This window comes from Brassica rapa, chromosome A07 (genome assembly GCF_000309985.2).
Source record: "Brassica rapa cultivar Chiifu-401-42 chromosome A07, CAAS_Brap_v3.01, whole genome shotgun sequence".
NCBI lineage: Eukaryota > Viridiplantae > Streptophyta > Magnoliopsida > Brassicales > Brassicaceae > Brassica > Brassica rapa.
In genome coordinates, this window is record NC_024801.2 from 9,756,145 (window position 1) to 9,826,250 (window position 70,106).

Consider the following 70,106-nt stretch of genomic DNA (forward strand, 5'->3'; position numbering starts at 1 on the left):
AATAGTCACTACCATATTTAAAAATATTTATAAGGAAAACTATACATGTCCCAATTAAATTGATGTCATGTCATATTTTTAAAAATCATGTTATGTTTTTTTGTTAGTATTAAATGTGGTGATGACACATATTAAAATAATTTTACAAAGTACAAACAATGTTTAGGAGATTATATTATATAATTTACATATAATTTTTTTTGTCAGCTGTCCATCTTCATAGTTTACATATAATTATGCTACTATATTTAAATTAATCGGTTTATTTGGTTTATTCAATTTGAAAATCCAAACCATTTTTTCTATTTTGATTTGATTCAGTTCGAATTGGTTTAATTTTACCGGGTTGAACTCCCAAGTGGAGGTATATGTATGATTTACAAATCCCACCATATATCTTCCATCATTTTTTCCACATCATATCTTCTATCATTTATAATTTAATTATATACTCGATTATATATAATATATTATAATATATACAAAGAACAATAAAGAGAGAAATTGTTTTCGAAATCTAATGTAGTAATGGATGTTATTGTCATGCACTCAAGGCTATTTAATTTGAATATCAATTATTTGGATAGAATATATAAAAAAGGTGGGGCATAAATCATGGGAGTTAACTTAGAGAAGTGGACAACAGCTTCAACTTTGTGTCCACGAGACAAAAACTTGTAGAACACTTTCACATGTTTAGTTTTCCTTTTGGACCAATAAAATGTTCTAATCATCAAATGCAATTATATTTAATTATTTACTTTTTCATCTCGTAAACTAATCATTATTGTCAATTTTGCTTGGGACATAACCTAAAGATTTCTTCCAACAACAGTAAAGTTACTTGTGAGTTATAATGGGGGCTAAGTAAGTAACACGCATATGCCTTTGGTTCCTCCTATCGCGCTTTTTCTCTCTTTTATTCTTTCATTCTATATTAATCACTGAGTGCTAAGGATTTAGCTTCAAGGAGATTATTGCTCATCATCAAATGCTTTGGGATTGAGTTTTATGAAGTTTTTAATCACAACAAGACTCAGTATATAGTAGTAAATTTTAGCGTTAAATAGTGAATCATTGAATTCTATAAATCTATTAACCAATGATTGAATGTATACATAATTAAACTGCATCAAAAAAAGTTTTAATTGATAGGAAACTGAGCATCTCTACTGAACCATACAAACAGCATATATGAATATGTAAAAGAAAGAAATATTAAAAAGAAAACAAAACGTTAAGCCGCTATAAAACGAATTTTTAATCGTTGTATGCTTTGATTAGATTCTCCCAACAAAGATATCTATTGCGAATCTTGTTTTTTTCATGTTTGGATGCAGTTTCTGGCCATCATGATGATCACTCGAGATCTCTGAGGCTTTCACTTGTCAACCAGAGCTTCTTCTGGACAACGAGTATGACATCCGAGTCATGGTCTGAATCCGAGGCTGCCTTCGTTTCAACTGCTTCCCAATGCAAAGCCTTGAGATACTTCTTCACAAGATCAACTACAGATTGTTTGTCCCTTATGAGTATGAACCCGCTTGGCCTAAGTATACGATCCATCTCCAACAACAGATCCTCTGCGCTGCAACCTCTCTTCTTGACATCAGAAATGATGTCCCAAGCATGGAGTAGATCGTAAGTCTTTGGGTACGTTGAGAAGGCTTCACACCTGCCATGTAATCATATCATTAAGGAGCATAGATATAAATAGATTATGATAAAGTGAAGAGGTTAAGGAAGAAACTATACCAGCTATGAACAACACCCATCAGGCCTCTGTCGTATATCAGTTTAAGCGTGTTAGGCCCGTCTTCAGGAACGACATTCATAACCCAAATGTCTTTGTCATTCAGAGCAGCAGCAAAGGAACCCATATTTGCTTTCATGTCCATTATGTTCCTCATGGTGTCTGATTGAATTACAGGAGTCAAGAGATCCCAGTAAGCATCTACCCTACGCCTCCAAGTTTCCTGTATGGGGAAGAAATAACATAAAGTTACTATATTTTTTAAATCACTGAAGCTTCAAATTGCAAGAGCTAAGGTCATGGGATTAAACATACAGTATCCTTCTCAAACATGTCGGTGGAATATCCAAAATCAGCTAGCCGGGGAGGAGGAGAGGTTAATCGAGCTGGCCATGGAGCCAATCCACTTCCCTTGGTTTTGTGGTCATCTAGTGGAAAAAAAGGAAAATTGTTTCAGTGGGCATATGTTCTCAGATATTCTATATCAAACACATGTGAAGTTACTTAAAACATAACTTATAATCTCTGTGGGCAAATGAAAACTTACGTTCACTGTATTGACTGATGCATGCTTCCATGTTTACACCATACACAGCATCAGGGTCACTGTCAGAGTTACAAAGAGGAGGCTGGGTTCCAGGTTCTCTTTCCTGATAACAATCGTTTGTCATTGGTTTCTGCCAAATCACAGTTTGGTTCCTTTTAGCAGCTATGGTCCAACACATGCGTTCCACAAGAGCACTCATTTCCCTCCATATTCTGAGATCCTCCTCATCTTGTGCATATGCTTCTGGAGACGAATATGCGAAATAGCCACCAGGTCTCAGCACCCTGTCCAGCTCGAGAAGAAGGATACTGTCTCTCTGAAGCCAGTCAATTCGGCAACGTGAACAATGTGCAAGCTCAAATGATCTGCTCGGGTATGGGAGCCTCTTTGTTCCAAGAACGCCGAGGTATGCAGGAATCCCTCTCTCAAGAGCGAACTGGATTTGGTTCTGATGCACATCGTTTGGTGCCAAGGACATGGTCATAATATCTGATGCAAGAAGGTAACCACCAAAACTTGCAACACCACAGCCGACATCTAGAAACGTCCTCAGCCTTCCCCCATTGTTCAAAATGTTGTTCGGAAACTTAAGCATCTGCAAAGTAATCGAGAACAAGCATCAGTAAGTTGAAGAAGTGCACTATACGATCTAGTCACAGTGCCCTTACATTTGCCATGGATGCAATATACTTATCAGCACCGTAGTGAAAATGAGTGCCTCCACCAGGGAAATTGATTTTATCTCCTTTGACAACCATCCAGTTTTGATCAGACTTCTCATGAGCAAGGTGAGTATGAGGAATGTTCACTTTCCAAACTTCGTCTCTGCTTTTCGGCCACTTGATCGGAACCTAAGACATATTAAAACAGCGTGAGGACATGTACTCAAAAACATGCCAAGACCAACATGTATATAGAAGAAATGAAACTCACCTTATAACCAGGAGGAGGAGGAATCAAGCAGTTAAACCTCCTTTCAGGAGGAGGGCAATGACGCTCATAATGCTCCATCAAAGACAAGTCAAGCTTCAATCTCATCTGGTAAATGAGATTCCTGTCTAAGCAAGGAATAAGCTCCGAGTGCCGGTCATCACACACCTTTGCAAGTCAAGAAAATGTCAACGGAAAAAATTATATTTAAAAAAAAAAAAAGTCTTTAAGAACTCACAGGGAAGCTTCTTGGAGTGAAGCCGTTGGCATCATCATCATCAACATAAAAGGAGGTGGAAGAAGACTCGTCCTTTTTGGAAGCATCATCATCATCGCCACCCAAACCAAGCTTCCTCCCATACTCAATAGCGGAAGCCCCATGGTTAGAGGAGCCAAAGAAGAGGTATACAAAAACAAGAACAACCGCTGCGATGCAGACCAGAACGATCACATGCTTCTTTTTCCCTCCATCTGATCTTCCCCTCATCGTGTATAACTGACGATTCACAACTCCAAACGATTAAATAACTTCAGTATCAACAACTAAGAAGAAAATGTTTCGATTGATCAATGAATCTAAAACAATTCGACGCGATTAGTGATCTGAGAGTTGGATCTGAAATGAGAAGACGAGCGATGAGATTCCTTATCAACAACAAGAGGAGATTCGCATCTCAATCAATTGGAACTTACCGGAAGAGGAAGGCAAGGGATGAGGATGAAGATGAAGATCAAGGCAGAGGGAGAGAGAGAGAGAGTGGAGGGAGAATCAGATCTAAGAAGTTGCTTTTGTCTATATTAGTGAGAGTCTATATTGGGAAACCAACCAACTTTCTCTTCTCTTCTCGCAGCAAAGCGGCTGAGTGTGTGAAGAAGAGATTTTGAGAGACAAATCTCGTCATGGTCGTTAATTTTGCATTGAATTTTAATTAATTTTTTATTTTATTTGATCTTATTTTTTCGTTAATTTTTGTGTGTGTGTCGGTGATCATTTTTTTTTTGTAACATGATAATTGATATGCAAGACGAGCTTTATTTTATTTTTATTTTTTGGTCAAGATTTTACTTTATTTTATTTTGTTTACTTGTGTTTGGTGATGAATTGTCTCTGGATCTACGCGTTTTTCTTGCCTGGTCATGTGATATTGAGTGGGTTGGGTTGGGTTGGGTTGGGTTGGGTTGGTAGGAAAATTAACCCATATGAAAAACTTGATAACACTTGTCCAATAATGTTTTGGTTGATTTCCCCCAACTTTATTATACTTCTCCAAATTCACTTCTTTTTATATTGCATCTTTTTTATTTTTTTTTACTGTTGCTTGATCGAAGATACTTATTTTGGGGATATTGTGAAGGAGAAGCAGCAATAACATGTTGTTTACATGTCCTCATCAATCGATTATGAGTTAATTTGTTTTGGAATTAATGACTTCACATGATATTATATGGACTGCATCCTAGATAACCCTACATTTCTCATATGTTGGCCTCTTTTGTAGGTAAACAATATAGGTATTGTTCGTTTGCTCATCCAAGTGATTCATCTATGCAAATTGATGTTTGTTTTGTACATTAAAATACTACATTCCAATAGATCTTCCAGCTGAATTTTAAAAACTCATCTTAAAATCTCACTCAAACGAAGGTGAATCTTGATGGTGCATCTAGTTCAGTCTAAAATGATAAATGACAAAAATATCTCTTTAAAACCAAAATATTCTTTTCAAACCAAAATCCCAATGTTTTGCAGTTACATTTTTCAGTCAGAACCGAAAAATGCACATTTCCGCAAAAACCGCAAAAATGCACTTTTTTGCAACAAGTGCAAAAACACATATTTCCATAAAAATGCACTTTTCGGCCAAATCCGTAAAACCGCACTATTTGGCCATACCAGTAACACTGCACATTTCCGTCAACCACCAAAATGGTAAAACACATTTTCCCGCCAAAATCGCAAAAAACGCACTATTCGGCCAAAACACATTTACCGCCAAAACCGCAAAAATGCATTTTTTCCACCAAAAATGTATTTTCAGCCAAGCCCGTAGAACGCACTTTTCCGCCAAAACCGCAAAACACATTTTCCGCTAAAACAGCAAAACGCATTTTTTTGCCAAAACCGCAAAAATCCATTTTCGGCCAAGCCCATAAAAAGCACCTTTCCGCCAAAACCGCAAAACGCATTTTTCCGCCAAAACCGCAAAACACACTTTTCCATCAAAATAGCAAAAATGCACTTTTCGGTCAAACCCGTAAAAACACAACTTTCCGTCAAAATTGTAAAACGCACTTTTTCCGTCAAAACTATAAAACACACTTTTTATGGTTCTCAAAACACATTTTTCGCCAAAACCATAAAACGTTATTTTCCCGCCAAAAATGTAAAACAAGTCTGTTTTAGTTATTTATTAACAAGTCCATCTAGATGTAGATGTAAGTTCAAAGAAAAAAAAACAAACAAACAAAGTTGCATTCAGATGATTTATCTAAATGCATAGACAAAATACAGAAACAAACAACATCCAGATGGACATCTGGATAAGGCATTTAGATGAATCATCCGGATGCATCTTTTAGATACAAAGAAAGTGATTTCCAAAAAGTTACATGTTATCTTATGTATTAGCATTATAAAATATAATCTCGTTTATATTTTGTTCATGATATGGTATTTTATATTTCACCAAATATCATTGTATTTGACTAGATATTTTAGTCATTTTATTAACAAGTCCATATAGATACAAATATAAGTTCAAAGAAAAAAAAAAGCAAACGAACAGAATTGCATTCAGATGATTCATCTGGATGCATAGACGAAATACATAAACGAACAACATTCAGATAGAGCATCTTTGATACAAACGAAGTGATTTCACCAAAAGTTACATGTTATCTTATGTATTAGCATTATAAAATACAATCTCGTGTTTTATATTTTGTTCATGATATCGTATTTTATATTTCACCAAACATCATTATAAAGTACTACACTACTTTATATAATCACATAATTTCTAGAAGTGCATGCTCAAATCAGACTTTACCTAAGTAAACCATGAAATATGAAGAGATCATAAAATTAGTTGAAAATACACGCTGGCACCGTCTCATTTGTCATGGGCTAAAAGCCCCTTAGGAAAACTGGGCTTTAAACGTTAGGAGCGGGAATGAAACAAGTCCAACTAAACCCCGAGAAGAGAGGAGGATCACATGTAACGGCAGGTAAGGTATCTGCGCACGTGTCAAATATCAAGTGGAGTAAAAAAGGCTTGTTGTAAAGCAGAATAGTTTCGTCATTATCGTTTTTTCAGCTGCCATGACAAATGAGACTGTGCGAGCGTGTGAAGCGGGACCCATGACCCTTTGATTTGCCAATCAAGCTGCACCAATATTTCCTTCCTTTCTATTTTATTTTACCATGCCTTAAATGAGAAACATCGACTTATTTGTGAGGAATAATTAGGGTTTTTGTTCTCAAAATTTGTAAATGTATTTAAAATTATTAGGAATAAATTGTTTTCCTGGTACTATTTTCCATGCGAACTGATACAGTATCATTATCAATATTCATCGCCAGCTTTTATACGATTTTCTAATTCTTTTTTAGTTTTGAAAACCGCCGTCCTTTTGTTTAGTCTGATGCCATCACTATAAATTATATTTCCGTTCATAATACTTATGTAGTCACTTTTAAACAATTTTACATACTATAATATTGTATACTACCAAGACTCAATAAAACTTATTCGGTAAAAACATATGTTATTCATAACATAACAAGTAGTTTTGTTGGTTGGTTAATTGGTCACATATTAGAACATAAACTCTTTTTACTAAAGACGCGTAAAACATTTTAGAACAACGTTTAGTTTGGAAGGAAAGGGGTAAGGTGACTAGTGGTTTTAAAATCAGTACTTGTTCACAGTATGTGCAATTTACAGTATTCTTTACCGTTTGCAGATAGTTTTCGTAAGGCGTAGTATGATTCTTGAAGTCATAATCAACCTAGACATCAATCTTTTTTTGCGGAAAATAATGTCTTTCAATATGATCTGTAAAACCCTAGGGAGCAAGATGAACAAACGTATCAAAACTTTCTCCGGAACACTATATACAATATATAATTTTCATCACATTTGCCTAATGTCTAATTAAAGACAGGATGTGTAGTGTTCTATTCAAATAAAAACAAAATATATAAATGTTAAGCGCAATCAAATGCAAACATGTATAACTAAATGATAAGTGAGATCAAGAATTTACGGAAACAATAGTATTGTAAATAATAATAATAAAGAAAGAAAAGACTTTTGTAACAAGGACAAAGAAAGTGAATGATTTGCCAATTCCCTACCAAAATTAGGACACTACAAAGGAATGCATATACACAGAGCATTAAAAGACACGAACAACCATTTGATTCTGCAAATCTTCTTTTGTCACGTCTTATCGAACTACAATTTTCGACTTATTTGATCCCCAGATACTATAAGTTGGTTCTACCAATTAATAGAGTTCTACCAATGAAGTTCTAATATACACCTGAAAGTAGTATAAGTCTACAACAAAAAATAACTGATAATATATTACTATTAATGGATATGAATCCATGTATAGAAAAAAAAAACACAGCTAAAGTTATGCATAGAAAAATAGTTTATAGACACGAAGTTTTGATTAGGTTGTGTCTCTGTTTAGATGCTTTCAGTTCATCCGCTTCTTGTAATCTCTGTTCATCTGTCAAAAATTAAAATCTGGTAATAATACTTTAACATTTTTACCAAAAAAAAAAGTTTTGAAATAATAGGAATTTTTTTTGTGTGGTAAAAGACGAAATAATAGGATTCTTAGTTGTTTGCTCAAAAAAAAGGATTATTAGTCAAAACTTCAATTAGCAGAAAAATACATACCCCTGAATAGAATAATGGTGTATGTATTGAAGATAATAATACTAATACATATTTATGCGAGACTGAATGAAAAAGTACGTAATTATTCAATACCAATATAAAATTCTTAGCTGGCCAAATAAAAGGACTATGAAGAAGAAGGGCATGCAGCTTTTTAGACAACTCCTGCATGTTCGTCATTGACAAATACTATATAAAGTTGTAAGGAAACGTAGTTGACTGAAACATATCTTACTGATATGACTTATTGCAAATTAGGACTATTCGAAATCCCCGGCTGATGAGGCGGTGGTAGCGGCGCCTGAGGAGGTCGCTTCCGCTTCTTCTTTTCATAGCTGATCCCACGCGCTTTAGCCTGCGAATCACGAACTTCCCTTAGGTAGAGTCGAACAGCTCGTGCGCCAAAAGGGTTCGTCTCTGGTGAACCACCGTTCTCTTCAAAAGCAGCTCGAAGCCGGCCAATGAGTGCGTCGAGGCTGCCCCACGCTTGTCTGAGTGGGCAGGTACATGGTGCTGGTGGGTTTGGGTGTCCAAAGAAAGGACATATTTGCATGTGAACCTTGAGATACAAGATCGAATTAGCGTCTAAAATCAGCAGTTTCAGTATGTAATGTTTTATAACATATATACAACCACCAATTGAAGAAGCATATCATGTATACATGTTTTATTTTATTTTTACACTAAAAGACCATTCTATTACTAAAATTTGAGGTTCTCTAGATAGTATACATGTTTTATATAATGATTGAGATAACATTTTGCATATATACAAAGGATATTAATCTTATATAGAACATATATTACATATATTTCCTTATGATGATAAGAGTTAATTTTTGGAACGAATAGGATTAACCAATCATGTTGAAATATGTACAATTTGTCGGTGATAGATAAAAATATGTGATATATATATAAAGCCTAAGTTTAAGATCATCAGACAAACCTAGATAAGTTAGACTCAGCTCTTTGAAAGAATCATATTAACATCTACAATTATCAACAAGAATCCAATTGAACAATGTAATACAAATAAAAGAAACCCAAATTAGACAAATAGGGTTTCATAATATGGATCTATATGATTATATCTTCAATGGAATAATATCAAATTAATATACTGATGTGAGCGATACATACATATACGTAAGTGTATATGTTACATATGTATACCTTGGTCTTGCCGAATTGGTCGAGGTACCTGAGGAACTCAAGAACATGAGCACCACTGCAACGGGAGAGAGAAAGTGGTGGACGGTGGTTTCGTAGATATTGTCCGAAAGTGTTCCAGTCTCTTCTCTTCTGATTCTCGTACCTACTCAGTTGGTTCGTCGCCGAGCCGCCAGAGGAAGATGAGGAGGACGAGGTAGTGGTAGTGGTGGCTGCTGCGGCGGCGATCATAAGGTTTGTGTTGTGTGAGATGTTTGATGTGCTCATAAAGCCGTGGATAGGATCCATGATATCAAGATCTGATGTATAATTTAGGTTTTATTAACTCTTTGAGGTTTTGGTTTTAGGTTATGATGAATATGAGTGGAGCTTTATGAGTCTTGAGTCTTGAACTTTATGGGTCTTGAGTTGATAAGGGAAGATGGTGGAGAGGAAAAAGAAGGAGAGGAGGGGGTATCGTAGTCATTGTAGTAAAGAGTGGGCTGCCGAATGTAGTCATTGATATATATATTTTCTCATTTAAATTTTTGATTGACTAATAACAGTGAAATAACTAATAATGCAAGCTTGTATTTTTTGACAAAGAAAATAAAATATCTCTTTAATAATCATTATTGTTATGTTGAACTGTTTGCGGACGAAGGTTAAATGCATATTCATCAAATGCAGTAAAAATATTAAATAGTACAGCTTATTAAACAACTCATTTTTGACAAAAAGAGTACGTTTGAATCGAGTACTTATAGTATAACTTAAACTTCACATTAAAAGTTAAATGTTTATTCTTTTTTCTTTGTTTATCGACAAATAAAGAAATTAACTCATTTTTTTTACTATATCCCAACAGTTTTCTCTTGTAAATTATTAACACAAATTATCAAATAGAGGTAAGTCAATCAATTTTTTTCCTAAGCTACATGCATTCAATAAAAACATCAAATAGGTAAAACAGGAGTACAGAAAAGTCTTAACATGACCAGTTACAAAAATAAAAAAATAAAAAAATTCTTAACTTGATCAAAAAAAAAAAAAATTCTTAACATGATTACCATAAAGGAGTACAAGACAAACTTTGATCTAACCTAATTACTTTTTTAGGTAAGATACATTGATACTTCATCTGAAGCCCGTTTCTATTTTAGGAACTCTTGAAACACACAATGAGAACAAGATTTTAAACATATTTATTTTTGATGTTTCAAAAAAATCTTTTTTTAAAAAATCTTTTTTTCCACTGTATAAAATCAAATGAAGCTGTATTTTTTTTAAAACGTAATAACCTAATTTTTTAAAAGGTTAGAATTTTGTTTATTTATTTAGCAACTTACAAGCTAATTAAATAACTAATGTGAAGATCTTTTTATTTTTCAATCAATAATTGCTTTAAGTTTAAGTCCTGGCCTACAAAATTATAACAAAACATATGAGAAAAAGACTGGAGTCATTCCATAAATAACTTGTATTGTTTTCCAATAAAAATATCTTTTTAATTTGACGAAATGTTAATATCAAATTAGTCTTTTTGATCAAATATTAATATGATCTTAATGTTTAGTGTTTAATTATATAATTTTAATATTCTCATAAATATTAAAAAATATATATATATGCATATATTTTTTTCTTATTTTGAAAATATTGTTTACGCATTTTAAAATGTTTAATTTATGTTTTCATTCTATATAATTTTTAGTTTTTAGAATTTAGAATTTAAAATTTTTAAATAATATTTTTATAACTGAGGAGTAGATCACATGTCCAAATAGACTCATACTAATTTTTTGGGACATGTGATCCATTGATAGACTTGCGTACATGACTTGCAAATGGACCGAAAGCAAAAGCCTATATAAAAGTGTCCAAAGATAATCATGCAATAATTCCTTCCAGCAAATGGTTTGAATTCACAACTTGGATGGAAGAAGGAGCATGTCTTTATCATTAGACCACCATGTTCCGGACAAATTAAACAATTTTTATTTTTGGGATTAAAAATTTTACCCATGCACAAATGGTAAACATAAATAAAACTAAGTGTTTGAATGCCAAAATAATGAATAAGAATTACTTCAAGATTTGGCACAAAATAAAAATCAAACTTAGTGACTATGAAAGTGTGCAATCCTTTTTTTTTTTTGAACAACCTATGTGTAATCCTTCAAAATACATATTTTATGCTTCAATGGTAAACTTAAACTTTGTGCCAAAAGAAAAAAAAAGGTATACTTAACCTCTTACTGTAAAAAAAGGGGAAGGACGTTCTTTCCGAATACAGGGAAAAACCAATATGCAAGTAATAGAACTGTACATTTTCAGTAGGATCAAATTGATCTAAATTCACATGGAAATTATTTCCCATTCGACCATCGCGTCACTAGAGATAGTCACTCCGGACTCCTTATTTTATATTCTAAACATCATACAAATTCCCAAAATTTAAATTGATCACTAAATCTATATCAGTGTAGTATTTAATGATCTAAATCAGAATAAGGAATTTAACCACACAGTAAGAACCATATTTTGATTTATAAACCTTTTTATATCTTATCGGTTGATACGGTCGGTTTCGACATAACGTACTTAGTGCTACATAATAGATTGGTTACCATAAATACTATCTTACTAATGTTTGGAAATAGACCAATTATTTATTATATCCTAATCTAAATGCAAACTGACTAGCATCAATAATTTAATTTTCAGAAGAAATTGAATCTAATACCAATAGAATACACACAAAATCCTAAAAGTTTACCACCAGACTATCACCGCTAATGATGGTAACATATAAATCTTGGGTTTCTCCTATTTTCATTACGACTAGGTGTGGAGAAATGCAAGACTTTTGTGTCGTGGATTAATTATGTGAAGAAACATTGTTTATCGACTCATCAAATTATTTTTGTAATTAATACAAGTTTTATTTTCAGTTGATGAATATTATATTTTTTGGTTATCACCCAACGTATTACGAAGCAGAGTTACAAAGAATGACGCAACAGTTATCTGTGGAATACTGAAACAAAAACTAATGAACTTTTACTCGCATCATTTTCATCGTCAACAACTACTCTCATTGATTATCATTTCACTGTTTCAAAATTTTGAGCAACAAACTTTGATTCAGCCATTTCCCTCGTATTTCCGACCGGATGTGAATGAACCGACCTTACATACATGGGATAGGACCGTAGGACTCATGCCCCTAATTTAGATATTATCATTTTCTTCAATTTTAGCAAAATCTTTTTTCGTATATAAACTTGAGTATTCAGAGTAAATTGGAATTGAACTAATGGTAGCAACGTTAGAATTTTTTTTTCTCGATTATTAGCTTTGACCATGCACATGGAATTGAACTAATGGTAAAGTGGCATCAATTCCGGAGTGCTACTAGTTATCATTCTAAACATCTTTTTCGACACGTTAGTTTTTTTGTACGCATATTAAGCTCTTAGCTGTAGTAGCTAATACTACAAATACAGTAGTTTACAGTTAACATGAGAAGATGGAATCGAGTTTTTAAATCTAGTCATAGATTATCAACTTAGAGGAGAATAGGGTAGGCAGGACCAGGATTGAAAAGGCCCTGGATTGAATATAGTGACGATAATATTTGGTTTTTGGTGCGAGTGGACAGGACAACACATGGAATGCAAAGTCGAGATTGCCCCTGAAAGAAGTTAGCGGCAAGGGGTAACTTGTGGCAGAGGTACAAAACTGGATGGGGACAGAGAGGGAAAAAGAGGAGCAGTGGAGTGTGTTTGAATGGTTACTTAATAAAGAAGGAGAAAGGTTGTGTCAATCAATCAATCTCACTGTTGATTTCATATCATAGTGGAGCATGTGATTTTTTTCACCTGGTTTTTCATGTTTTGGCTCTTTTCTATCTTATACAAGTACAAAATAGATGTTTGGTTTATTAGATCTGTACATATGTGACCGCACGATTGTTAGTGGAAAGTGGAAACAAAAGAGAAATCTACCATGTAGTCATTCAGATATATATATATATTTGTAAAATATATCAGATGTTTCTATTGAGAAATGAAGATTTAAACGACACAAAGATGAAGTGATATACATATCTAAGAACATATAAATATATAATTAACTCAAATCACAACCATATTCCATCTCTATATTTAGCTACATATCAAAGAACACACATATATATATATATATATATATAATTAAATCATAACCATATTCCATCTCTATATTAAGCTACCTAAAATATTTCAATTTCTGTTTTTGATTTTAGTGTTAAAACTAGATTTGATCTGCACTTTTAAAGTTAATGATATTTTTTGTTAAGAAAAGTTTGTTTAAATGTTGAGCTAATATATTTTCCAACCCGTCTAATATATGATAAATATATATTTAATAAATCATTTACATATACATACATTTTAAAAGTATTTTGCTCGTGTTATACGTGAAAAGTGAAAAGATAATTTTGTGAAAATTTTAATTTTTAGTTTCTTAACTAACTTTATGAAATTGTTTTTTTTAATGAAATTGTGTTTAGTAAATCGATAATATGTTCAAATTTATTAGAAAATTTTAATTCAGTTAATTATTTATAATTAATTAAGTTAATTATTTATAATTAATTAGTTATGAATGGATTTTGGGTAAGTGTGTGTTTCAGAAAATACAATAAATGCTGAAAGTTACGATTAGCTAGTTTTTTCAGTGGTAATATGTGTAATTAATTAGTTAGTTTAAGGGTAAGTTTATATTTGTATTTCAGTTTTAATAGAATATATTTTTTAAAGTATTGTATTTGAGTGGTATACGTGAAAAATGAAGATAATTTTGAGAAATTTTTAATTTTTAGTTTCCTAATTAATTTTATGAAATTGGTTTTTATGAAATTGTGATTAGTTAATGCTATAACAAGTTAAAATTTATTAGATGGAAACATTAATTAAGATTATTATTTAAAATTATTTAGTTATGAAATGGATTTAGGAAAGTATGTTTTAAATTCAAAAATACAATAAATGCTTAAATTTAGGATTAGTTAATTTTTCAGTAGTAATAGATGTAACTAAATAGTTTGTTTTAAGGATTAGTTTATATTTGTACTTAAGTTGTAATAAAATATATATATATATATATATATATATATATATATATATATATATATATATATATATATATATATATATATATATATATATATATATGTCTATTTTCTTTAAATTGAGGTTATCTGAATATACATTTAAACTAACTTTAAAAATAAAACCTTAAACTAACCTCCAAAATATTTGAAAATGTTGAGTTTGTCATTTAAGTAAATGATTGAACTTGGCTATGATCAAAATTGATAATTTCATTTGAATTTTTATTATCTTTTTTTTATAGAACAACTTAAATATATGATTTAGTTGTAGAGAGAATCAGGTATCTGTTAATTTATTATGTTTTTCAGGAAATGTTTGGTGTAATAACAATAGTTTATTCGTAAAAAAAATTAGTTTAATGAAGTTAAAGGATCATTAAAAATTTCAAACAAAAGAATTAGAAGCGATATAATATTTTGCCCGTCTGTTATATTCAATGTTTTGAAAACCGGACTGGACATTGACTCAACATTGTAACTGGGTCAATGGTCGGACCGGTCCAATTTCTTCAACCAGATTTAAATTAATTAAATATATAGAATCTATAATTATTAAATTATTTTTACAAAATGTTATATCATTATTAGAATCTAACTAAAATTGATACATAAATAAAATAAAAACTTAAAAAATAGTATAAAAATATAATGAAAACTAATTTATTTAGAAAGATATTTTTAAAAATATGATTTTTAATTAAATATTCTTAAATTTGTAGTTTTTTTAATTTGAATATGAGAACACTGAATTTTAATATTGAATCAGATCACCAGTTTTTCCCGAGTTCGACCGTTTTTTACCAAATTTGCCAGTTTAACTCAAATCCGATTTTTATTACAATCTAAAATTGGTTAGAAGAGCGAGCCACGGTCCAACCGGTCAGTCTAGTCTGGTTTTCAAAATACTGGTTATATTCGTTACTGATGGCCTGACTGCCATCAACCCTTAAAAAGACAAGGTTTATTTGTAACTAGATTTGTAGTTGTCTAGTGGATGCCATTAATAATAATGACATGATGTTTTATTCGAGATTAGATTTGTAGTTGATGCCATTAATGGCAATGATATCATGCTTTTCTTTATGCTAAATTTGGTGGTGGTGATATCTCTATAGTACAGTCCAACCATTTATTCTACTAATCTTCTTCATACATAGAAAAGCAGTAAAATATTCCACTAGATACGCAATGCTCTTAGTTATTTTAGTCTTCTTTTTTTTTTTTTGAAATAATTGCTCATTTTACCTACTTATTATGGAGCAAGAAGGCACGTAGATTGCGTACGATTATTGAGTAATTAACGGAAAAGTTATCTGGACACACACAGTTTTACTAACCAATTAACTTTCCGTACAATGATTGACGTATGCTGTTATTACTTTTGGGAACCAATCTAATCCACGATTCAAGAACATTAAATATATTCAAAGATTTTATACCATAAACTATAAATTGAAAATACACTAATATTGTATGAATACTTTTTAACATTCTTCTTCCTTTCGTCCAAAACCATATATATATATACAAAACATACGTATTGTGTTGGAATTCCAAGTATAAACGTACTTTTTAAAAACACAAGCGTAACATAGAGATAGTTTCAATGGTTGAAAAACTTTAATCTCACAGCACAATGAAGGAGAGATATACTCCCCATGGAGTAAGTAGTAGTACCTGTCTATTTCAGACACGGTAAAGTTTAATGATCTGATCGATCTTGGCACGACAAACCGGACATCCCCATTTCTTGGCTTTGATCTCGGTCAAGCAAGACATGCATCCCGCGACATGTCCACACGGTACACAAACAGCTTCAGATGGAGCGTCAAGACATATCGAACACTGTCCAGAGCTTCCGTCATCTTTCTTTTCACCATCTGTTGAAGCTGGAAGGGAAGAAGGAGATGGGACATCGACAGGTGTTGAATCGATTGTTGGGTAATGAATAGGACCTTCCTCTACGGTTTCCATATCCTCATCTGCCAATGGAGGAGCTGATGGCGAAGGTTCATGGACAGTGACGCTTTCATGGCTATTGAAACCAGATGTGCTTGCTTTTCCTGAGGGAGGAGGAGTAGGAGGAAGAGGTGCAGATGATGAGCTTGCTTCACCTATGGAATGGTGATTGATATCTGGTGTGTCACTCATAGCAGGATGAAGTGGTGGCGCAGAAGGTGCAGTTTGGAGAAAGACTGGGGGATGCGCTGGCTGTATAAACCAAATGATTGAGTAAATGAAACAAGAGACCTCTATAAATCCAAATGGCTAATGTATTTGATATTACCTGGGGAATCCCTTTACATGCATCACAAAACCACTTAAGCTGTTGTCCGTCACCTTCAATCGAGGGCGCCAGTTTAAGACGTGTTTCTGTAAGAAAGACAATACAAACTTTACATGTTTCTACTTCACTTAAACATAATATCTATAATGCAAGTAACAGATAAACAGAGACATCGATTTTAGATACTTTCTTTGCAAGTTTCAAAACATGGAGGTAGAAGAAAATTAAAGATGTGAACTAAGGATCGGTAGCTAGCAACTAAACAGTGTAGACTTACGCCTAACTACTTGAGGCCTACGTCTCCCATGGGAGGCGCAGGCCCTTCGTCTTTGCCTCCTGCGGCTTGGGACTATCCACCAGCATAAAGTTCAATCATCATCCACAAAAACAAAGAGGTTGCATGTCAACAACATATAAAAAGTAGCAAGAAATTACTTGTGGAGTTATCGACAATCATCACTGAAGTATCAGACTGCTTCCCTTTTGGTTCCTCCAAATTTGCTTTCCACAAGGGCATCACTGTGCGTGGCTGTGCATCCTGATTACATCATAACAGTTTAGAAGCAGATAAACGATAAATCCAACACTTAAAAAGTGAAACATCCTGATATAAATGATCATCGTACCTGCAGACTAGCATACACAACCAGCTCCAACTTGAAAGGCTTTGCAGGGTTTCTTGAACCAGTTGGTACGATGACTACCCATCTGCAAAAATATTAAAATTCCTCAGATTTCAGGGAAAAAAGACAAGTCTACAAGAACAGATTTAGCTGCATGTGAAACAAAATCAATACACGAAAAAGGGATGGGGACTAATAATAAGGGTAAAGATTAATGGATACACTCACACTCTTCTTGAAAGAAGCTGAGGAGCAAATAAATCAAGAATGGCAGGTCCGTAAAATTCACGCATCCAACCAGAGAACAAGCAGATGTGACTCTACAGAATCCAGAACCCAAAACTGAGCACATCTTACGAATGATCAAGGAGGGAGGGTATCAGAAAACATACCTCAATTGCACGAACAACATTACTGAACCCTTTGACTCTAGCGACCTCAAGTGGTGTTTGGCAATCATCATTAAGAACAAGTGGGTTTGCTGCCAAACATTCAACAATGTCATATTAAGATAAAGAAAACAACAAATATATCCTAAAAATCACACTGACCAAGCCGTAGAATGAAAGTAAAAACATACCACCGTGTGAAAGAAGTAGCTTAACAGTGTTCTCAAGACCTCTTTTAGCAGCATGGTGCAGAGGAGTCCCTGCATGGCGAGCTGATGATACATACCAACACGAAGATAAAGACCACATTAGCTAAATCACATTCACTAAAAAAAAAAAAGGAAGGTTCTTTATTATAGAGTACCAGGACGATAAGCATTGACATTAGCACCCAACTCGATCAAAGTCTTGGCCACATCGTAAAGCTCCGAGTTCATGCAAGCCATTATCAAAGGCGTTTTGCCTTCTCTATCCATCCACTACAACAATCCCAAATCACACAAATTACCGAAATAGCCCTAATCTACGAGCAAGTTCAATAGTCAATCAAACCTCGAGGTCAGCTCCTTCGCGACGGAGAGATCGAATCCCTTCAGCGTTACCGTAGCTCACTTGCTGAAACAGCAATTCCCCTTTCGATTGCTGTTGCCCCATTCTTTGATCAAACCAAAAATCGAGAAAAAAATTCAACGAAAGGAGGAACGATCGATTATACACGGCAACCCAAGGAGACTAGAGCGAGCTCTCGTCTTTGGTGTGGTGGTGGTTGAATCGATCGGGAAAATTGAAGTTTTTTATCAAACAAAGGGAGACGATAAGAGAAGGAAGGGTCCCAGAAATTAATGACACTTGTCCTTTTTTTGTTTTTTTTTTCCTTAGCGAATAAGAAAGAGTTGTTTGGGGAGAAAGACTTTGTATTACACGTTTTCTCTATTTGTGAAACAGTCCCTGCATTCTATACAATTTCAACTTTGCACCCGCTGATCATTTTTCTGAATTTGTTTTTCTGTGTATATTTTTTTTTGAGATATACCCATAAATAACCATAAAAACGTTTTTGTCACAAATATAGTCCATAAGGAGTGGATTTTTGGGGTGGGTTTAAAATTTATAAAAAATTAAAAAATAAAAATGTTGAAATTTTTTTTGGCATTTCGAATTTCAAAATTTTTTTTTGAAAAAGTTATAAAAGTTTGAATTTGAAAACATACAATTCGAAATATTTCTTTTTTAATTTTTATTATTATTAATATATATATAAAGCAAGGGGTAGAAGAGTCTTTTGATTCTTTAATAAAACCTATTTTGGTGATTATTTTTGTTGAGGGCTATTTTGTGAGAAAAACTTAAATATGTTGGTTGTGATATTTTGTGATATTATTTTTAAAAATAAATTTAATATATTTGTGATATTTTGTTCAAAATGTTGGTTGTGTTAAAAGAACTTTTACCTTTTTTCACTGAAATATTTTTTTCAAAATATTAGACACATTAAACAAGAACTAAAAAATATAAAACATAAAATATATAGTACTATATTTTAATTTTAAAAAATAAAATAAAAATACCATTCAAGTTTTAAAAAATTTAAAAAATTTATATAATAAAATTTTATAAATAGTTTCAAAACTTTAAGTATTTAATTTTGTATCATTTAAAATATTTATTATTTATATTTTAGTATAATATAACTTTATCAAAGATACGATAATTAAAAAAACATGTTAATGTATTTATACAAATCAGAAATAATTATCACCAAAGTTTTAATTGGAGAAGATGAAAAAGTATAGTAGTATATATAGTTTCAAATCTATCTTATTAAAACTCAAGTACAAAATTGGAGTGTTTGGAGACTTGAATAGAAGTTTTAAAAATTTGGAGTGTTTGGAAACATGGATTGCAGTCTTTTAAAAAAAAATATTTTTGTTTGAAAACAAGGATAGTAGTATTAAGAAAAAAAGTAATGGGCTTATGTTTTTTTAAAAAATTGAAAGTTATCTAGGCCACTTTTAAAATATACCAAAATGGGTCAATCTAATTCTCTAAAAAAAATTTCTTCTAAACTAACCATAAAACAAAATTTAAACTTTATATACATATTTCAAATCAAAATAATAATTCAAATTTGATTTATATCAAAAATTGATTCAAAAATATACATATATTCAAAAATGGATTTTTACTAAACTATTTTTCAATAACCATTATAAAAAAATATTGTCAATATATATAAGAAAAATATAATACAAAGCCCAATTTGAAATACCAACTCAAATTATGGTTTTCATATTTCATATTAAGTTTTAAAAATATAATATATGTAATTATTTATATGATGGTATGTATAAAATACTATTAATTATATGATTACTTATATGATGGTACATATAAAATACGATTAATTATATGATGATAAAATACGATATATAATAATGACTAGGGATGGGCTTTTGGATACCCATACGGGTTTAGTTCTGATCGGTTTGTATTTTGGGTTTTTGGGGTCAAAGATTTCAGCCTTATTAGAATGTTTCTAAATTTTGGTTTGAGTTTGATTTGGATCTTTGCGGGTTTGGTTTGGGTTTGGATAACTAGTTTAAATTATTTTTAAAGTCTTAAATCATTATATATTTTAAATTTCTCAAAATGTATAAATAAAATAATATATTACGTATAAATTGAATAACATATGTCATAATACTTAAGCTTAACATATCAATTGGCTTGATTTAAAATTTTGGATACGAAATCAATAATTATTTTAAGTATTTTTGGTGATTTGAGTATACTTTAACTATTTCAGATATTTACTTTTGACTATCTATATATATTTTCAAGTATTTAAACCAATTTAAAAGTATCATTTTTGATGTTTTATATACGTTAAATCTAAAAATAATTAATATATATAAGTATATAAATCTATTTTTAGATAAATTCGAATACCCAAATACTTCGGTTCGGATCAGATTCGGTTCTCTAAATAACAAAATTTCGAATAATTAGAATATTTAATCAATTTATGTTTGGGTTTGGTACTATATCTTTGGATCGGTATCGGTTATGTTCCTCGGATTCATTTTTCCAAATCCTAATAATTACATGAAAAACAAATATCAACATATTTTTCAAAATATACACCCGCGCGCCTGCGCGGGTCAAAATCTAGTTTGTAATTATATATCAAACATTTACTTTAGTCTAGTGGATAAAATGTCTCTTTTAAACTGTATCAATGCACGAGTTTAAATCCCATAATGAGCATATTTTAAAAAAAAGATTAATCCAAAACGATGTCATTTTATTTTTTAATAGTTGACTAACTTCTATTACAGTCAATGTAGATTTAGGCACATTTTAAATAATTTCTATAATATTTTTGAATTATAATTGAGTTGAAATCATATTTAATATTGATTATTTGCCAAGTCGTATTTGGCACAACCAAAATTGTTTGGATCGAAAAAACCCTTTTCCCGTATTAACTTGTATTGGGTTTGGGCTAGAAAGAAAACTGGTGACTGGAGTTTAGCCTTATACTAGTATCATCTTTCGTGCTCAGCACAAGCATTCAATATGAAAAAAATAAAATGAATATAAAATATTGACTTTTTTTTCGAAACAGTTAAAAGTTATACGATATGAAAATTCTGGGAAAGCATCTCCACTAAAACATTGACATTAACTTTGTATACAATTGATGTCGACATTTATTGTAACTTTACATTCTTATCATGCATATTTTTTCTTATTACTCGTTTTTTCTTTCATTATTTCGAGAGGTATATTTGTTTCTAAATTTTTATTTATGAGTAAATCTACAAAATTTGGTAAGAAAAATAAAAATAAAAAGTATATATTCACCCAAAAGTAAACATAAATAATATCTCTAGAATATTATAAAACATATTTTAAAATAAGAAAAACCAACTTGAGGTTTGTTTTGATCTATAGGATTTCGAGGATCTGAGCATGTCTCATATTCCTCGAAGTAGGAATGGTCGGCGACTCGGCGTGGATGTCCCCTTGGTCTAGTAGTTTGACTAAGTGTTCATTAATGCTTCTACAGCAGGAGGTTTGGGTTTCGATCTCAAGAGAAGACATAATTATGAAAATTAATGAAGAAAAGACCGTAGAATCGTCTATAATATTTCTCATAGTTTGTAATACCACAATTGTCCAGCGTTAAAAATAGAATGGTCAGACGGATGGAGGTGCTCCTCGGAGAATCGACTCGTCTAACCACCACTTGATCTAGTGTAGATGGACAGTTGAAGAAAAAAAAGATCTATAGAGTAAACATAAGTCCTCGTTCCTACAACTATTTCTCTAGTTCTATTTTTTGCCTTCTAGTTTTCACCGCACTTTTTTTTTTTTGCTTATTGGCTTTGTAAATATGTTTTAAAGTGAGCTTCTTACTTTCATTCCTTGATATCACCACCACAGCAAATAAACATTTCCTAGCAAATCGAGAAATAGTTTAGTCTCTTTAAAAATGATATTAATCAAATGTATTTCTAATAAATATTATGTAAGTAGGCTAAAGGTAAATATTCATGAAAAAAATCAACATGTTGTAAATTACAGTGAATATTGAAAGGTTTGGGAGTATTTAGTCTCACTAACCTCGATTTAATCTTCAACTGTCAACTTTGCACTAAGCTTCTCTATAAAAAAAATTGTGTTTTTTTTCTTAAACATTGCAAAAAACTTTTCTTTACAAATATCTTCATAAGCCATATCGATCTGTTTGGTTAGAAATTAAAATTTCACCACTCTTTCACAAGGAGTCAAGGGGCCATTGCAAAGAAATTAGAAAATTACATTGAATGAATATATAGATGAATTTATAGCATCGTGAGTCAACCCTCCTGTATAGGAATAGTAACTGTTTTAAAACTATGTGATCATGGTAGTGTCAGAAATATTAGGGATTTATCTAAATTTTTATTTTATAGAGGTAAAGAAATAGAAATCAGTTATTAATCCATTTAGATGTTTATTTCTGCATTGGATTTTTCTTTAAATCGTTAAACATATCCACATGTTAGGATTTTATTCGCCATGCAACTTGCTTTTTAATATATAAATATAAGGAATTGGGGTCTCGAGCTTCTACAGGGAATGAAACAATGTTTTCAAAGTGGAAGAAATCGCCAAAAGACTACATTAAATACAGTTACGATGAGGATGGTCAGCCAAAGTACTTTAACAAGAGAAGAATAGAGTTTTAGGGATTCAGCAGGTATGTACCAAGGAGCATATCAAGATTCTTATGGAACACTTAGTAGGATAGTGTCGAAGCAGATTTACAAGTATTAAAACTTGCACAATCAAACTTATTCACTAAAAAAAGAAAGAGTCTTTATAGTACCATAAAAATAAACATTTACATTATCGCCAAATTCGAACAAAATTTTGGCAACATGATAAAGCCTAGAGTTCATGCATGCCATGATCAAAGGCATTTTTCATTCTCTATCCATCCACTACAATCCCAAATCAACAATTGCTAGAAACCCTAATTTCGAGCAATTTTGTAACAATAAATCAACAATATTGAACCATGAGGTCAGATCCATCACAACAAAAGAGATCTAATCTCGATATAGCGTTACCATAGCTCACTTTCTGAAACAACAACTCCCCTTTTGATTGTCGTTGCCACATTTTCTTCTTTGTCGATCAAATTAAAAATCGAGTAAATCGTCAGATGAAAGGAACAAGGATATATAACACGGCAACAAAATCAAGAAAATTGTCTTTGGTGGTAGATGAATCGATCAAAAAAAAAATTATCTGGAAATTTTGAAAATTTTCTTAACCAAAGGGAAATGATAACAGTTGGAGGATCCCAAAATATTAAAGAGACACTTGTTTTTCCTTACCAGAGAAGGAGTTTGGGAGAAGTCAGGATAAAATTATTGTTTACTGAAACATCAATTAACTAGAATAATTGGTTTACTGTTCATCAAATAATAGTTAACCTTTTAACCAAAAACAAAATCAGATTTCGACCCCATTTCAACCCAAAATTATAAAAATATCATATCAAAAATCATAAAACCATCATTAAAACATTTACTATCATCAGAGTTCAAACAAATCGGATGAAAAGACACAACAAATTTACAAAATTTATCAGCCAATTAGACCATGCATTTCTAATTATTGCAAATTATAATCACACAAAAGTCAACGAAAGGCACAAACCCATATTTTATATATGCATTGATGTTATCAGTTAGAAAACAATCATCGATGACAACATATGCAACTAATGGAACAAACATATGCAATATAATGGATTTACTCTTGTAATTTCACCAACCAAATATATTTGAGTTGAATTGGGGACATGTCTATGTATGAGAAGATCGATGATCATCATGTTTTGGTAGTTCTATGATAGTAGATCTGGCGGTGTAAGTAACTAAAATGGAATCCATCACTATTATTTCAGATACCTCTAGTAAATTATAGATGCTATATACATCACATATGTATTATTTATGGTGGAATTATTGATTCTAAAAGTGACTTAAAAAAGGTGACTTAAGATAAATTTAGATGGCAAAGAGAAAGAAGAATAAACAAAGAAGGGTTTGAGAGAAGAAAATGATAAACCCCCATTGTTCTTTGAGAAAGACAAACCAATATCGAGAGAAGAAGATGACACACCAACACTTTTGCAAATTGCTATGTTAATGTAGTAATACTAACATAACACACAAACGTACATGTATAAAATCAGGGAAGATAAACATACTTAGAAGTTTATTTCGGAATAAAACAGAATGTGGTCTTTGAATTTTTTGCAAATTTGATGCTGTAAGAGTCTTCTGAGTGTAAAATAGATTGTTACCCCTCTTTGCACAGATTTAATATTTATTATATTAAACCACTATAATATAAAGAGATCCATGTATTTTAATATAAAAAATAAATTTCATTGATCATAAAACATAGTTAAAAAAGTATAAGTCTACTAACAAAAGCATATACAAAAATAAACTAATAAAAACAACGATGACAACAACAACAATAGAAACAAAAAACACAAGAAAATAATTAAATGAAAAACTAACTTTCACTAACACGAACCACTTCAGCGGACGACATCTCATTGATCAATTCTATCTCACCTGTTCCTACTTGGACTAAATTAGCATTGAGAAGTAGTCTCCAAATTTTTCATTCATTTTCTTATGTATAGAGTGTTTAGTAGAGTTTGTCTGGTTCATCATTGTCTTGATAAATTGATTATCCACATGTATTTTCTTTTAAAGAAATATAAGACTCTTTAAAGATAACTAGAATGAATAAAACACCATTAAAATCAACTATACATTTTCAAACTTGAGTCTCTCTTTACATAGCTTAACAAATGCTATTACAATAATTTTAACTAAACTATTTCATGTCTCAAATGCATCTTATGGCTCATAAATTTTTGATGAAATTGTTCAACACATAACAACATAAGAAAACAAAATTCTAACCATTCAACTTCTCATGTTTCTCAAAAAGTGTTGATAAAAAAAAAAACCCCACTAAAGACATCACTATGTCTCGTTTCTACGAGAAGTATAAGTTGTGATATATATTAATTAATTAAATTTTATACCCACATTTTATAGGTTTATGAAACCTAAATATGAAAATATACAAAACATAAACAAAGGTCTTCCAAATATTAAAAGTGAGGGATTCAATAAACATTTCACTGAATGTTTTAATTTTTAAGCACTATAGAGATAACCTAATAGCTTGTCCACCAAACACTGGCCATAAAGCGTATTTTTTCTTAGACATCAGCTGTGTTATCTCCATCGAATGTACCAAGTTACACACAATGGAATATTTTAGCACTTCTAGTTGGAAAAGTTTGCCAAAACAAGTCTTTAATTTGCTCAATCTCGACAGTGCCTTCTAACGCGTCTCGTACAACCAAGAGCAAGCTGAGTTTTGAGTGGATGTTAAGTTGTTTGCAAGGAACCCGATCAGTAGCAAACATATGTTCCGGTAGTTCCTTGTCCCAACCTTCTTTACACGGACCACCTGCACATAGGAACAAGCCGACATGAGCGCCAATATGGTCAGGGATCGACAACTAAAACTATATAACCGAGTAAATTATGGTCGAAAATGAATCTTCCATCTTGTTGACTTGCGATTAGCACATAAAATTTTCTTAACCAATTATCAATGAATACAAATTGTAATTGGCAGATTGTGTCAGCGTTGTCCATGACTCCAGTTACTGAAAAGAGATCTCAATATATGTTGATAAACCTACACCAGCCAATTTAAACAATATAAACTATAGTGTTAACTTTAGCAATTTTATCGGCATCTTGTCTGCAGTCCAAAACTAGGCAGACCCTAGGGTAAATCCCATAAAGCAATGCCTTTAGGTTCCTTGATTTATTAATTTGTTAGAGGCATTATGTACAAAGTGTTTTCTTTGGTGTATTCAGTAAATAAAACACTCTTAAAATCATTGGATGTTTAAAATACTGTTAAAATCATCTACACACTTTCAAACTTGAGTATCTCTTTATATAAATAAATAAATGCTATCACAATAATCGTAACTAATTTTTTTTTGTGTCAATTTCATCTTCTGGCTTATTTTTTTTGATGAAGTTGTTCAACACACAATAACATTTAAAAAAAAGTTCAAACCATTCAAGTTTTCATATTTCTCAAAAAGTGTTGAATAACAAAAATCTTTAATGACATTATTTAGATCCAATCTTTTTAAATGTGAAGTGTAAGTTGTTATATTTATTAGCTAATTTAAAAAAATTACCCACATTTTGTAGGTTTATAAAACTCAAATATGATAAAACACAAAACATAAACAAAAGTCTTCTCAATATCAAAAGTGAAGGAATCAACAAACATTTCACTGATTGTTTTAATTATTAAATACTAACTAGGGATAACCTAATGGGATGTTCACCAAACATTCACCACAGAACTTATTTTTCCATAGACATCAACGGTATTATCTTCATCGAATGAATCAGTTTGCCTGAGATAAAACATGTGATTCTCGTTACATATATCAATAACTGCTATCACAATAACTGTAACAAAGCTATTTCTTGTGCCAAATGCATATCTTTGCTCATAAAATTTAATTAAAGTTGTTGAACACACAACATAAGAAAAAAAATTTCATACCATTCAACTGCTCATTTTCATCAACAAATGTTGAAATAAAGTAAAAACATTTGCATCAACTAATGTTGAAAGACATATTTAGATATCATCATTTTAAATGTGAAATGTAATTTGTAATACCTATTAATTAACAGAATTGTTTAGCCACATTTTATAGGTGTATGAAACCCAAAAGTGAACATATAAACATAAAAAAACTTTCTAATATTAAAAATTAAAGGACTAAACAAACTTTTCACTAAATTTTTAAGCAACTTATAATAAACACAAAACTACTAATACATAGAAAATAGTTTCAAGATAAGACAATTCCCCACATTCTACATGTAAAATTTTTAAGTTATGTTTTTCCAACTTTAAGAAGATATTTTATGATATAAAAGTATCCACATGTGTATGGGTACAGTTGTAAAATTTATAATTGAAAAAAATGATGAAAAAGAGAAAACAATATGGTAGATAACTTTTGTTTTCAAACTTACTATGATAGGTAATAATGAAAATTTATGATGATGAAATGTTTTTGTTAGTTATATAACAACAAATATTAATATTATAAATATGTTATATTGTTTAACATGTTATGCACACACACATACATATAAATATTATCTTTTGTAACTTCTTTGGTTTAAAATGTAAGTAATGTAAAATATATTTTTCTATTTAATTTTTATCATATTTACTTAAGTTTAAATTAACAATCTATTATTCTCTAAAAAAATTTATATCACATTTTTCTATACGATCTTAATACCACATATGCATATACACATAAATAAAACACCATTAAATTTGAAAATTGTAATATCTATTAATCCAGACTATATACATATATTTTGTAGGCGTATGAAACATAAAAGTGAAAAACACAAGTATCATACAAAAATACCAATAACATTAAAATTCAAAGAGTCAAATGATCTTTCAATTAATCGTTTTGAATATTATTACCATATGCGACATAACAAGTACATGCAAAAAATGTTTGTAAACAAAGAATTTCTAGTGAAAATAGATAAAATTTTCAAATATAGTTTCTACAACATAGAAAATATGAGAAAACAAAAGTCTATTATGCATTGTGATAAAAATTAAAAATAAAATTTATTGTTGTAAGATAAAGAATTCTTCTAAAGATAGAAAGTTTTAAGTAAATAATTGTTGCCTTACAGTTTCTTACTTAACCAAACAAGATTCAAATGATTGCAGTTGGAATACTTAAACAACAATCATATAAAATAAAGTTTCAAACTCTAACTAATTTACTAAACTTTAATTATCAATCAAAGCAAGTTCCATCTAATTACAAACAAATATATGATGGGTGAGCAAAACAACACACCTCCTAGCATTAACCACCGATTAATACAATACAAGAATATATATATCTTCTATAAAAAATAAAAAAAGATTGGCCAAATGAGTAAATTTGAAAAAAAAAACTAAATCATAGAACAATGATAACTATAACAAAAAGTCGTAAGTTAAATAAGGAATTAGCTTGATCTCACCAACTTGATTATCTTTAGAAGTTGACCTTGCATATGCCAATTTTATCTCACATTATCCTTCACAACTTTATGTAGAATTAAGAAGTAATCTTAATGATTCCCATGCGATTATTTTTCATACAGAGTAATTCTAATATGTTTTTTTTTGTTTAAGATATTTTTGATCAACGGATTTTTACATAAATGTTCTTTAGGATGACTATGCGACATTTCCTAGACAACCATACCAGATATAAGATTATATCCAACGGTTGACTTTATTTTTATCTTCAAATTCTAGTTTCTTCAAAATGAGAAAAATGAAGAAACATCTCCTCCAGTGGTTTGATCATTTTCTCTTTGTTAAGAATAAAGTTTAAATATGTTTCATCTCCAATTTATCATTAATTATTAATAACATTTTTCAGTTTTTCATTTTTACTAATGTTATCCAGTTATTTTTCTTTAACAATAATCCAACACTATTACTATGTGCAACATAAATTAATATTACCATATAGTAAAATTATTGCATAACATGAATAAACTAATAAATCCATCAGATTTTGTAAATAAACTATATATGTATAAAAGTGATTAAAAAACATGCTTTAAAATTAAAAAAAATTTGAAAATAAATATTTTCATGTTCTTCAATATATGTAAGTATCTAACTAGATGAAAATAATAGCTGAAATTATAAATTAACGGGAGAATATAATCATTTATAATGTTTTATAGCAAAAGATATGAATAAGCAAAAAGTAAGTATCAACTTCTGATTTTTTTTCTTTTTTTCAAAAAGTAAATATACAAACAAAATATATATTTAAATTTGAAGTAACATTGTCCATCACTTCATACTGAAGTAAGAACAAAGTAACATTAGAGGAAAATAATAAAAATTTATTGTTATAATAAAAAGAAAACGGTTAAGGAGAGAAAAACAATATAGTAGGTAATTGTGTTTAAAAGATCAATATTATAAAAGAAATTGAGAAGGATATGAAGAAATTTTTTTGTCAAATATATAATAGCACATAAATAGAAATTTTTATGTAATCTTTTTACTTGTTACTAAAAAAAACACACACACACATATATTCTTTTAAATTTACAAGTGTTTTACATGTATAATTCTGATGCATGTTATATTTTCATATTTGGTTAGGTTTAAGTTATCAATCTATCTACACCTATAAATTCATTGTTCCTTTTAAGTATGGGTGTTTAGTTTGCGGTTTAACTTTTTTTTGGTTTTTTTTTTTCATTTTTCAAGATATATGATCCATGCGGCTACTTAAGAAATTTATTTCAGTTTTTGCTCGTTATTTTGTTTTTGGTAGAGTTCAATGATTTTGGTGTTTTAAGATAAAATTTTGAGTATAACTTGTTTTTAGATAAAATATCGGGTAATTGAGATAATTTAAATATTCCAAATAAGAAATATTCGGGGGTTTTAGATAATTCGATTATAAATAGTGTTTTATAGTATTTAGTTGTTTCAAAACCAACTGAAACTAATATTTTAGGTATATAAAAATATTCTAAAATTTTAGGTATTTACACAGTTCTAAGTTTGGTTTCTATTCGGTTTTGGCTCTCAGGTTGGTTTCAATTCGATTTTGGTTTTTAAGATATAGAAAGACATGAATCATTCATATATCTGTGAATATTGATTAGGTTTGAGTCTTTTGACTTTTTTTTTTTTTTATTATTTTAGTTCGGTTTTCGATTTAAGTGCCCACGACATGACTAGTTCGTTCCTTCAATTTATATTATCCATTAACCAAACCGAAGTTTTTTTAGTTGGATTTAGTTCGGCAAACCGATATCAAACACCCGGTTTTCTTTCTGAAGCAAATGACGGAGAGATTCTTCCCGACGAAACCAAGCTCCGGCGGCGCCGGGAATCACCGGCGAGGTAACCTCACTCTCCTCTCCGGCCCGATTTCCTCGTAACTTTCTTCCCATAATAACTTTCTTCACTCTCTCTCTCTCTCTCTCTCTCTCTCTCTCTCCATGTTTCATCGTTCTCTCTCTATTGACAGAGGCAAAACCTCTCTGCTATTCCAATTCGCACTCAACATAGCGAGCGCTTCTCAAACCAACCACGTCGTCTTCATCTGCCACCGCAAAAGAATCGAATCCAACCCTCCCTTCCTCTCTCAGGGGATCGACCCTTCCTCCTCCGATGCATTCAATCGAATACAAATGAAGTAAGCAACTACTACACGGTTTAACTTGGTTATGTATGTTGTACATCTAATTTAAGATGGTTTAGTTCGGTTTAGTCCATACTCTATATTGTATATACTTGTACAAAGATCATTTTCTCTCATGATCTTCAATCTCTATGAAAAAGCAAAAAAAAAATAAAAAAAACTTAAATTCACTTAGCTTTGATTCACTTTGGACTTTATTTTGTAACTGAAAAGGTATGTGGATGATGATGAAGGACTTAGGAACTACTTTGCCGCGTTTCATCTCCATCTTGATCTCCCTCCTGCTGCACTTGTAATCGATGACTTTGGTGACTACTTCACCAACTCGAAGGGGAGTAGTTTAATGAACTCACGTGCTAGAGACATGGCCATGGTGCGCACTCTTGCTCTATGCCACAATGCTATTGCTCATGCCAAGTGAGAGTCTTTAACTTTGTTTTTCCAGTGAAAGGGTTTTTTTTCTTTTTTTTTGCAAGCACTACTAATGTGTTATATCTGTTTCAGCAAGAAAGCTGCTTGCGAGCTTGTGTTATCCGAGACCAGTTCTGGAGACTCCCCCAGGTCTTTGTTCATCTACAAACGATGGATCCCATCCATCTTTACAATTAAAGGTTTTGTTTTTTTTATCCTTTTCCCGATTTCATATAAGAAACATTTAACTCCAGAGTTTTGTAAAAACATCCATTGAATGTGTGATGAAGGTCATGGTGATGGGTCGTTTCTCTTGACAAGTAATGGTTCATCCCAGAAAAGCGCCAAGTATTCCATCGCGCTGCAGTATCTCATCTTAGAGGAGATTGTTAATTGATGAAAGAGTTAGTTCTTCCTTCTTACAACCAAGTATATGTCAAAGAAGAAAACAGTATGGTTTTCCTTATAACAAGTGTGTGTTGTGACATATTTGCCATATTTATAGTTCTTATAACTTTTTTTTTTAAATTAAAAACTATTGGGGATTAAGGAAGGGAAATTTGAACCGATAACCAACAAAAAAATTATATTTCACTAACTAACCATTTCTTTCCCTCTCTCTTTCCTTTTCTTCCTATCTCTCTCTACTCTATTACTACAAAACTAATATTTCTTCCAATATAGTTATTCAACAAATTAACCCATTAAGGAATAGGTAGGTATTTTTTTTTTTTTTGAATGAATGAATTTTAAATTTATTCATCAAAAAAACCTTTATACAACTAAAGGCATCCTTTATACTATATGAGCTATACCCAAACTCAACTCACAACCCTTCAAAAAGAAAAAGCTATTTACAATCTAGTTTGAAATCAAAACTGCATCAGCTTCTCCATCCACTTAACACCCTTCATTCCCATCAGACTGATTTTCTTTCTAATCCCCTTATCAATCAATCTTTTAAGCACTGGTAAAGGCAGCAGCTTATCTCCATGTTTGATCTTATTACGCTCACGCCAAACTGCATACAGAACAGCCTGAAAAGCATATCTGATGCAGAACAGACTCATCTTCTCCCTAGTCTCATCAGTAATAAGTAGCATGATCTCAGACCAAACATTAGTGAAAGAGTTGCATAAGATACCTTTGACAATGTATTCCCAAACCTGAGCAGTATAAGAGCACTCAAAGAACAGATGGTCTCTCGATTCGGTAGCAGTTTTGCATAGCAAACAGGTTGTATCAATTCCCAGGCTCCATTTTGCAACCCTATCTAATGTCGACAAACGATCTAGAGAGTCCACAACCAAGCTATGAATGCAAACTTGGGTGTAGTTTGTGAAAACCAAATGCCCCTAGCCCAATTGCAATGAGTTTTTGTCTCTCTCAACAATTCCCAAGTTTCATGAGACGAGAACTTCTGCTTATACCCTGACTTCCTTCTCCAAAGGCTAATATCTTCTTTCTCTGTATTTAGATTTCTCTCAACAACACTCAGCTATGTTTCTATCTCATTTAGCAACCCCCTACGATGTCTTCTTCTCCTCCGAGTGTTTAATACTGCATCTTCTACTGTTGCATACTTTCTCACCCACGTATCAATGATGCCATGATCACCTAGCAAATCTGAAAGCACACCCTAGGTATTCGAGAGATATACAACTAGGGATTATGTCTTTTCTCACTTGTTGCTTGGGTTAAAGTAGTTAGTTATTAAATCACAGTCTCTATGGATTGGGAAAACCTTCCAGGGGAGATGATAGAGGATATTTCTCATGGGTTCCAGCTAAATCTCTGTCACGATTTCAATCAATATCGAAACATTGGCAGGCTCTACTGAAATCTGAGAGCTTTGCTAAGAAACAATGCTAATAATGCGCCAGATGAAGATCCTCTTAGTATCATGTTGATTGATTACAGGGTATTCTTAGTGAAAATCAATCTCCATGATGCTTCTCCATCTGTTAAGGTAGCATATCAATTCAACCTTAAAGACCCTGATTGTAATTTTTCACAAGTCGCCGCTATACGTAAGGTGTTTCACTGTGACAGATTATTGCTATGCACCACAAAGGACAAGAGACTTGTGGTTTGGAATCCATGTTCAGGGGATTAAACCCAGAGATAGGTACAAGAAACACGACTACTATGCTCTCGGTTACAACAACAAGAAGCAGTACAAAGTCTTGAGGTTGGATAGTCAGAAGATTCTACCAATCAAGAATAAGTATGAGATTTATGACTTCACCTCTGATTCTTGGAGAGTTCTTGGTGTGACTACTGATTGGTTTTTAGCAAAATATCGTCGTGGCGGCATATCTTTCAAGGGAAATACTTATTGGGTTGCTACATGGAGTCATACTGATTTCTTAAAGTTTTGATTTTACAACAGAGATGTTTCAAAGTCTATCGCTTCCTCATCCCTTTTCGCATAGTATAGCTGCTTTATCTGTGGTTGGAGAAAATAAACTTTGTCTGTTAGGCACTTCATGCTTTTATTATCCAACAAGAGATGTACATGTATCAGAGACAACTTCTTGGGTGGGAAAATAGTCTCGGATCACTCGTGTCGTGGAGCGAGTTGCTAACAGTGAAAGACCATAGCGAGGTTAATCTCAATGGGTTGAGTTTCTTAGCCGACGAGCAGAGCAAAACTTTAGTGTATTGTAACCAGTCCTCGAAGAACAACAAGATCATACACATTGTGAGAGGAGATACATTCGTAAACGTGGATCCTCTTGATCGAAGCTCTACAATCAGACCATCATCATCTTCCTCACTTCTTCTGAATTATGTTCCAAGTTTGGTCCAAATAAAACAAGGAAAGAACAAAGTATTGATGAGAAACATCCCACATCGGAAATATATGAATTAATCTACTACTATATAAAGGGTTAGGGCCAATCCACTAATTACCAATTGGTTTTGAGTTGGAAGCCCATAATAAATCCGAATCTAACATGGTATCAGAGCCAAATTCTAATAAATTAAAACCCCTAATTAATATTAACCTATTGATGAGAAACATTGAGTTGGAAATAAACTCGAATCTCATTCTTGTAATTGTTTTTTATTAGGGAACTTGGGTCTAAGAAACCCTTCCATATGATATAATAAGATGTTTTACTCTTTTTTTAATACACAAAAGAGGGTATGGATTTTGGTTGAGCAATAAATAAAAAAACATTTTCAAAGGTTTTCAAATGAAGGAGAGATCTATCCCATACATGTTGTAGTTCAGACACGGTACACCTTCATAACCTGATGGATGTTGGCACGACAGATAAACTTTGCCTGTTAGGCACTTCACGCATATATTATTCATCAAGAGATTTACATGTATCAGAGACAATTTGTTGGGTGGGAAATAGTCTCGATCAGTTATGTCGTGGAGCTAGTTGCTAACAGTGAAAGACCATAGCGAGGTTAATCTCAATGGGTTGAGTTTCTTAGCCGACGAGCAGAGCAAAACTTTAGTGTATGTCTTCCTCGAAGAACAACAAGATCGTACACATTGTGAGAGGAGATACATACGTAAAGGTGGATCCTCTTGATCGAAGCTCTACAATCAGACCATCATCGTCTTCCTCACTTCTGAATTATGTTCCAAGTTTGGTCCAAATAAAACAAGGAAAGAGCAAAGCATGTGATTTGTAACTTGTCTTTTCATTCTTGTAATTGTTTTTTATTAGGGAACTTAGGTCTATACCTTCCATATGATATAATAAGATGTTTTACTCTTTTTAATACACAAAAGAGGGGTAGGGATTTTGGTTGAGCAATAAATAAAAAAAAAACGTTTTCAAAGGTTTTCAAATGAAGGAGAGATCTGTCCCATACATGTTGTAGTTCAGACACGGTACACCTTCGTAACCTGATGGATGTTGGCCCGACAGATCGGACATTCCGATGCATGGGATTTGATCTGGGTCAAGCAAGACATGCACCCTGCGACATGTCCACACGGGACACAAATCCCATCAGATGGCGCATCCATACATATCAAGCACTGTCCAGAGCTCCCTCCGTCTTTTTTATTTCCACCACCACCTGAAGCTGATGGAGTAGTTGAACCGCTTAATGGATAATTCATTGGGCCTTCCTCTATCGCTTCTGTATCATAATCTGCCAATGGAGGAGCAGATGGTAGTACTGTCTGGACAACGACCGGGGGACGACGCACTGGCTGTATATTTTGATTTTCATGAGAGTTTTCATTATATAAAACAAAGAAGGAAGAAACGAAACAATTCAATGGCTGGCTGTTTGTTGTTTTTGACATTTACCTGTGGGATTCCTTTGCATGCATCACAAAACCACTTCAGCTGTTGCCTGCCCTCTTCTATAGAAGATGCGAGTTTCAGACTTTTTTCTGTTAAAAAAAAAGAGAAGAAAAAACTCACATGTTTTGAATTCACAAAAACAGAGTTTTAATAATTCAAGAGCAGATAATAAAACAGAGACACTTTCTTAGCAAGCTGTCAATTTTTCTTTTGATACAAACTAAGAATAGTTGTCAGCAACTTGTTGTTCAAAAAAAAAAAAGTTGCAGCATATAATTTACTCCCAACTACTTGAGGCCTACGCCTCCACGCAGATTCAGGATAAAATTCAATCAACATGCACAAAACTTAGAGGTTTGCATGTAAACAACAATATAAATTAACATGCTGGGATGTTACTTTTGTTATCATTATCAACAATCGTCACTGAAGTATTAGGGTGCATCTCCTCTGGTTCTTTTAAGTGTGGATTCCTCAAAGCCATCACCACCCGTGGCTGTGCATCCTGATGACATCATACCAGTTTCATTAACCAGATAAACCAAAATATGCATGAGTTGAGCACATTACATCTTGTTCTCTGAATTGTTATTATATAATGATCATCGTAGTACCTTCAGACTAGCATACACAACCAGCTCAAATTTGTAAGGTTTAGGGTAAATTGAGCTAGTTGGTATGATGACAACCCATCTGCAAATCAAAGAAGATTCATATATAGTCTTCTGCATAAAGTCGAAATCCTTAGAAAAGGGTTAAGTTCGACGAGTGAGAGTACTCACACTCTTCTTGAAAGAAGCTGAGGAGCAAATACACCAAGAAGAGCAGGACCGTAAAATTCACGCATCCAACCAGAGAACACGCATATGTGATTCTTCAGAACAATCATATCCTTCAAAAGTTAGTTATAAGGAATGAAAAAGAAGAATAAGGTATTACAAAAACATACCTCAATGGCACGTACGACCTTGGTGTACTTATAGTATCTAGCTTGTTGAAGTGGTGTCTGACAATCATAATTTTCTGCCGAGAGAAAAAAGAGATTATTACATATGAGATGAGATAAAGATCAGTATACCTAACGTAGACACCAAAGTCACATTCAGTTAAGTAGAAAGCATCCAATTTAGTAAGGATTTTTATAATTTTTTTTTTTACAAATTTAGGACTACTGTATATAAATCATTTCTTAAAATTTGGGGTCCATACGCGAATGTCTCACTTGCCTATGTTTAGGACCGCCTTTGGTAGTAAGAGAGGAGAAACACTTACCACCATTTGAAAGAAGTAATTTAACAGTCTTCTCGAGACCTCTTCTTGCAGCATGGTACAGAGGAGTCGCGTCACGGGGAGCTGATATCGACAAGAAGAATCAAAGACATGACCAAATTAGCTGAAATACATTACAGAACTCAAACTTGTCTCTCTGATCGTAAGCATCGATCTCTCTAATATTGAATTAGCTACTGAAGCTCAGTTACTTTCTCACTTGAAACAAGAAAGATGTAATAGTCAAATTTAAGAAAAGTCATTCTTTAATAAAAAAAGAATCTTAAAAATACCAGGAGGATGGGCATTAACATTGGCGCCCAGCTCGATCAAAGTTTGGGCGACATCATATAGCTTAGACTTCTTGCAAGCCAAGATCAAAGGCGTGTTTCCTTCTTTATCCATCCACTGCGATGATATCGAAACACATGTAAATCAAAACACGACTAGTGTCCTGTAAAAACCCTTAAATTCAGAGAAATATAAAAGGAGAAACCTCGAGGTTTGCACCCTCTAGACAAAGAGCTCGAATCCCTTCTACGTTGCCGGACCTCACATGGTTAAACATTAATTTCTCTTTCGATTGCATTTGTCCCATCTTTCTCGTCGACCAGAGAAAATGTTTTGTTTATGTTTACTTCCTTAGCAAATAAGAGTTCTGAGATGGCCTGGTCAAATTCAGACCAAGAAGACTTCACTCTGAAAAGTCAAAACAACTCCCTATATTTTAGAAACTTTCAAACCTTTTTGTACGTTGATTATGTTTGTTATCACTAAACTCTGACAGAAGGTTCGATTTCGTGGTAAATTACGAATGTTAAACACATTTCATTTTCCGGGCTTACATCAGCTCTTGCTCTAATCTCTGAATCTAGGTCAATTTTTGAGATATGAATTTTAATTTTTCTAAAAGACGCGTAAAACACATCAATTTTTTTTCTAAAAGACGCGTAAAACACTAGAATTTTCGGCTCCCAAACTCCCAACTGAATACATCCGGCCTCTTACGTTCGTTCTGTTGATTTTGAATCTTACTATATAGTATTCTATCAGATATTTTATTTTAATCATTGACTTCGAGAAACTTGAATGAAAGAATATTATAAAACTAAACGGTCTCTCTTTAAATATTTGGTTTTCATTACACAATATCCTATAACATAACCGTTTTATGTTTTTTCCTACTCATGGTGATACAATCCAAATTAAAAGAAGTCTCCAAAGATAATCAAGCAAGTTGTAAAAACTATATGATCCTAGATATTAAAATCCTATTTCCAAAACTATTCATATCTTTGCATAAGGCAATACAAGTTACCAACATTCCGTTTCAGAATTTTTAAGAAACAACCTCAGATATACTTCATTTTGTATCTATAACTGGTACATGTGAAAAAAAGAAACACAACCGTAACTTACACACATGGTTAATCTGCTTCTGCCTCATTGTCCTTCTCAGAGACTGATGGATCAGACGGTGGTTCAGATGGTGGTGGAGGAGCGATAGATGAATCAGAAGCCACTGGACTTGATGATGAATTTGGACTATACCACTTGAGCAACCTATCTTTGTTTTTAGTCCACCAATCTTCTGCTTGATGTTCGTCAAATCTCTTTTTACTACAAAACAAAAAGTTTTCAGACATGATTTATAAAATCCATACATAACACAAGTAAATTCATGTATGTTACCTGAATCTAACTCGTCGGAAGATCTTGTTTCCATTCACATCTACCGCAAAAGTCACGTATACGCCAGGTTCAAACTGTTCTTTACTTTCCTTTCCACCTGTTTTTGATGACGATGAAGAAGAAGATTCTGTTGGTACTGGCTTTGATGAATTCGATGTATCGGATATACTTGAGTTCGATGATACTTGTTCATCAATCTTTTGATCTTGTGTGTTTCCAGTAGGAGATGTTTCTTGTTGATCAAGTATCGAAGTTGTAAGTAAAGATGTTTCTGTTACTTCGTTTGCATTTAGATAAGCTTCAGCTTGAGAATTAATGGAATCAAAAGCTTCACTCTCTGATACTTCAGGTGGTAATTTCTCCTTCAACCCTTTCAACTAAAAATAGATAAAAACAGTTATAATAAGATATGTTGCAAGAAAAAAGTTTACAAATATTATGAACCAAACCTGTTCTGCAACAGATTTTAGGGCTTCTGTTGCTGATTTATGTTTAGAAGATTGCTTAGCAGCTAATTCAAAGGCTTCTTTAGCTGCTTTTTGAAATCTTTGTATCTCAGTTCCTTGATTATTGCATTTCTGTTTCAAATTCTTAACCTAAAAGTTGAAGGCATATGAGTTAGCTTCATTATAACATAATTGGTAACATGGAACAAGAAATAAAGATACCTGACTCTGTAGTTTTGTCATTTCTTGGTTCATAACTTCATTAGTCTTCTTTAAACTATCAATAACGCTCCTTGAAAATCCAGAAGTCCGTGGAGGGCTCGATCTTCTTGCGTAAGGAGAGGAGGATCTTACAGGTAAAGGCGATGAGGACCTTGCAGGTGGAGGAGATGCCACTGGTCCAGCTAGTAGACGAGCTGGAACAGCAGCAGGAGCAACAGGTTTTAAAGCGTTCTGAATTGCGGTTAGTGAAGTAGGGAATGCAATATCTTTAAGTTGTTGGAGAGAAGGAACTTGCGAGGCACGGACACTAGAAGCATCAGGTCTAACTCCAAGCCTTGACGTCTTGCCTGATTCTGTATTATTTCCCGTCAAGAGGACTTTAGATGACCTAGTTGTTCCTTTATCTATTCTTACCGAACCATCCATTGATCGTCCAGGGGTTGCAACATTAGTTCTATTTCCATTAGATATATAGCCAGATTCAGCGGCTTTAAGTTTGCTGTAACACGCATCGCACACACGGTGTGGTTTCCCTGGTGTTGGAGCCAATGCTGCTTTCAAAGCCTTCTTTGAACTACAAGCATGACAATGGACTAAACCACAATTATAACAGTTATGTCTCTTACGAGTAAACCCGAAAGCTTGGCGACATCCGGAGCAGATTGACTGATCTGCTCCGGATACCCATTTATGAATACATATACTTGATGTGAAGTTTGAGCCGCAAGATAAGCTCTTCACATGCCGGTCTCTCAAGGCTTCAACTAAAGTTGGTGTTCTTCTATCATCTGTATCACCATGTCCTAATCTTCCATTAGCACCTTTCCCCCATGTGAAGACTTCACTTCTTGATGTCAAAACCGCCACATGGTGATCCCCACAAGCTATTTCTTCGACAAATTCTCCGACTAATCGGTCTTGCACCAAGCAAGGTAACTTACCATCAGAGATTGAGTTACCTAGCTGACCATGTGAAGTCCCACCCATTGTGAAAACATGTCCTGAGGTTGTGAGTGCGACGGTAAATGTATGCCCACAAGCGATCTGGTGAAAGTTGTAGTCAATAAGTGAAGAGACACACGTGGGGAGCAAGTAAGTCTCTTTGTTCCCATGCCCTAACCTGTTTTTGTCACCATCACCCCAAGTAAACAACTTCCTGGATGACATACTTGTACCGGTCTGTCCCATAACCTCGACGATAGCCACGGTATGCCAAATGTTACAAGCAACTTTCACCGTTTTCAAACCGTTTAAAGACTGTACTTCCTTAGGACACGAAACGCTTTCTCTGTTTCCATGTCCTAAAACGCCAAACGCACCATCACCAAACGTGAATAGCTTCCCGTTTGCAGTGGCCAAAGCCGAATGCCAAGTGCCACACGCAACTGACAGCACCTGAAGACCTTCTAAAGGACCAGAGACTCTTTTTGGTATCCAATGGCTAATATCACTACCATGTCCTAAAAGCCCAACATTATGGATTCCATCTCCCCACGAAAACAAGTCTCCAGAGGTTGATACAACACAAGTGTGGTACTCACCACAAGCAACAAAGTCTATGTTGGTTAGAGCAAGAAACTCAACTAGTTTCGGACGACTAATGTCGACTTGAATACCATGTCCAAGCCTACCTCCAGCTTCTTCTCCCCAAGTAAACACTTCTCCTTGTCTTGTCACAAGCGCAACGTGCCTTACACCGCAAACAATCTGGTGAACATCAAGAACTACGTTTGATTCCAAGGGTCTTGGAGTTAAGACATCTGTTTTCACTGTCTCTTTGGTAACTGTGCCATCTGGTAGTATCCCATCGCTCCATACCTCACCCCAAACGTAAACATCACCTAATGATTCGATATCATCTGGACCAGAACCTCCACTTGAACAACTTGGTGTGCTTGAGACACTGATCCGAAAACCATCAGTACTTGGTCTTAACATGTTTCCACGTTCATATCCAACATCTGAGCCTAGATCAATTGATGTTCTACCTCGTGGTATATTGTTTGGAAAAACGTCTATTGATTGACGACCAGTGGAGAAGTAGTCACTGTCGTTTATCTGAGAAATAATACAATTAAGTCATATGAATTAAACTTTAGTTGTACGTAAGTATAAACCTGGTGCATATATAATATGGTCAAAGTTTGAGGGAAAACATTTTAAAAGGCTTTTTTTTTCTACGTTAGGTAACAAAAAAAAACATTCACACTTAAACCAGGGTATCTAGAAACGTTGGATAATATGAGAGAAGTATAAAAGTTAAAGCCAGCAAACCTCAGGTATCTCACTTCTTGCGCGTCTATTACGACTTCTTTCAATTAAATACTTAAGGCCAGCAAACCAAATCTCTGTCTCAGCTTTGTCTTTACAGATCTGCCAAAAAGAAGAAGAAGAAGAAGGAAATACATATGTGACTTTCAATTTTATAATCCAAGTTGAAGAAAGCTAATTAAAGTGGTCTCTTTACTAACCAAATCAAGCGACCTTTCTCTGTTATTGAATAAAAGTGAAAACGATAAGTGGTCTTTCTCTGGACGTAAAAATCTCTTAAAGACAGGCTGCTCATAAGAACTTGTTAGTAACACACAAGAGGCTGCTTTTATTTATTAAAAGATTAAATAACTAGGTTAAACTCACAGTTCTTTGTCCAGGGACAACTCGAGAAACTTCAGATAACTTCAAACCTTTTTCTTCTCCATGCGAAAACCAAATCAACGTTTTTTCATCCTATCATCAACGTTAATATAGTTAGTATAATCCATTAGAAAACGAAAACATTGCATGTATTTGTTTGAAGTAGTATACCGGTGATAGCCTGAATGCACGGAATTTAGGTTTCCCTTTTCGACTGTACTTGACTAATTGAGTTCCCTTTTTCAAAACGATAAGTGCCTATAACAATGTTAATGGAAACGTGAATTATAAAGAGAGTGATTAACTGGCCTAGAAGAAAAACAAATGCAAACTTAATGGGAGGTCTAATAATCGTAATTTGTCGGCTGAATCTTCATATACCAGGTAGAATTATCGGTTTTTAGAGTTGTCGATTTAATAATTCTCATAATTTGTAACAGAACAAAATATCAATGTTAAAAATAGAGGAACATTTTAGAAATTAACAACATGGTACCTTTATTACAGAAAAACAGATAACAAAACTCCTCCCCTTTCAAAAAAAAGAAGGTTTTCTTCATCGTACACAAAAATAACAAACATATCACATATGTAACAATGTCTGTGATGTAACAGTAATGTTTACAGAAAAAAAGAGTTAAAAGAAAAACAGTAATGTTTCGAACGGAACAGGGGAAAAAAGAAAGGAAGAAAGTAAGAAACAAACCTGGTCGATGTCACGCTCGTGATAGACATAACTAGCAGGATCTGCCATTCCATCTGAGAAATCCGAAAGAAGAACGTCGGATAAACTCAAGAAGCATCAAGTGTTGTAATTCACCTGTCTTCATAGATGCATCTGTCTTTAACTCTCATCCAATTCTCTTTACACTATCAAAAACTTATCAGAATATATTTGAACAATTTTAGTCTGAAATATTGGTATGAGGAAATGCGAGAATGGTTTAATGGAAAGATAATGTTCTTTTGGGGGAAGATCGCCATTTTAGGAATGTTTGAAGCTACCATACAATTCGCCTCAGACTTTGGCGCTTTTCCCTTCTCTCTTACCACGTTTCTCTGCTTTTTATTTTAATTCTTTTACAAAAAATTATGATTTAAATTTATCTTAAAATAGGCATTTTAATCAAGGGTTGTTAACGTTACTTGACGCTGTGAGAATGAAGTACTTGTTTAACTGTAAGAATTAGACCAATTGAATTTGACATCATAGAATGTAGTAGTTTGCAAGTAAGAATAAGACCAATTGAATTTGACATCATAGAAGTAGTTTTTTTTTTTTTTTGGTAAAATGTTAAATATTATACCAGATTTTAAGTTTTTGACAGAAGTTACAAGAACACTAGCAGCAGAGATGCAAAAATTAAACTAAACAGAGAGAACCTAAGCAACAAACAATAACCAAGCTGAATTAAGACTAGACTAATCAAATGAACAAACGTTAATGAAGCAGTGAAGAACCAGAGGACTAGGTGTGAACAGTATGAACATCCAGTTGCCACGAGATACCAGAGAGAAAGGCGCCCTCATACCTTGTTGCAGCCGGCTCCTACAGCTTCCGAAATATCCACAAGCCAATACCTGTCCAAAGAATTACAACTCAAACCGGCTTACTCACCCAAAAGGCTCAAAACCGGCAGCACGAGGAGGATCACACAACCGACGATGCCGTCGTTCGAGAAAGAGAACTAAAGATTGCTGCCTCCAGCTATCAAGCCCGGGACCGTGTACACCCGTTGAACCCGAAAGCCCATATAGAGCAGTGAGACCGGTCGAGAACCCACCTCCGGAGAATAACCACCAAGCAAGCAAGAAGGCTGAAAGCCCAACTAACGTTTGTTCATCGTCAAAGACCCATCCGCTTCCAGAAACAGTCACGAAGCACCAACGTTCATAGGAGAAAGAGACAGAGCAACGGAGGGCCACAACGCCAGTACCCAAAAATTTTGGGAAGAAACCACAACAACTCGCGCTGAAGCAGAAACTCACGGACGCGCTGTCACCGGTGACAACCACAAGAACAGGAAGAACTCCCACTAGCAGAGCCACCACACGCCTACCACAGGAGACCACCAGAGGAACCCAAAACAGAGGAAAAGAGATCTGAGATCCACGAATCCCAAACCCCTAGCCCTACTCGAGACACAACTCCATAACAGCCACGCATCATGTGACGAAGGAGACGACCTCAAGAGGAGCTAACCGACGCCTCACGCACCACTGCCTCGAAGAACTCCACCGCAGAGATTTGAAAACCCTCCAAACAGCAAGGTCGGAACAAAACTGGAGAAGGGCATGACGACCAGGAAGCCGTCCTCTAGCAACACCGACGACGCCAAACACAACCCAAATCTGCTCCGGACTTGCCACATCTGAATTGGAGGACCACCGAAGAGAACTACCTCCGCCGTAAATTGAAACAAGCGAAGACCACAGAGAGATTAACAAGGAGAAACAGAGGAGAAGGAAAACAACAGGGGCTCCGGCAACCGCCAAAAGGACGCGGCGGCACCGGAGAAACAGTTAACAATGAAGGTGAAACCCTAGAGAAAAGTTAGAGAGTTTCGAGAGGAGAGAGAGCGCCTTTTTCTCTTTAAATAGAAGTAGTTTGCAAGTCGCAGGATGCAACATGCTGTTAAACGTCTGGTTTAGAAAAAACATGCACTTAAACGTAGGTAATCAAATACTTTTAAAAGGGAAGAAGTTCTATAAAATCTACTTAAACAAAGTTGTTGGACTATCTAACTATTTATTATTTTTTGGTCCAACAATTATTTACTCTAACTATACACAATTACTACTTTAATTATACAATATCTGTTTTATACACCATGAAACTGGGTTTCGTTTTTGAGACTTTGAGATTTATATTACTCTAAACCAAATCTATACAATGATTTTCATGATTTAGTCTAACCATTCCTCTATAACAAAACAATTTTTATTCTAGGCCATCACTTTGTTTACGTATCTCATCATCTTCGTTCGGTAGCGAGTAGAAAAACTCTAGCCGACGGAAACATCGTCGAGTCGAGGCTTCTGGGTTTCCGAAGAATCCAGACCTTACTTAGCACTTCTTAATCTTCCCTATGATTACAACGCGTTGGAGCTGTCAATTAGTGGTGACATATGAAGATTCTAAATTAGTGACCAGACGTACGACGTCTATTTGCAGAGGGACATCAGGTTCAATGGCGGAGGTCTTTAAAGGTGTTTTAACGTCTCCTTAGTTTCATTCTCGGATCATTTTCGTTCGGTCGGTTGATTTGTGATTGGTTGGATAGCAGATTTATATAAAATTTACGGCTGTTTGATGAATCGAGTTGAGCTAAAGAACTTTAGTTGTTAATGTAGTTGCCTTAGTAGATAATTCTGGTTTTGATTATTAGTATATAGAGACTGATCGTTAGATACCACTACAAGAAAACAGCGGCATACCGAGGGAAAAAATTGTCGGTATGTCGTCGGAATAACAGTATTCCGACGACATACCGACGAAACAATCCCTCGGAAAAAACTCCTCGGAAATTCATTATTCCTCGGAAATCCCTTGAAAATTTCCGACGGAATTCCGAGGAAACGAATTTCCGAGGAAACGAATTTCCGAGGAAACTCTGAGGACCACCAGTTCGTCGGAAAAGTCCTCGGAATATACTGAGGGAGGACTTCCTCGGAATATTTCGATGGACTTTCCGATGGTCCAATCCTCGGAAGTTCCGACGAAACGTTCCTCGGAATTTTCATCGGGAATTTCCGAAGAACGTGGCCCTCGGAAAATTCCGAGGAACGTGGCCCTCGGTATATTCCGACGACTTATTCCGAGGAAATGTTCGTCGGAAATTTCCGAGGGTGCATTTCCTCGGAATTTTGAAAAAAGATAATTTAAAAAAAAAAATAATTTTTTTTAAAAAAATAAAATTTTTGAAATTTAAATTCGAAAATATAAAATTAAAAATAAAATTGAAAACATATTAGATAATATTCAAAGTTGTACAAATAAAAATAAAACATTCCGAGTTTTTGAAAAAAAAAAAAAAAAACTACGGATCTTGAATGTTCGGGAACACCTCGTTCGGGTACATCCTCTTCATCATCTCCATCATTTGCTCGTTCAGCCTCTTATGTGTCTCATAGCCCGCCTGTTGAGCTGCCATCTGGGTCTCCAACGCAGATATGCGATCATCCTTGTCCTTCAACTGAGCCGTAAGTACTTCTGGATCAACATAGGGCGGTGGTGCAGAAGAAGGAGCAGCCGACCGGGAGCGACGGCCCAAACCGACCAAACGTCCCTTCTTCTTTGGAACCGACTGAAATATTAAATAGCCAAATTTAAATAATATAAAAAGATGATAAAATAAAAATCAAGAAATAAATGAATTGAACTTTAAAAAAAGGAACTTACCGATTCAACGATTTCGTTGATTCGAACCCGGGACAAGTTGGTCGAAGCCGTCGAATCGTCATAATCGGTTTGAAGCTGAGACACTTCGTCTAGCACCTGAGTTTGGACCAGGCTGACCACGTCCCTCACAAGACCATCATCAATCTGGCTGGTCTTCTTGTTGGTATACACCCTTTTCATTAGGGCGAGATCATCAACCGGCTCGCCCTCATTTTCTTCTGCCTTGAAAAAAACATAAATTAAACAAACATTAGAAATTTGAAGAAATGCACAAAAAAATAAAATTCTGAAACTTAAATAATTGAAGAAAAAGCGATTGAACTTATCATGCGATCCCCCAGAGTGGCAATAGATTGAGCATCCAAGTTATGCTTGTAGATGCCCTTCCCTTTACGGTCGCTTCTGCGGTTGTTGGAGTTGGTGGAAGAAGTTTCTTTCGTCTCTTCCTTATCCCAATGCGCACACAACTCCTTCCAGACCGTGTCTTTCATCGACTTTGGGACCTTTTAATTAAAAAAAAAAAGAAAATAGTTAAATATATTAAAAAATTGTTTAATAAATTAAAAACTACCTTGTTTATTTTCCACTTCTTCTTCCACTCGTACATCTGCTTCCCATAGTTGTCCATAACTTTATGGACGAAGTGGTGATAGATAGAGAGCGTATCATCGGAATTCCAGTTGAATTCTTGCTGAAAAAAAAAACACAATTAGTAGAAAATTTATATTAAAGATTAAAAATATAAGTAAAAAATTAGAATACTTACCGCAAACTGACGAAACCACAGATGCTGCTTCTTGGTAGGGAAGTCAGTGAAAGTCGGATGTCCCTTGTCGAGGGCCGAGTACATCATACGGTGGATCCATGCGCTGATCCCGTTCCCGGATCGGTTGAACCTAATAAAAAGAACAAATTATTAATAATGAATCAAATTTTAATGATAAAAAATAAAAGTTTAATTACCATGTTTGACCCCGTCCATGTGGATACGGAGTGAGATAGGGAAGATGGTCACGACCAGGCTGTCGTACCAACTCCGCAACACTCATCACTCCCGGAGGACCCGGAGGAGCAGGAGCGGGTGCAGCAGCGGGAGCGGGAGCAGCAGGAGCGGCTAATGGAGAGGGAGATGTATTGTAGGAGCTGTGGGGCGAAACGGAATCCTGAATATGGCTGGACGAACCCCGAGACTGGCTCCCCGTACCACCCCGGCTACGACGCTGTCGAGGCCGGGTCTGATCATCATTAGACATATAAATTAAAAAAACATATTTAAAAATTAGTTCTAATAATTTTAATTAAAAAAAATAGTTTAAATAAAAAATAGTTTAAAAATTATAACAAAACTGTAACATTTAAAAATTTATTAGTAAAATTATAAATTAATACACATGATGATGAATCCTTCTGAATAATTAACATTTAATTACCTGATCGACCTGAGAAGCAAGAATGAAAGGATCATAATATTGCAGCTTTCGCCTCGAATTTACTGATGTAACACCAAATGCATCTGTTATCACACCTCGATCTGGAGTGTTGTCGTGCCAATCACAATAGAAAACAGTACAGCGCAATCCAACCATGCCCAAATACTTGATTTCCAAAATCTCATGTATATGTTCGTAGTATACATCATCTCCTGATGCAGAACAAACGCCAGCATCATAAGTCGTACTTGAACGTCTCCTCTTCTGAGTTGTGAATGCATATCCTCGAGTACAAAATCTCGGATATGACTTCACAACAAAGTTTGGTCCAACGACCATCTCGCGTATCCAATCGTCAAATGTTTCACCTCTGGCCAAACCAGCAGACACCTATCAATAAATGTGAATTAGTATAAATATGTGATAAATGATATTTTAATTTGTTTAAAGCACTCACATAAGTAAACATCCATCCAGCAAATTTTCTCTGCTTCATTTCTTCTAGTTCGTCCTCTGTGGCGTATCTATATTCGAACCGCTTTTCTGTCATGAAAATCCTGTACATATGATGACAATAATGTAATTAATTAAGATTTAAATTTCAACTTGTTAAAATAAAAATTTGTAAGCTAATTTATTTACCTCTCATATTGAAGAACATCTTCGCAGTTGGGAACAAATATGTTTGCAAATGACTGTGCTCCTGCTCAGTAAGTCGACGGTCCTTTGGTTTTCTGCTAAGTCGTCCAACGTCTGTGAAAATGTCTGGAACCGTAACATGATATGTTGTCTGTTCGGCTCTATCATCATGCCGAGCAGGTCTTCTGTTTTTGGTCTGAACTTCTACTAGAAAGCAGTACTCGGCAAAGTTTGAAGTTTCTTCATTGATCATCTGTGCGACTATAGAACCTTGCACCCTACTTAAATTTTTCACCATCTTCTTCAAATGGAACATATACCGCTCATACAGATACATCCATCTATACTGCACAGGACCACCAAGTTCCAATTCTCTTACCAGGTGAATAACAAGATGCTCCATAACATCAAAAAATGAGGGAGGAAATATCTTCTCAATTTCGTCTATGTTAGTCTTCAAAAAATGAGGGAGGAAACATCATAACTGAATCACGGCTATGTTAGTCTTCAAATTTTCAATACCTTCAAGAGTCACTGATCTCGTGCATAAATCGCGGAAGAAACCACTTATTCCTGCAATTGCTTCATGAACATTTCGTGGTAATAGTTCTTTGAAGGCAAACGGAAGGAGGCGCTGCATCATTACATGGCAATCGTGGCTTTTCAAGCCAGTAAACTTTCCTTCCTTTCTGTCGATACAGTTACGCAAATTAGATGCGTAACCGTCTGGAAATTCCACATCGTTTGAAATCCAATCAAAGAACGCATCTTTTCCCACTGCATCAAGTCGGTATATGGGAAAAGGAGCCCTACCATTCTCATCAACATGAAGTTCTGAACGAGCACATATATAGACTAAATCCAGTCTTGACTTCAAATTATCCTTTGTTTTACCTTGAACATTAAGGATCGTGTTCATGAGATTGTCAAAAAAGTTCTTCTCAATATGGATGACATCTAAATTATGCCTTAGTAGATGATCCTCCCAGTATGGCAGATCTCAGAAAATACTTTTTTGTGCCAGTTATGTAGGTCTCCAACACCAACTACCGGAAGACGCTCATGTCCACCGACGTCTGGCGTCCTTTCTGCACCAAAATCTCTAAGTTGTGTCTTCAAATCTTTTCCACAAATTTCCGGAGGTGGACTGTCAAACACCCTCTTGTTCTTCGTAAACAAATTCCTACTTCTACGATATGGATGATCTGGTGGTAGGAATCTCCTGTGACAGTCAAACCAACACGTCTTCCTTCCGTGTTTTAGTTGGAAAGCATCAGTGTTATCTTGACAATATGGACATCATAGCCTTCCATGCGTTGTCCATCCAGATAACATACCATATGCTGGAAAATCACTTATTGTCCACATTAGTACTGCCCGCATTTGAAAGTTTTCTTTACACGAAAAATCGTATGTTTCAACACCTTGAGCCCATAGTTGTTGCAACTCATATATTAGTGGCCGAAGAAACACATCAAGTGATCTCTTAAGATGCCCTGGTCTGGGAACGAGAATCGAGAGAAACAAAAACTCTCGTCGCAAGCACAAGTTTGGGGGTAGGTTGTATGGTGTAAGAATGACTGGCCATAGAGAATATTGTCTTCCACTCTTGCCAAACGGGCTGAAACCATCAGTACATAATCCAAGGTAGACATTTTTTCTCTCATACGCAAAGTCGGGATACTTTGATTGGAAATGCTTCCACGCTTTTGCATCTGAAGGATGTCTGATCTCACCATCTGTTGAGTGCTCCGCATGCCATCTCATTGGTTGCGCTGTGCGTTCAGACAGATACAACCTCTGCAACCTTTCCGTCAAAGGCAAATACCACATCCTTTTATATGGCACTGGAACTCTTCCACTCGTATCTTTATAACGAGGCTTCCCACAAAATTTGCATGTAACCCGCTGTTCATCCACCCTCCAATAAATCATGCAGTTGTCTCTGCATACATCTATTACTTGATACGATAAACCAAGACCAGCTACGAGTTTCTGAACCTCGTAGTATGAACCAGGAGCTACATTATCCTCGGGTAGAATACCTTTTACAAAATCAGCAATCGCATCCACATAGTCTTCAGCCAAATTATAATCTGTTTTAATGCCCATCAATCTTATAGCAGATGATAAAGCTGAATGACCATCTCTGCAACCTTCGTACAATGGTTGCTTTTCAGCATCCAACATATCATAAAATCTCCTAGCTTCTGCATTTGGTAAATCTTCCCCTCTAAAATGATCATTTACCATATGCTCAGTACCTACACCATAATCTACATCCGTTCTAATTGGTTCTTTTAATCTAACCGCTGGCTGAGGTTCGCTAGTACTACCATGTTCATAATCAGTTTTCCCATGATGATACCAAATTTTGTAACTTCGTGTAAACCCACTCAAATATAGATGAGTCCAAACATCCCACTCTTTAATAACCTTTCTATTTTTACAATTAGAGCAAGGACATATTAACATACCTGTTTTTGCTTCCGGTTGTCGGTGAACTAACCCCATGAATTCGGTTATACCTCGTTGGTATTCTTCCGTAAGCAATCTCGTGTTCAGATCCAAATGAGATCGATCGATCCAAGAACGAAAACAATTTGAAGAAGACATGTTTTTTTATGAATCAAATTCGTGTGTAAAGAGAGTAAGAGGGAGGATGAAGATATGGAGTGAATGAAGAGGAAGAGAGGTGCTTGTATTTATAGTTGAAATCATGCCGACAGACCGAGGAAATTCCGACGGAATTCTGACGCTAACGGCTAGTTCGTCGGAATTTCCTCGGAATTTTTAAAATCCCCCAACGGCTCTCCAACGGCTCTCTAACGGCTGTAATATATCCTCGGAATTCATCGGTTTTTTCCGAGGAATACATTTTTCTTCGGTATTCCATAAGAATATTCTGACGGATTGATATTTCCTCGGAATTCCGTCGGTATATTCCGAGGAAACCAAATTTTGTGTTTCCTCGGAATATCCTCGGAAATTCCTTGGGTTATTCCGAGGATTTCATTTTTCGTCGGAATGTCCGTCAGAATCCCGCTGTTTTCTTGTAGTGGATGAAACCTCTTTCAGAGTGGATTCAAAGTTTGATCAGCAACAGAAATTGGGTTAGGAGGTATTTAAGGCTGCTGGGTCTTCAGCTCAGGACCAGATATATATATAATTGACAGTAAACAAAATTTAGTCTAACTAAAGTTTTGGTTTGAACTGTCCTTAATGGTTTTCCAAGACACGATGGGAAAGCGAATATTTTGTTTTTTTTGTGTGCAAGAGAATGAAACTCATATGTTTATATATCTATTGTTGCAGGTCATGTGAACTACTCAATTTTCTAGAAGAACCTTTCTCCTATCAACGTGAGTTTGTATATTGAGTGCTTAATGGTTTGTTCGTTTGTAACATATTTCAGCAAGGTTGTGGAGTGCCACCGAAGGAAGTTCTGGATGGCGCCATTAACACTCACTTTGGCTCTTAGAAGGTTGGTGAGAAAGATGACTGCTGAAGGTGCTTCTCTATAAGGCTCATGATGAGTGGTTAGTATATATTTGAATTGAGCTAACTTATCTTCTGCTTTTTGTGCACGAACTAATTTATTTTTGTTTTTTATATTTCACCTATTATAGATTAGAATTAATTTGGGTCAATTGGTTTTTAAGCCTAGAACATAATCTTTTTACACTTACATAGTTCAAACGTTTGGCAACATAATTTACTTTTAACATTATACGGTTATACATATATGTTATTAAATATAAAGTAACATATTTCAAAATATATTTTTCTAAAATTGAAATTTTACCTGTAACCCCAAACTATAACCGAAAACCCGAACCAGAAACTTAAAAATATCTGTAATGTCGAAAACATATATAAAATACCCAAACATACTTAATATACACAAATCATTATGTGTTTCAAAAAAAAATGTGTTTCAAAAAAAAAATACACAAATCATTCCAGGTACTTTGCGTACCCGATCGAGTATGGGATAGGACTCAAACTGGAACATAGATTCGCGGTCCAAAAAGATATTGAATAGGTACTTTGTCCATGACTGAGACCCGAACTGCATCTGTATTTTTGGATTGGTTTCAAATTTAGTTTTTCAGGTCCGACAAACTGTTGAATCGTATGAAAAAGTTAGATAAAAACGTACAGATAATATCTGAAATAATAATGTATAACAATCTTAAAACATTAATTCATATAAAACTTTTTTATAATCCAAAAAATTCGCGCTTTTAAGCGCGGATCAAAATCTAGTATTTGAATTAAATAGTATAATGTTTTCTTTTTTGGTGCAGAGGGAGAGAAGTTTCTTTTAGAAAAGGAAGTTATTTATTTTTTCTCAAACTTTTATGAGCAATTGCTCAAAGTTGTTTCAGCTAAGAAACATGCCGAAAGTTGGTTTGCTTCATAAATAAATCGAGAAAGTTATACTTTTTGGTCAGAATCCCAGCTTGGCCATCCAAAGGAAGCTAAGACAATCCCACTTTCTATTCTCTTCTTCGTCCCAAAGCAATGTCATTAAGATTTTTAGTTTCTCACAGAAATGTAGTATAACGGTTACATATCCAGTTCCCATTAGTACAAATCTTAGTTATAATATTAACCTATCTTTAATATGTTCTGCATCCTTCTATATAAAAGCCTAATATTTCCTCAATAGCCATTGGTGATTTCTCCCAACACATCTTTCTTAGAAAGAAAAGAAAAGTTAAGAAGATATTATTTTGTTTTATTTTATCAATGGCTCTTTTGTGTGTTAGCAAGAAGAAAATTGTGGTGAAGCGGGCATGGAAGAGGTCACACACAAGCTCAGATCCAAATCTAGTGAAATCAAGATTGCTGTATCGGTCAGAGATTCGACTTCTCGTCTCCTCCGTGTCATCAGTCACCATCTCATCGTTCCTTTCAGGACAAGGTACCTTCAAAACACTATCCCTCGAATCCATTTCAACATAGGATGTAGTCATCATCATAGCCACTTCCTCGAATTTTTCTCTCGTCCTTTTGGCAAAAGAAAGTGTCCTAGAAGGGATAGTGAGAGCATTTACAGACAAATCTACCAATACGAAAGCCAACGATGGAGGCAGGGGGAGACCAAGAGTGATGAGAAAGTTGTGGGGCGAAAAACAGGAAAAAAAAAGAAGAGGAGGGGCCGCAGGAGATTGTTGATTCGATGGAAGATGCTTGGATGAGAGTGGTGGCTGCATCACCGCACCTTAGGGTTGATGAAAAAGCCGACCAGTTCATCAATAAGTTTAGAGAGGCGATGAGACTGGATAAGGAGAGATCTTTACTTGAATTCCAAGAAAGGTTAATTCGAAGTGCTTGATTTTATTGATTCTTTATTCTTCTTCTTCTTTTTCCTTACTTGTGCTTTTTAAAGGTTGCTTCACGGATGGATTTGCATAAATTTTACGCTTTAGGATTGAAAAATATATTTGGAAAAAAAATCCTTACTGGACTTTAGCTAAACTTGGAACATATATAATTAAGAAGAACTGAGTAAGATGATCTGCATATAAAATCTCCAACATGATCGATTCGCATGAGTTATTTTCTCACAAAATGTGTAAGATTTTTTTGTGTGTATTGAGTATTCGATAACAACACCCAACAACTATGTTCTGCTCGTTGGCCGAGAATCCCAACCCTTACTTATAATTCTTAAGATCGACTTTCTGTGTTAGGAACTTGCTCTACGAGGCAACCAACCATACAATGAAATGATGAGAAAAAGTCAGACTGTGAACTTGAAATATCTGTTGACAAATAATAAACTTATTAAAAAATCTTGATGATGATGGAACTGTTAAACTAGATGAGCTTCCAACCTAAAACCAATTGGTGATAAGTAAAGTGGTTTATATATCTTATGTATTAAGAAAGATTTCTTCCAACATCCGATGTGGGATACTATGTGTCTAATACGCTCCCTCGAGATAATGATATTTTGAGCCTCAATCTTGGAATGCTCGGGCAAGGATCGATGGACCAATTTTGGGTTAAATCGATGTGGATCGGGTTAGACTGCGTGGATCGAGCTTTGATACCATGTTAAACTAGATGTGCTTCCAACCTAAAACCAATTGGTGATAAGTGGAGTGGTCTATCTATCTTATATATTACTAATGATCTTTTATAACATCCGCTGTCGGATACTTTGTCGTTAATACGACCAATCCAATAAATATTTCCCTTCACGTTTATAGGCCATGACAACTTGGTGGTAAGGACCAATTGCTGATAAGTACCAATGCCTAACTATTAAAAGTTTTAAATATACAAATAACACAAAATTATAATCTATATCCTTAATCTAACAAGTTAAACAAACAAATTAAACCAACAAATTCTAAACTAACAAATTTATAAAATTATGTAAAAACATTTTTAAACATTTTAATTTTATTTTTTAATAAATATATATATAAATAGAAAAGGAACTTTTGGAATATGATACTATTTTTAAATTAAAAAAGTTTGCAAAATTTTAAAAATAAAAATCTTTAGTAAACATTGTTCATAATGAAATATTTCTAAATATGAAATATGAAAACATTTTTATAAATTGAAAATGTTTATAAAACATTTATAAATATGTAAGAATATAATAAAAGTTTTGAAAAAATGTTTTAAAATAACATAATTACTTTAAAATTCAAAATTTAGTTTTATATATGAACTTTTTTTTGATATTTCACAAACACAAAAATATTTAAATTAAGAAATCCTTAAGTTAACATCTATTCTATTAAAACATGAACTATTGATATAGGTGTGGTCCAACTATTTTAATACAATTATTAAAACTTCTTATTAATTATTTAAGAGAAATATTATACAAAGAAAAACATAAATATAACTGAAAAACACAAATATAAAAATTAAATTTCTACAAAAATATAAAACAAAAAATATACCCGCCCTTTAAAGCCGGGTCAAAATCTAGTTCAATCTTAAAACTAATTAATATCAAAATTCTAAAATCCTAAAACTAACATCTAAATCCTAAGCGGTTGGTTCTTTTGCATATGCGGTTCTACAGGGGTGGAACCGTGTTTTTTCCTCATTTGGTTGTTTTTGATGAATTGACATCAAGATACAAAAGATATTTTGCAGTGTGTTCACGTATACAGAAGTTTCTGAGGAGTGAACATATCAATCAATCATGCTCAAACAATGCCAATAACGAACACGTTTTTCTACCTTAGCAAAATCCGTTTGCTTGCTCTCAGCAGCTTTGACTCGATCTTACCGGTGCCTGTAACATTAAACTCACCCGTACGCCGGTACGCGGTCAACGCCTGTACGCGGTCAATGCCTGGCCCCGATCATGTGCCCCTATGTGATCATCTCTGATTACCACTATCATGTTCTTGTCATCTATATCTTCGAAATCATGGCATGATTTCAAACCGTGCAGTAATGGGTTATTTATTAAATGAGCAAGATAGGATCCAAGCTTCCACATATGCTCATTACATGAGGAAAATATATATAAATTTAATCAATTCATTTTTTTATTTGCTCTTCCTTTTTCTTCTTCTCCATGGTTTTTATCTTCTTTGTCAATTTTTTTTACAGTTCGTCGGTGTACCAACAAAAATAATATATATTTGTGACTTCTGTTTTCATGTTCGCTTTTCTGTTTTCTTCAAATAAATACGTACCCTATAGAAGATACGTATACATCTTAGCAATAATGATAACTAATATCTTGTAATTATCTATATTCATATTACCCTAGGATTAGGAGTCTCTACGATATGTATATATATGTGACCTTGTACATGAATAACGACAACAGTTTACAATCTATTTTACACCCATTAATTCTTTTAGTGTGATTCAAACTAAAGATGTCACTTGAGTATACTGATGCTTCAGAACTTCATTCTTCAAAAAATGGAAAATCAGAGAAACGTTTGCAAATGAGGTAACAATAAGTACATTCGACTCTATTATACAAAGAATTAGATATTTACAGCTCAGTTTTTTACGGCTTATAATTAGAAAGCTAAGTCTTATAATTAGAAAGCTAAGTACGTCAATAAACTATTTTTATAATTTTGGAACCTAATAGACTGTTTGCATGTTTTGGTGATGATTATATCGAAATGAGTAAACAGGTGACTGATTTGAAGAAATCTGAAGATTAACCATATGCAAAATGAGAAGGTGAATAGGAAAGTTCGACGACGTTTCCAATTTTTTTTTGAGGCACTGTGTACCAAAGAAATGCTGTCTGGATAAAGGTAATTGATTCTGTAAATTCGGTAGTTCCATCCTTGCTTCTTTTTCAAAACCGCGATTCAAATTTGTATTACATACTATCTTTAAGTTGCATTGATCTTCATTGTAGGAAATTGTGGTATTATAATGTAGTATTTAGTATTTATGGAGATGATTACGATGACTTGGTGATTTATGATTACCAAGTTTATTTTTTTCAGCTTTGGTAATTTTCTTGACCAAAGGTTTAAAAAAATAAATTGGTGACTTCTTGAGTTTTAGTTAATGACATCAATAATTTTACCATAAAATGTCTTTGAACCCTTTTGGTCAAAATGTCTATGAACCCAATACTTTTTATTATCAAAATTCTAATAAATAATTTTTTGAAACTAATTGGTTTATGTGGACCATGTTTATTGATTTGATGGATTAGTTTTTATTTCCAATATTAGTTTAAATTTCCCTATTTTTTATATACTGTAGATTCATAGTTGAAGGTGGTGTTAATACATTTTTAACCCTAAACATGAAGTGTTATTACATGTTAAGAAATTAAAATTAGATGTTAGTTTTAATATAAGAAAATGAGGTACAGGACGAATACTAGTAAAAACTAAATTCTAAACCAAGTAAATAAATATTAGACCCCAAAAAAACCCAAGTAAATAGAAAATATTACCATTAATCCTCTTAATTTAGATATATAAATATTTGTTTCGATATTTTCAAATTATTCTATACCTTCGTAAACCAAATAGTTGTTTTAGACGCAGCAAAGTAGACGTAATGAACACAAACGATGTTCTACTCTGTTCTATACCTTTGTATAGACGCTGAAATTAGCGCAGTGACAATATTTAAAATGACTGCTGAAAATAATATTCATTGTATCTACTCTGCTACGTCTAAAACAACCATGTTCTTTGCATAAACGCTGAAATTAGCGTCAGCGACGATATTTAAAACGTGCAGCTAAAAATACATTAGCTGGAATTGGTCGCAGCGATCATTTTTAAAGTATGACTTACTTTGGATCGCCGGATTTAATAGCATCTTATCATTTTTTAAAATCTGGTATATATCGCGTTAGACGCTAGCGATCATTTTCTCTCTCATCTGTGTTTTGTTTTTCCGTGGTCTGTATCTATTTTAGGTTACCGGACGCTGACGCAGCTTCATCTTTCCGAACAGGGCTAATTACATATTTGCCACTAGTTGTAACCATTTGGAAACTAAATATATTAATCAATATGAATATTTAAAATCTTTATACGTCCAATTTATAAGCCTGTTTCACTTTAATTTCTACTTTTCTTTATTTTTCTTTCTTTTTATATATACACTTTCTGTTTCATGGGTTTGTTATTTAAGAATAATAAATGCATCTCACTAAAGCATTATTTTATCTGTTTTTCTAGCATTTGGATTATTATTAAAATGTTTATAATTTCTTAAGTTACTTTCTCTAGTTTGCTAGCTAGTTAATTAATTTACAACTTCTTCTTTTCCGCCATAGTTGAACTTGAAAACGAAAGCCGGGTATATTACTATATATTAGAGCACTTTAATAATACATTTTAATCGTTGTTTTTCGCATGACATTCAATATTTTCAGTTAATTATTTTATTAACAAGGTACTAATATATATCTTAGTTAATCACTTGTCATTGATTACTACTCCAATTAGCTAACCACTCAATCAGAGTAATATTTTCAAAAAACGCAACCTCTAGTTAATAAACTAACCAGATCACATGAAAACTTAAAGACTTTTCTTAGCTTTAATTTTCACCATGTCACTTTACTATTCAAATATGTCAGCTAATTAGAGCCCAGCTAATAGATCTTGTTCCCCTCCAGTTCTCGCCAAAACATCGAACCAAAAGTCCATCTCACTGTCGAAAACCATCTCATTCTCATCTGGGCCTAACTGCTGAAACTCTTGTTGTATCTCGTCAAAACCAGCCACGTCAAGATTCAGTGCGTAGTTGCTTTCATCCTGGCTATAAAGCGCCTCATTCCAGAAGCTCTCGTCGATGTCTGCTCCAAAAATTTCGAAAGAAGAACAATCTTGATCCGCAATATTGATGTCTCCCGATTTATTATCCATCTTAGCCTCGTTGTTATGGCCTTCGTGGCTCATGAGTGTCACCGAAGAAACCGCATCACTCGTTGATGGTGATGCCGAGAACAAGCTTTCAAAAGAAGGGTTTGATGAATTTAAAAACTCCAATTCGCATCTAGTACTGTTCAATTTCGTCGGTACAGATTGAGATTTAGGTTTAGTAGCCTTCTTCGTATTGCTTGTCTTAGGTTTAGCGAGTTGATAATCTTCAAGTCTTTTCTTCAAGTGAGTGTGCCATACGTTCTTGATCTCATTATCCGTTCTTCCTGGCAATTTTGCTGCAATCGCTGACCATCTAGAGACAATACCAAAAGAGAAAAAGAATGTCAATACAAAATTACCAGGGAGCAGATTATCATATAGTTAACTTTATACAATAGTGGACCAAGACATGTTTCTTGTGATATAGTATATGTTAGGTGTACGTAGAACGTACAGGACAGAGACATGCGTATAATTTATATGTAAAAGTAGAAGAGTGCAAAGTAATACCTATTGCCAAGGATTTGGTGCAAGCTAATGATAGCATCCTCCTCTTCTTTGGTGAAATTGCCTCTTTTAATATCAGGTTTTAAATAGTTCATCCACCTAAGTCTACAGCTTTTCCCACATCTTAAAAGACCTGTAATTAATAGTTACTATCAATGTTAAGAAATTTAATTTTCATATTTAGGAAATTGAACTATATGTAAAATATGTAAATTTTAGTTTGTTCATACCAGCTTGCTTGGGGAGGGCTCGCCAGTTACTGTGGCCATGTTTGTGGATAAAAGAGATCAAGATTTGATCTTCTTCAGGCGTCCATGGGCCTCTGTTCAACCCCATCTTCTCACAGCATGGAGCTCTTCCCATCTTCCGATGATGTTTTTGATTGCTGGTGAGTACGATCAAGATAGATTGTGCTGATCAAATTTTTCTGAGCTATGTGATCAAATGTTGTTGATGAGCCTGAGAATGAGTGACTTAAGGTTTTGAGTATTTATACTGAATTTGTCTAAAGGCTTGTGTGAGAATTCAAAAGCATATGGGAGGCTTCCCGGAAGGAGGAGATGAGAGAGGGGTTTTTGGGTTATTGGCACCATAGTCAAAAAGTATGTTGTACATATATATTATATTGCATGTTGGATTGAATGATATGATTTTAGAGACTACAAAAAATATAATAAACAAAAAAATGGTATGCGTTAAGATAAAATGTGCGTAGAGTGTTATAATAAACAAAAAATGGTGTTTTCACCTCTTTGCCGGGAACCCAAACAATGTAAATAGTCCCTCCCAGCGCGAATCGAACCATTTTTTTAAAATGGTATGCGTTAATATAAAATGTGCGTAGAGTGGCGATGGTGAGATATGTGGTGCAAGTGTTACTTCAGAGGTTTACCAAAAAAAAAAAAAGAGTGTTACTTGAGAGTAAAAAAGAGTCGTCGGGTAGACGCATGAAGTGCATTACAATAACCCCACACGTACATTTTTGTAGAAAATCAACGTTTGCAATTATATACGACAAAACAAAAATCAACGTTGTGTGGATTATATGTTGACCGAAAAACACTTGTATTTATATTCAAAAAAAAAAAGAAAAACACTTGTATTATGACTGCTTGTAAGTATTCTTCGTAGTTTCTTTAATTTTCTTATCAAAATTAAACTTCTTTAATCTGTAGTGAAAAACCATAGTTATCTTGGTACTAATCTGGTTTAGGTTAACCACGTCCATTTCTAGTAATTATAATGTATATATTACATGGTTCAACAAATTGGTCCGCCTACGCAGCAACTCATCAGTCCTAGCTGAAATTAATTTTCTTAAAATTTGATTTATAAAAATTAGTTTAAATCGATGTAAATTAATTTAAATCTGCTAAATTAAGAAATGATGTTAGTATATGTTCACAAGTTTTTTTATTTTATTTTGTATACCTAAATTTTATAATTCATCAAATTAATTTTATAATTAAAGTCAAACACTAAAATATTTTATATAAATATAAAATATTTGCATAATAATCAATAATTTGTTAACACATAGGTCTAGTCTAGCTCCTAGTAATTTAAGAGTTATTCTTGGGTTCACTCCCTAGGGTGAACCTATAGGTTCACCAACCAATAAGATTTAGTTATTTCAAATCTGATATCTTTTAAAAAAGGAAACAAAATATTGTCAAATTATATTACGTTTTTAAAATTAAAAAAAGTATAAATAAATAAAAATAATAGTAGCTGCAAAAAAAAAAGTTTTCAAAAAAAACTTAATACCATATACAAAACAATAAACTCTAAATCTAAACCCTTTGGTAAACCCTAACCCCTTTGATAAATTTTAAATTCTTGAATTTAAAAAATATATATTTTTAACACAATCAACAAAACACTAAACCCTAAATCCTAATCCTAAACCCTAAACCCTTGGGTAAACCCTAAACCCTTGGATAAATCCGAAACTCTTGGATCAAATCTTACACTTTAAGATTTATGATTTATTCAAGATTTAGGGTTTACCTAAAGGTTTAGGGTTTAATATTTGTTGGCAGTGTTAAAAATATTTTTGAAAAACAAATTATTTTTTTTTTTGCGATTAAAAAATCTTCTTTTTGTGATTAATACAATTTTTATTTTAAAATTTAATATAATTCGATAATATTTTGTTTCCTTTATATTAAGATACTGAATCTAAAATGACACAATCCTATTGGTTGGTGAACCTACAGATTCACCTAGGGGGTGAACCCAAGAATAAGTCGTAATTTAACTAGTCATTATTCCTCTATAAAATGTTTAATTACTGTTTATAAATTTCTTGAACATTGATGTATTATGATATCATGTCCTTGTTTATATTGATCTGGATCCTGATGGTCGTATCATATTGATCTGGAAACACCCCATGCAACTCTCTGTAATAAACCAGACCTCTCAGAGCATGACATGTGCTCTCTCCCTTCCAAACAGTCAGCCTCTCTACTACACTGCAGTATATGCCTCGAACCTGAGCTCTGATCGTACTGAACTTTGGGCAGACCTACTAAATCTGCACTCAACCCTTGATCTTGACAGCAAGCCATGGTTGATTGGGGGAGACTTCAATCAGATCATTCTTCCCTCTGAACACTCGGGACCAGATGTAAATACTACTGACAATCTCATGTATCAACTTCAAGATTGCTTCCTGCAGCTAGGAGTGTTTGATCTGAGGTACCTGGGTCCACAACATTCATGGACAAACAACCAACCTTCAAACCCTATAGCAAAGAAGCTTGACAGGCTGCTCGTCAACAGCTCTCTGATTGCTACCCTACCCCAAACTCTAGCCACCTACCTTCCCCCCCTAATCTCAGACCACACTCCTTGCCTGATCGATCTAAACCACCAACTCCCTAAAGCAGGAACTAAGCCGTTCAAATTCCAGAATTACCTTACAAAACACCCGAGTTTTGCTCAGCATGTGTATGATGCTTGGTTGCGTGCCGGAAGTGAATGTCTCACACTCACTCAGCTGTGCTGGAAACTGAAATTAATAAAGAGTGACCTTAAACAGCTAAACAGAGAGAACTATTCCAAAATTCAAGAGAGAGTGTCTGAGACTTACAGTTTGTTGCAACATGTGCAGGTACAGGCTCTGCAAAATCCATCAACTTCTACGTTCCAGGAGGAAAGGGACTTGCATCAAAGATGGCTATTTCTACGTGAGATAGAGGAATGTTATTTTCGGCAAAAGTCAAGAATAAACTGGTTAACAGAGGGTGATTTAAACACTACCTATTTTCATAGGATGTGCCAGACGCGAGAAAGTTACAATGCCATCAGAGCATTCCTCACTGCCTCAGGAGATTGGATAACAGACCCTACGCTGATGAGTATCCACGCTGTATCCCACTTTGTCTCAGTCTTGGGTCCTCGTTACTACTCTCCTCCCCTGATAGGCTCTGCCCCGGCCTGGTTCTCGAGTTTATCTCATTTCCAATGCTCCCAGAGTCAGGCGCAACAAATGATTTCCCTGCCCAGTTCAGAAGAGATAAAAAGATTATTTTTCAAGCTGAATCCTAATAAGGCTCCTGGACCAGATGGACTTACATCAGGGTTTTATAAGGCTTCTTGGCAAATCTTAGGACCTGAGGTAGTTACAGCAATCTCTCATTTCTTCTCCAGCAGCTTCCTCCCAGCCACCGCCAATGCAACCATCCTCTCAATGGTACCAAAGTTTCCAGGAGCGACCAAAGTAACTGAGTTTCGACCAATCTCCTGCCTGAATACGGTTTATAAAGTTATTTCAAGACTCCTGGTGAAGCACCTGAAGATCATACTACCGGACCTGATTCTCCCGAGCCAGACTGCATTTGTGAAAGATAGATTATTACTGGAGAATACAATACTTGCGAGCGAGCTGGTAAACGGATATCACAAGAAGCAGGGAGTTAAGAAAATTACTATCAAAGTCGACATAGCTAAGGCGTTTGATACTCTGTCTTGGGAGTTCCTCTTTGCTTGCCTAGAAGGTTTACGTGTCCCTCCTGAGTTCCTTTCCTGGCTTAGAGCATGTATCTGCACGACGAGCTTCATGGTTGGTTACAATGGCACTGTCAATGGGTATTTCAAAGGGAAGAGAGGTCTCAGACAGGGAGACCCACTTTCTCCCTATCTGTTTGTAATAGCAATGAATTTTCTATCACTAATGCTAAACAAAGCTGCTGCAGAAAACAAACTCAAGTACCATGCAAAATGCAAGCCCACAAGAATCACTCACCTATCTTTCGCGGATGATCTCTTGATCTTCACAGACGGGTCTTTGGAATCAGTACAGCAAGTCCTTATGGTCCTTCGTGAATTTGAACTTCGCTCTGGCCTGAAAGTAAGCATGGAAAAAACAAGCTTCTTTGCGTCAGGTCTTACTGAACAGGAAACTCAACTGATTCAATTCACAACTGGTATGAATATGGGATCCTTACCATTCCGTTATCTTGGAGTCCCTATGAACTCTAAGAAGCTGAATCTGGTGAGCTGCGAGCCACTGCTACATCAAATTAAGGCAAAGTTTTCTTCATGGTCTGTCAAGTCTCTCTCGTTCGCTGGTAGGTTGCTGCTGATCAAGACAGTAATTGCTGGGATAACAACGTTCTGGTGTTCTTCTCTTATTCTTCCTAAAGCTGTCGTAAGGAGAATCAATTCCCTCTGTAGTGTATTCCTGTGGAAAGGTGAAGTGGAGAGTAGAAACACGGCAAGAGTTAGTTGGGAAACTGTAGTGCTACCAAAGGAGCAGGGTGGTTTAGGGGTAAAAGATTTGCTCACCTGGAATAAAGCATGTATGATCAGGCTCATTTGGCTTCTGTTCTTCAGAGCAGGGTCGGTGTGGGTAGCTTGGTTCAAAGAGGTGATCCTCAGAGGATCTCTAGCAAATTACTGGACGGTAAAACCCTCTGCTTCCTTCTCATGGCTAGCGAACAAGCTTCTCAAGCTAAAGGACATTGTCTTCCCTCTCATCAAGCTACAGCTAGGGAACGGCAACTCTGCTCGCTTCTGGTTTGATAACTGGACCCCTTTCGGGAGTCTCTACTCCTATCTGAATGGATCGAGCTCCTGTCTGAGAATCCCTCTAAAGGCGACTGTGGGTTCACTAGGTATAAACAACGTATGGTCTCTCCCTCCTGCACGATCAGAAGAACAACTTCAATTGCAAACCTATTTGACTACGGTCCAATTGACAGAGGAACATGACAGTTATATTTGGGAAGTCAATGGAATCAAATCAATGAGGTTCCAGACAGGGAAGATCTACACTTACTTGAGACCAGAACTACCAAAAGTCTCTTGGGAAGGAGTTGTTTGGACAAAGCGGGGATTCCCAAGGCATAACTTCCACCTCTGGCTGGTAGTCCAAGACAGGATTCCTACAAGAGATCGCCTTATCCGTTGGGGCTTGCAAGTAAGCTCCGTCTGCCTTCTGTGTAATGCTGTAGACGAATCGCGCGATCATCTCTTCCAAGATTGCTCCTTCAGCTTTGACTTGTGGCTTCTACTAGCGGCTCGAATCCGGTTACAACCGTTGCGAAGTTGGAATGGTGCTCTCTCCCAGATGATCCATCTCCCCAAAGGCAAGCCACTCACTCTCCTCTCTCATTTAGCTTGGCAAGCGCTGGTTTATTGGATTTGGAATGAACGGAACGCTAGACTACACTCCAATACGTTCCGCTCCGTTGACACTATCTATAACTTCATTTATCGTCAACTCAAGAACAAGATCCAGAGTTTCAGAACGTCAAATCCCACTCTCTCTTCTCAGATGATGCAGGTCTGGATCTAATTTGCATGATCGCGTGATCGGTTCCTCTCCTCTCCATCGCTCTATTTCTCAGACTGGGCCTAGCCAATTGGGCTCTCACATAGAATAACTAAGAAATGATTCTACTAAGGTTCAATTTGTATGGGTTTTAGCACTGGGCCTTGCCCAAAAAACTAGCCAGAGGGTTTGTAATATTTTTATTCTCATGCATTTAATATGAAAGCCTTTCTTCAAAAAAAAAAAAAAATGTCCTTGTTTATAAAAGGCTATACTTGCATTTAGTTATTCGCTGGTTCTTTTAATTAATTGAGACGTCATGTCATGTTTTTTTCAATATTTTACCATAAGATATACATCAACCACCTAAAATTTGTAATCGTACGTAAGGTATAAAAATTAGTTTGAAGTATTTCTATCTTTGATATTTAATTGTGAATATTAATAAAAAAATATGAATACATATGCCTAAACTTGACCGTTGTCGCGTATAAAAATTAAAAAGAGTTAAATTATAGATGATGTTTATACATAATGCCTCGTAAGTTCTGAGCCCATTTGTCTGGGTTCTAACTATTTATTATAGTTTTAATTGTTGACAAAAAAATTAATAGTAATTAGAAATTAGGTCAATTGTCAATAATAGTACCTTTTGAAGTTTATGTCTCAAAAATGACACTAGAAGGAGAAAGTCACAAAAAATGACATTCATTAAAGGGTTAAATATCTCTAATACCCTTGGTTTAAAATTAAATAAAAAAACAAAAATAAATAAAATAAAAATAAAATAAAAAATGAATTTTTTTTATAGTTTCAGATTATATGTTTTCAGATTCGAAATTTTACAAATTTTTTTTTGAAATTTTTTTTTTCGAAATTTTTTTTTTTTCAAATTTTCTTTTTATAATTTAAAAATACTTTTTGAAACTGTTTTTAAAATTTTTATTTTTATTTTAGTATTTATATTTTATAAAAATTTAAACCCTAATTCCAAAACCCCACCCCTTAACTCTAAACCCTAAGGTTTGGATTAATTAACCCAAGGGGTATAAGTGTATATTTACCTCTTTAATGAAACCTATTTTTGTGACTTTGAGCCTTGAGTGCTACTTTGGGAACAAAAACTTGGTTTGGTGCTATCCTAGTCTTTTTCTCTAGAAATTATCTTTAACATTATTTTTAGTTTCTAATATGTTATTATAAATTTTGCCAACATCATACTGTTATTTGAAAACAATCATCTTTAAAAATATAAGTTTTCTTCGGTTAATACTATCTCCTTGAATGTAAACCATATCCCTTATATATTAATTGAGGAACATTTGAAAAGATGTAACCTCAATTTTGTATTAATTAAAAGAGGTCCCAATGCATAGGTGGCACTCAATTAGGTAGTCAATTACATTCAATTGAAAAATAAGTAGGTCCACATTCAATTTTTATATGTTGTTAGATACATAAGTTGGTCAAACTATATAATATAATGATATGATATGATATTTTCTTTCCTTAAATAAAACCTACGGAATTACCATAAATGACTAATATATATATGACAATTAATGATTTTAATAATAAAGATTTGATAACAATTTATATCTCCTCCATCATTTTTTGTTTAATTTTATATTATTAAAATAAATTAAACAATCAAATTAGCTATAAAAATAAAATTTAGATTTTTCGTATATGTTATATTTTGAATTTTTAAAAACGACAATAAATGACTAAAACTATTAAAATTATTATGTTAAAAATTAATGATCAATGGTTTAACATTTTTATTATAAGAAGATACGCATGATTTTAAAACCATATGAGTAAAAAATATCATTTAATAATAAAATAAATATATATATATATATAGATTAAACACTATATACCATAAGATTACATAAATATTTTAATATTAAAACTTTCAATGAATTTTCAAAACCATTTATAAATTATAAACTTATTAAAGATTTCACATTGAAAATTTTGTTATCGATGATTTAAATATTCAGTTATAAAATGATATGAATGATCATAGAACTGTATGATTATAAATTTTCATTTAATAAATGACTATATAAAATATACTATTCTTAGAAAAATTGGTTGGTCTATCTTAACTTACATTATATTTTTTATTAAACTAACTATCGAATTGATAAATAATATACCAAATATTTTTTTGCACTTTCCTTAATTAGAAGCTACGAAATTACCTAATATGATTAACGTATATATGAAAATTAATTATTATGAATAATAAATATTTGATAACAATTTTTGTATCTTAGTTCTTTTTTTTTTAATTTTATATTATTGAAAGATATTAAAAAATCACATTATATAATAAAAACATTTATATTTTTTCTTATATGTTATATTTTGAATTTTTCAAAACGTCTATAAATTATTAGAAATTTGAAGATTCCCACTCTGAAAATTTTGTGATCAATAGATTATTTTTTTGTCATAATAAGTTACAAATAATCATAAAATTGTATTAATATGAACTTTTATTTAATATTATAAGAAGATACACATGATTTTAAAACCATATGAGTAAAAAATATAATTTAATAATAAAACATATATATATATAGATTATACTATATACCATAAGATTACATAAATATTTTAATATTAAAACTTTAAATGAATTTTCAAAAACATTTATAAATTATAAACTTATTAAAGATTTCACATTGAAAATTTTGTTATCGATGATTTAAATATTCAGTTATAAAATGATATGAATGATCATAGAACTGTATGATTATAAATTCTCATTTAATAAATGACTATATAAAATATACTATTCTTAGAAAAATAGGTTGGTTTATCTTAACTTACATTATATTTTTTATTAAACTAACTATCAAATTGATAAATAATCTACCAAATATTTTTTTGCACTTTCATTAATTAGAAGCTACGAAATTACCTAATATGATTAACGTATATATGAAAATTAATTATTATGAATAATAAATATTTGATAACAATTTTTGTATCTTAGTTCTTTTTTTTTAGTTTTATATTATTGAAAGATATTAAGAAATCACATTAAATATATAATAAAAACATTTATATTTTTTCTTATATGTTATATTTTGAATTTTTCAAAACGTCTATATATTATTAGAAATTTGAATATTCCCACTCTGAAAATTTTGTGATCAATAGATTATTTTTTTTGTTATAATAAGTTACAAATGATCATAAAATATAACGCATATGAATTTTTATTTAATAAATATTTAAACTAAATAATATATATATAAATACTAATGATTTAAAGCAACAAGATTGGCTGATCAATTTAGTCGTCCAGTTGAAATCTTTCAAAAGTATGTGAAAGACTAAAGTCAAAGTAAATATGGATTTAGAATAATAGTTATATTTTACTAACCGAAATACCGAAAAAACCGAACCGAACCAAAACCAACCCGATATCCGAATTGAACACCCCTAATCCAAATGAAGCCAAACTATTGTTTTATTCTCCAAAATATAATAAAAATAATAATTTAATTCTGCGGAAGGCGCGGATCTTATCCTAGTATATAAATAAAACAAAATAAAATATCTGACCGGGAGAGGCTCATGTGATGCAAGTTGACTAACGCGCTTACACACACTTTAATTTCCATCTTTCTATTGCTGTTTGTTTTCGTTCAAAGTTTATGGGTCAACGAAATAGGCTTACGACAGGTTTCAACATATATATCAATTGTCACTATGGAATTAAACTTTCTGTTTTCTTACCGAACTAAATAAAGTTTAGAAAAATACATACTGATGGATGGGTTAATAGTTATTTAGTTCTCTCTGGTCGTACTAACTGAATAAGTAAGAATAACTAGAGCTTGACCCGCTCGGCCGAGCGGGTATTTGTTTTTACTTTCTTATAAGTGAATATTGTTTCTATAAATTAATGATATATATTTCTAACATTTCGCATATAATTAATCATATAATATTTTTATATTTGAAAAATATAGTGTGAATATAATAACTTAAATTATTTTTTTCAAATTGTCATTTGTATCACATCTTTCTTATAATATATTTATTATATTAGTTTTAAGATGGAGTTCTGGATCAGAGAATATATTACATTTGAATATTATTTGTATCAATAATTTCTATATTAATAAATTTGGGACTTTCATGTATAGTTAAATTTTAAATTATTAGCACTACATAATTAGTATGTAGAAATTTTATTTTATTTTGTTTAATATTTAAAATAATCATCTACACTAATAAATTAGATTTTAAGAGGATTACTTATTTTGGCTTGTAATTTGAGAATGATAAATGATCGAAAAACATATTAAATATTTTAGGCTTAAATAATATGTAAACCCACTTAATAGAGAGATTTATATAACTATCTATATATTTTAAGAATTTTTTTAAAATTATGTTGAGGAATATTAGGATATTTCTTTCAAAAGAGACTCTCCCCATAACCGGTGCTCTGATTTCAAGAATGCACTCAAGAAAGTCTCCCCCATAACCGGTGTTCTAATTTCACGAATGAAGTAACTTCATGTGTACTCCCATCAAGTCTTGTAGGGTTTAACATCCTTAAGAGGTGTAAAATTTTTAGTAAGCGACACTATTTTACGATTTCAGAATATGAATGGGAAGTATGTAACTGGAATTGCTATACAGTAAAACCTCTATAAATTAATAATGTTGGGACTATACCAAAACTATAATTTTTTTTATTAATTTATCGATATACTAATTGAACCAAAAACTCAATTTGTGACTATACAATTATATTATTTTATAGAAATTTTTAGTGCATATTAATTTATAGATTATTAATTTAAAGAGGTTATAACGTATGTATTGACATGGTGAAACGATGTAGGTTAACTCTTTTTTTTTTTTGAAAAAACGGTTAACTCTTATTTTTGAATTTAATAGTTAGATATGGAGAGATTATAGGTAGGGTATATCTGCGATATTTTTTGCAACATTCCTAAAATCTTGTTTAGATATTTTGAAATTTAACTAATGATATGGCAATATTTTATTTGTACCGTAATTTGAGGTTAAAATATTGCAATGTTGAAAATTTTACTGAGCATATTCCTTATATTGATTCACGTTAGAAAAGTGTAAGCATATTTAGGAGTAATTTCGAAAAGTGAATATATGGAAAGTAGTTATTAGCTTCCACGAAATTTATGTGTACAATATAAGTTTGTATTTAATAGATCAAAACATAGTGGTTCAACGGTTTGATTTTATTCTGATTTAGTTTATTTTAAAAAGGAAAAATTAACTCAGTGGCAGGGGTTGGTAAATATAGTGAAAAACTCAGGGTTATTTCTAAAATGTACTTCTGTTTT

At 33.4% G+C, this 70,106-nt stretch overlaps 9 protein-coding genes and 1 long non-coding RNA gene across 15 annotated transcripts; 3 read left to right on the forward strand and 7 right to left on the reverse strand.

The window, feature by feature from the left end:
* Positions 1–1,082: 1,082 nt before the first annotated feature.
* LOC103828754 (probable methyltransferase PMT1) lies at positions 1,083–4,154 on the reverse strand. Of its 3 annotated transcripts, none has more exons than XM_009104387.2 (8): positions 3,924–4,154; positions 3,469–3,726; positions 3,234–3,398; positions 2,969–3,151; positions 2,301–2,895; positions 2,069–2,181; positions 1,756–1,976; positions 1,083–1,675 (listed from the first exon to the last, which is right to left on the reverse strand). In XM_009104387.2, the coding sequence occupies exons 2-8, from the start codon at positions 3,715–3,717 to the stop codon at positions 1,360–1,362; spliced, it is 1,842 nt and encodes a 613-aa protein (XP_009102635.1). In that variant the 5' UTR covers positions 3,718–3,726; positions 3,924–4,154; the 3' UTR covers positions 1,083–1,359. The 3 variants fall into 3 exon arrangements, with proteins under 3 accessions (XP_009102635.1, XP_009102634.1, XP_009102636.1); XM_009104386.2 differs by having other exon boundaries at positions 3,469–3,846; positions 3,924–4,150; XM_009104388.3 differs by having other exon boundaries at positions 3,469–3,740; positions 3,924–4,120.
* A 3,997-nt stretch (positions 4,155–8,151) lies between these two features.
* On the reverse strand, positions 8,152–14,389 carry LOC103828755 (protein LIGHT-DEPENDENT SHORT HYPOCOTYLS 4). The gene is made up of 2 exons (XM_009104389.2): positions 9,323–14,389; positions 8,152–8,705 (listed from the first exon to the last, which is right to left on the reverse strand). Exons 1-2 carry the CDS (start codon positions 9,605–9,607, stop codon positions 8,391–8,393), a joined length of 600 nt encoding a protein of 199 aa, XP_009102637.1. The 5' UTR covers positions 9,608–14,389; the 3' UTR covers positions 8,152–8,390.
* Positions 14,390–15,897: 1,508 nt separating this feature from the next.
* Positions 15,898–18,648, reverse strand: LOC103828757 (putative E3 ubiquitin-protein ligase XBAT35). 2 transcript variants are annotated; one of them, XM_009104390.3, is made up of 10 exons: positions 18,308–18,648; positions 18,120–18,234; positions 17,947–18,027; positions 17,759–17,847; positions 17,595–17,686; positions 17,370–17,451; positions 17,179–17,281; positions 17,021–17,092; positions 16,744–16,829; positions 15,898–16,667 (listed from the first exon to the last, which is right to left on the reverse strand). In XM_009104390.3, exons 1-10 carry the CDS (start codon positions 18,407–18,409, stop codon positions 16,143–16,145), a joined length of 1,347 nt encoding a protein of 448 aa, XP_009102638.1. In that variant the 5' UTR covers positions 18,410–18,648; the 3' UTR covers positions 15,898–16,142. The 2 variants fall into 2 exon arrangements, with proteins under 2 accessions (XP_009102638.1, XP_009102639.1); XM_009104391.3 differs by lacking the exon at positions 17,021–17,092 and having other exon boundaries at positions 18,308–18,645.
* Positions 18,649–20,940: 2,292 nt separating this feature from the next.
* On the forward strand, positions 20,941–31,628 carry LOC103828758. Of its 2 annotated transcripts, none has more exons than XM_009104392.3 (5): positions 20,941–30,367; positions 30,495–30,662; positions 30,882–31,085; positions 31,173–31,279; positions 31,370–31,628. In XM_009104392.3, exons 1-5 carry the CDS (start codon positions 30,195–30,197, stop codon positions 31,474–31,476), a joined length of 759 nt encoding a protein of 252 aa, XP_009102640.1. In that variant the 5' UTR covers positions 20,941–30,194; the 3' UTR covers positions 31,477–31,628. The 2 variants fall into 2 exon arrangements, with proteins under 2 accessions (XP_009102640.1, XP_009102641.1); XM_009104393.3 differs by having other exon boundaries at positions 20,954–30,401.
* Positions 31,629–32,982: 1,354 nt separating this feature from the next.
* LOC117126825 (putative F-box protein At3g21120) lies at positions 32,983–33,460 on the forward strand. Its single transcript, XM_033275951.1, has 2 exons — positions 32,983–33,082; positions 33,132–33,460. The coding sequence occupies exons 1-2, from the start codon at positions 32,983–32,985 to the stop codon at positions 33,458–33,460; spliced, it is 429 nt and encodes a 142-aa protein (XP_033131842.1).
* A 673-nt stretch (positions 33,461–34,133) lies between these two features.
* LOC103828759 (putative E3 ubiquitin-protein ligase XBAT35) lies at positions 34,134–37,935 on the reverse strand. The gene is made up of 9 exons (XM_033274432.1): positions 37,128–37,935; positions 36,925–37,039; positions 36,635–36,715; positions 36,312–36,385; positions 36,145–36,236; positions 35,977–36,055; positions 35,762–35,867; positions 35,366–35,451; positions 34,134–35,265 (listed from the first exon to the last, which is right to left on the reverse strand). Exons 1-9 carry the CDS (start codon positions 37,227–37,229, stop codon positions 34,930–34,932), a joined length of 1,071 nt encoding a protein of 356 aa, XP_033130323.1. The 5' UTR covers positions 37,230–37,935; the 3' UTR covers positions 34,134–34,929.
* Positions 37,869–45,513, reverse strand: LOC103828885 (PH, RCC1 and FYVE domains-containing protein 1). Of its 2 annotated transcripts, none has more exons than XM_018653117.2 (9): positions 42,332–45,513; positions 41,797–41,883; positions 41,629–41,718; positions 41,463–41,549; positions 41,266–41,364; positions 38,992–41,049; positions 38,773–38,919; positions 38,324–38,700; positions 37,869–38,251 (listed from the first exon to the last, which is right to left on the reverse strand). In XM_018653117.2, exons 1-9 carry the CDS (start codon positions 42,377–42,379, stop codon positions 38,059–38,061), a joined length of 3,186 nt encoding a protein of 1,061 aa, XP_018508633.2. In that variant the 5' UTR covers positions 42,380–45,513; the 3' UTR covers positions 37,869–38,058. The 2 variants fall into 2 exon arrangements, with proteins under 2 accessions (XP_018508633.2, XP_033130322.1); XM_033274431.1 differs by having other exon boundaries at positions 37,869–38,262.
* Positions 45,514–47,355: 1,842 nt separating this feature from the next.
* Positions 47,356–48,448, reverse strand: LOC117126467. Its single transcript, XM_033274433.1, has 2 exons — positions 47,915–48,448; positions 47,356–47,847 (listed from the first exon to the last, which is right to left on the reverse strand). Exons 1-2 carry the CDS (start codon positions 48,020–48,022, stop codon positions 47,443–47,445), a joined length of 513 nt encoding a protein of 170 aa, XP_033130324.1. The 5' UTR covers positions 48,023–48,448; the 3' UTR covers positions 47,356–47,442.
* Positions 48,449–50,737: 2,289 nt separating this feature from the next.
* On the forward strand, positions 50,738–53,583 carry LOC103828760. Its single transcript, XR_625391.3, has 2 exons — positions 50,738–53,421; positions 53,495–53,583. It is a non-coding gene; the product is annotated as an uncharacterized LOC103828760 (long non-coding RNA).
* A 2,056-nt stretch (positions 53,584–55,639) lies between these two features.
* Positions 55,640–61,247, reverse strand: LOC103828761 (transcription factor MYB15). The gene is made up of 3 exons (XM_009104396.2): positions 59,192–61,247; positions 58,965–59,094; positions 55,640–58,767 (listed from the first exon to the last, which is right to left on the reverse strand). The coding sequence occupies exons 1-3, from the start codon at positions 59,322–59,324 to the stop codon at positions 58,173–58,175; spliced, it is 858 nt and encodes a 285-aa protein (XP_009102644.1). The 5' UTR covers positions 59,325–61,247; the 3' UTR covers positions 55,640–58,172.
* Between the last annotated feature and the right edge of the window lie 8,859 nt (positions 61,248–70,106).

Bases quoted from the DNA above. Each gene is read 5' to 3' on its own strand.
- LOC103828759 (XM_033274432.1), bottom strand. From the start codon at position 37,229: ATGGGACAAATGCAATCGAAAGAGAAATTAATGTTTAACCATGTGAGG. The intron at 36,056-36,144 runs GTGAGTACTCTC...TTTGATTTGCAG, and splicing joins CAGCTTCTTTCAAGAAGAGT to ATGGGTTGTCATCATACCAA. The intron at 35,266-35,365 runs GTAAATGTCAAA...CAAAATATACAG, and splicing joins CATGCAAAGGAATCCCACAG to CCAGTGCGTCGTCCCCCGGT.
- LOC103828755 (XM_009104389.2), bottom strand. From the start codon at position 9,607: ATGGATCCTATCCACGGCTTTATGAGCACATCAAACATCTCACACAAC. The intron at 8,706-9,322 runs GTATACATATGT...TTGTATCTCAAG, and splicing joins ACCAATTCGGCAAGACCAAG to GTTCACATGCAAATATGTCC.
- LOC117126825 (XM_033275951.1), top strand. From the start codon at position 32,983: ATGTTGATTGATTACAGGGTATTCTTAGTGAAAATCAATCTCCATGAT. The intron at 33,083-33,131 runs GTAATTTTTCAC...TCACTGTGACAG, and splicing joins CAACCTTAAAGACCCTGATT to ATTATTGCTATGCACCACAA.
- LOC103828754 (XM_009104387.2), bottom strand. From the start codon at position 3,717: ATGAGGGGAAGATCAGATGGAGGGAAAAAGAAGCATGTGATCGTTCTG. The intron at 3,152-3,233 runs GTGAGTTTCATT...AATATGTCTTAG, and splicing joins CTCCTCCTCCTGGTTATAAG to GTTCCGATCAAGTGGCCGAA. The intron at 1,676-1,755 runs GTATAGTTTCTT...ATTACATGGCAG, and splicing joins ATGGGTGTTGTTCATAGCTG to GTGTGAAGCCTTCTCAACGT.
- LOC117126467 (XM_033274433.1), bottom strand. From the start codon at position 48,022: ATGTACAGGATTTTCATGACAGAAAAGCGGTTCGAATATAGATACGCC. The intron at 47,848-47,914 runs GTGAGTGCTTTA...ATTTATTGATAG, and splicing joins CTGGATGGATGTTTACTTAT to GTGTCTGCTGGTTTGGCCAG.
- LOC103828885 (XM_033274431.1), bottom strand. From the start codon at position 42,379: ATGGCAGATCCTGCTAGTTATGTCTATCACGAGCGTGACATCGACCAG. The intron at 41,884-42,331 runs GTTTGTTTCTTA...ACATTGTTATAG, and splicing joins ACGAGCGTGACATCGACCAG to GCACTTATCGTTTTGAAAAA. The intron at 38,701-38,772 runs GTTTGGTTCATA...ATCTATTTTTAG, and splicing joins TAAAATCTGTTGCAGAACAG to TTGAAAGGGTTGAAGGAGAA.
- LOC103828758 (XM_009104392.3), top strand. From the start codon at position 30,195: ATGACTAGTTCGTTCCTTCAATTTATATTATCCATTAACCAAACCGAA. The intron at 30,368-30,494 runs GTAACCTCACTC...CTCTATTGACAG, and splicing joins CGCCGGGAATCACCGGCGAG to AGGCAAAACCTCTCTGCTAT. The intron at 31,086-31,172 runs GTGAGAGTCTTT...TATCTGTTTCAG, and splicing joins AATGCTATTGCTCATGCCAA to CAAGAAAGCTGCTTGCGAGC.
- LOC103828761 (XM_009104396.2), bottom strand. From the start codon at position 59,324: ATGGGAAGAGCTCCATGCTGTGAGAAGATGGGGTTGAACAGAGGCCCA. The intron at 59,095-59,191 runs GTATGAACAAAC...TATTAATTACAG, and splicing joins AGCCCTCCCCAAGCAAGCTG to GTCTTTTAAGATGTGGGAAA. The intron at 58,768-58,964 runs GTATTACTTTGC...TATTGTCTCTAG, and splicing joins CACCAAATCCTTGGCAATAG to ATGGTCAGCGATTGCAGCAA.
- LOC103828757 (XM_009104390.3), bottom strand. From the start codon at position 18,409: ATGGGGCAACAGCAATCGAAAGGGGAATTGCTGTTTCAGCAAGTGAGC. The intron at 18,028-18,119 runs GTACTCTATAAT...ATGTATCATCAG, and splicing joins TGTCAATGCTTATCGTCCTG to CTCGCCATGCAGGGACTCCT. The intron at 16,668-16,743 runs GTAATATCAAAT...TGGTTTATACAG, and splicing joins CATGTAAAGGGATTCCCCAG to CCAGCGCATCCCCCAGTCTT.